The sequence below is a fragment of the Diplotaxodon limnothrissa genome, linkage group LG5 (genome assembly GCF_057381915.1).
Source record: "Diplotaxodon limnothrissa isolate DT_005_m linkage group LG5, D_limnothrissa_male_GT1.1, whole genome shotgun sequence".
NCBI classification, from domain to species: Eukaryota; Metazoa; Chordata; class Actinopteri; order Cichliformes; family Cichlidae; genus Diplotaxodon; species Diplotaxodon limnothrissa.
The window spans coordinates 14,769,933-14,830,880 of record NC_140600.1 but is presented as its reverse complement, the minus strand read 5'-3'; the positions used below and the strand labels follow the sequence as shown (position 1 = coordinate 14,830,880).

At 42.7% G+C, this 60,948-nt stretch overlaps 1 pseudogene; it reads right to left on the bottom strand.

The window, feature by feature from the left end:
* Positions 1 to 2,149: 2,149 nt before the first annotated feature.
* LOC146631802 (uncharacterized) lies at positions 2,150 to 56,263 on the bottom strand (annotated as a pseudogene).
* Between the last annotated feature and the right edge of the window lie 4,685 nt (positions 56,264 to 60,948).

The following is a 60,948-nucleotide window of genomic DNA, read 5'->3' as shown; positions in this document are numbered from 1 at the left end:
AATCGTCTTTTACAAATTGTAAATCTTCTGGGTTAATAAAGGTAAATGCATGTTGCTTTAGCACAAATCAGTAACATAACATGCTCAAGAGCATAGAAACAAAGACTGGAAGGCCTGGAATGGTGATGATACTTTTTTTAATACACTGGAAAATCAATATGACTTTCGAAGAAGTCATGTTGAGGTGTTGAAGTGAAACTTCAGTGTTAGAATAGAACAAGAGCTCAGAGACAAAACACTACTATCTGTGAGTGTAGGTGCTGTGGGTCTCAAGTAGAGAACGGGTCACCTGTTACAGTTGAATTGCTGGCTTCTTGTGTCAGTTTGTCCTTCAGCAAGCAAAACACTCAACAAATCCCTGAAAATAGGAGGTCGAGCTCAGCTCATTTGCTAGACCTTAAGAGCAGTGTTGATTCTCTTTCACATGTAAAGGAAGTGGTTCAGGCTCACTGTGATGCTTCCTGGATGACACCTAGTTGAGGTGTTTTACGCATGCTCCAGTCAGACGAGGCCCCGGGGAAGACCCAGGAGACTTAGATTATTCTTCTTGGCTGGCTTGGGAACATCATGGTGTCCCATGGAGAAGGGAAGTATCTGGGTGGTAAGGCCTGGCTATCAAACTGCTGCCCTACAGAATTGGATTTGGTTAATTTACTCTTTTTTATAAAACACGACATTTCTGGATTAATAAAAAAGGTATTGACTAAAATATCTGATGTCACTTTTTCTTTTTGACCTTATGATGAGTTGACACTCTCCTGGTGATCAAAAATAATTCATATTTACTTGTATCTTAAGCTTTATTTGTGTATTATAAGAGAAAAGGAAGTGTGCACATCTTTCCAGATCAAGCTGATCACCACTGCTGTAGTCCGAAGAACAAAGTTTCTGACTTTTACTAGACTTTCAAGTAGAGGGGAGGGGGAGACTTTGATATTTAAAATATATTGTATTGTTAGGTAGTGCTGAGCATCCAAGATTTGTGCCTGAATCTGCAGCAGTAGGCTGTTGCTTTAATGGGCTCTCTCTCAGTGGTCTATCAGACACAATCATCATATTCAGCTGCCTGTTAAATTCACTTGTAGCCATGTCGTCTGGCTTTATGTGCAGATTATTTTGGCTTTCCTGACAATCTTTCTGATTTAGCTCGGTCTTGAGAAGAAAGAGTTTTTACCCAACAATGAAAATCATATCTACTCTACCAGGTGTTTGTTTTGTGCCGATAATGGCCACAAGCTGGAAAACACTGGTCAAATAATAAAGTTGCTAATCTCATGAAACAGCAAGGAAGAAAGTTTTTATTAGTAGGGATAAGGCTCTTGTACTCCACTGTATTGATCAAAGAGAGAAAGCAAAGCAAAAAAAAAAAATCAATATCAAATATGCTGATTATTGATTTACTTGATGGTTCATCTGGCATTTAAGCTGCTTGGCACAGCAAAGAAGAACATGTGCCCGTCCCATCTGTGGCAGCCAGTTCCCCTTCCCTATATGCTTTTATCTCTTACTGTCACGGGCTGCGATGGCAGACCGTGGAGTGACAGTGAAAGCAGGGCCCTAACGCGAGACTCTAAGTGAAGGACAGTGGATTTATTTACAGGAGGTGAAAAACACACAACTATATACAAAATCCCAGCACTGTGGTCCCGTGGTGATTCTCCCTGAATCCCACACAGTGCAGATGTCCGTGAGAAGTGAAAGGTGGCGACTCCAAAAAACTCCAATTCCCACACCGTGACTTTAGAGGCGTACTCCGCTCCCGATTCCTGGTAACACAAAAGGCAGAGGGTTAGCAGGGGATCTGTTTCCGCGGAGGTTACGTAAAAGCTCACGGCAGTACTGACGAGTTCTGACTCAAGGATCCAGCGTCGGCCTCAGCTCAGCTGCAGTCCTAAATGCCGTTCCTAGACGAGCGTAATCTGCTGCAGCTGGCAGAGGACGACGAGCGGCAGGTGCGGCCGTCTCTCGAGTAGACCACTTCCGGGTTCGCAGTCTCCTCAGCGAACCCACACCTCCGGAAGCTCACACAGAGACACATGGAGAGATGGAGAGCAAACCAATACAACACACGGAAAACATAAACATAAACATACACTGAAAATGCCTGAGCCCTGGGTCCCTAGACCCAGGCCATGACAGTACCCCCCCTCTAAGGGTCGGCTCCCGACGATCCAAAAACACAAACCAAAAACAACAGTACAACCAACCCAGGGCGGGCGGCGGGAGGTCCAGGACGGAGGGCCCCAAAACCACTCCGCTAAACAGCCACTACAAAGCAACAACAGAAAAACACAGTTCAACAGTCCAATCCCCCGGTCCAGCGGCAGCAAACACAGTTCCGGCGGCCGACCCGCAGGATGGCAAAACAAGCGGGACCCGCCGCGGGTTAGACAGTGGCGGCAAAACAGTTCAGGTGGCCTACCTCTAACCCCTTGATGGAAACGCAGCAGCTCCGGCGAGCGGCCACGGGTCCGGCAGCCGCGGCGGAACGGTTCCGGTGGCCTGCCACGGGTCCGGTGGCGGCGGCGCTGCTCCTCCGGCGGCCTGCCACGGGTCCGGTGGCGGCGGAACGGTTCTGGTGGCCTGCCACGGGTCCGGTGGCGGCGGAATGGTTCTGGTGGCCTGCCACGGGTCCGGTAGCGGCGGCGCTGCTCCTCCGGCGGCCTGCCACAGGTCCGGTGGCGGCGGAACGGTTCTGGTGGCCTGCCACGGGTCCGATGGCAACGTCGCTGCTCCAGTGAGCAACAGCGAGGCGTGGCACATGGTCTATGACGCGCCGGTCGCTGACGTGGACGCACTGGACGTGGATGGCGTGGAGGCCGCGCTAGACGTGGAGGTCCCTCCGGTTCGCTGACCTCCGGCTGAGCGGGTCCCTCCTCGGCTGGCAGCGAGAGCCCCTCCTCGGCTGGCAGCGAGATCCCCTCCTCGGCTGGCAGCGCCGGTTGTTCCTTCCGCTCGCCGAGCTCCTCTGCTGGTGGTTCGCTGAGCTCCTCTGGCTCGCTGAGCTCCTCCGGCTCGCTGAGCTGCTTCTGCTCGGGCATGCTGAGCTCCTCCTGCTCGGGCATGCTGAGCTCCTCCGGCTCGGGCATGCTGAGCTCCTCCGGCTCGCTGAGCTCGGCTGGCAGCGCCGGTTGTTCCTTCCGCTCGCCGAGCTCCTCTGCTGGTGGTTCGCTGAGCTCCTCCGGCTCGCTGAGCTCCTCCGGCTCGCTGAGCTGCTTCTGCTCGGGCATGCTGAGCTCCTCCGGCTCGCTGAGCTGCTCCTGCTCGGGCTCGCTGAGCTCCTCCGGCTCGCTGAGCTGCTCCTGCTCGGGCTCGCTGAGCTCCTCCGGCTCGCTGAGCTCCTCCGGCTCGCTGAGCTCCTCCGGCTCGCTGAGCTGCTCCTGCTCGGGCTCGCTGAGCTCCTCCGGCTCGCTGAGCTCCTCCGGCTCGCTGAGCTGCTCCTGCTCCTCCGGCTCGCTGAGCTCCTCCGGCTCGCTGAGCTCCTCCGGCTCGCTGAGCTCCACAGCTGGCGACGCGGGCTCCTCCCGCTCGCTGAGCTCCTGCTCGGGCATGCTGAGCTCCTCAGCTGGCCGTGCGGGCACCTCCGGCTGCGCTCCAGTCACAGATGGATGATCCGGAGGCGAAGATGGTGATGCGGTGTACGCAGGCGGGGAAGGTGAAGGCAGAGCCGGTGAAGAAGATGGCAGAGGGGTGACTACATGCGGATGAGATTACGACGGCGCTACATCCACAGATGGTGAAGCCGCCAGCGGCATGGAGACTGCTGAATGAGGCGACGCTAGTCGTACTGTAGGCCGGCTTGCAGCAGCGTCAGCGGCGTCACCATCCACTGAAAACAAAAAAGCAGATGGGGTGAGAAATGAAAAAGTGTCCTTATTACTCACCACAGCCGGTTCTTGAGATGTCCGGGAGGGCGGCTGCGGTGAGGAACGCCGGCGGCGCGAACGTCGTTTCCATGTAGACGTCGGGGCCGGCGTCTCAGGCTGTGAATCCACCAGCTGTCCGGGCCGGTGAGCAGCCTGAGGAGGAGAGTGGAGGTGGAGGGTGGAAAGCAGGAAGTCCAGGACAACTGAATTAAGGGAGTCCACCAACCAGGGGAATTCAAACAGCATCCCCTGCAGCCGCCTCTCCACGGCGCGACGCAACCCCTCCGTGGGCTTCTCCCACCACAACTCACACATGCGGTAAACCTTGTCCATAACCTCCCCCCTGAGCCTCTCCTCAGAGACCGCTGGGTCCAGACGTGGCGCTGTAAACCGAGCTGAAGGTGGCCGCTGATCGGCTAACCGAACTGAAGATGGCTGCTGATCAGCTGACTGAACAAACATAGCCCCAGAATAAAGAGTTCCAGACGAAACAGTCTTGATTCCTGGATTTGAAAGAACGTCAGGCGCACAGTCTTCTGAACCTATGGGAGAATAATCGCTCTTAAAACGAAAACTTCTATTTTCCCAAACCGGAGAAACACGAGCTGTAGTGTTCATGAAGCTGGCGGAATGTGACGAGGGCGGATTTTGATGTGGCTGCTCCTGCAGTGATGTGGGAGCGCTGGGTGTGTCGGGTGGCACGAGAATAATCCCTAGCATCTTATAGAATGCCTGAGCGGGCGTAAGCTGATTGCTGTCAGGCTCATAGTAATCCTCCCGGGACCGGCTAGGGCGTTCTCTGCGAGACCGAGGCGTCCGCGGAGAGGAAGCAGACGAGTGGGCCGAAGGGTAGGCTGCCAGCGAGGAACGGCAGCACGGAGGCCCTCCAAGCACTAGTCGGGTCCCGTCAAAACGGGAGCTGCGCTTCCGCGGTGAGTCCGCTGGGTCCATAGTGGCTGGATCCTTCTGTCACGGGCTGCGATGGCAGACCGTGGAGTGACAGTGAAAGCAGGGCCCAAACGCGAGACTCTAAGTGAAGGACAGTGGATTTATTTACAGGAGGTGAAAAACACACAACTATATACAAAATCCCAGCACTGTGGTCCCGTGGTGATTCTCCCTGAATCCCACACAGTGCAGATGTCCGTGAGAAGTGAAAGGTGGCGACTCCAAAAAACTCCAATTCCCACACCGTGACTTTAGAGGCGTACTCCGCTCCCGATTCCTGGTAACACAAAAGGCAGAGGGTTAGCAGGGGATCTGTTTCCGCGGAGGTTACGTAAAAGCTCACGGCAGTACTGACGAGTTCTGACTCAAGGATCCAGCGTCGGCCTCAGCTCAGCTGCAGTCCTAAATGCCGTTCCTAGACGAGCGTAATCTGCTGCAGCTGGCAGAGGACGACGAGCGGCAGGTGCGGCCGTCTCTCGAGTAGACCACTTCCGGGTTCGCAGTCTCCTCAGCGAACCCACACCTCCGGAAGCTCACACAGAGACACATGGAGAGATGGAGAGCAAACCAATACAACACACGGAAAACATAAACATAAACATACACTGAAAATGCCTGAGCCCTGGGTCCCTAGACCCAGGCCATGACACTTACCTGCTCCCACTGTTAGAAGTGTTCCTTAATCTAGCCTTGCTTGCAACCTGTCTTCGTCTCTTTCTTCCCCTGCATCTGTCCGCGTGTCCGTCTGCCAGCCCTACCTCCCGCTCTCACCCTACCCCCCTGTCCTCCGTCATGAGGAGATGAATGGTGCTCTGTCACTCGCCAGGCTCTTCAGAGGGCCGGCGCTCCGTATGAGGAAAGTGCCAGTCATTAACAGGAGGGGGAGGAGGGAGAGAGGCAGGATGAAAAATGAGTTCATTTACGGGCAAGTCCTGTGAGCCGCATAACGTCAGCAGCAGCAGCAACCCCCCTTCACCTTCTCCTCCCCTCTTCCTCCCATCACTTTCTGTAGGTGTGTGTGTATGAGTGTGTGTCTACGTGAGGGGCTGGGGTGAGAAGGAAGGAGTTAGGAGGTGGCGGTAGGAGTTACTCAGCAGATTTTCACCCGTGTATAAAAACAAAAGCAAAAAACAGAGGCCACTGCCTGTGAGAAGAAGCCGACACAAGATTAAGGAAGGTAAGTTGAAGTGGGAAGAATCTAAGCACAGAGGAAAAGAGGAGGAAGAATTACCAGGTCGGGGATTAGACAAAGCCTCATTATTCAGATTGGAAGGGCAAAAATGAATTTTAGCCACAGATAAATGCCTCTCACGGCTAAGTAGCTGCATAAAATCTAAAATGCTAGGTCAAACTGACTTAATTAGATTGCTGTTACCTGTCGGAACCCTAAAAGCTTTTCAATAATACAAAGTGATAAATATGCATGAATCACATCTCAAAGTTGTATAAAGCAAAGATGTACTGTGCTTCTTTAGGCTGAGATAATATTAGAGGTAGACAACATTATACAGCAACAAGCCTAGAAAGGCTTTTTTGAGCGTTGTGGTTTTTCAGCCACAGTGAAAAGCAGACCGTAGCTTGTATGCCAGGTGGTAGGCAAGATAGATTAGAAGGTAAGACATGACAAAAGTGGTTTAAAAAGGAGGGCGTGAAGGCTTTAAAATGGGACACTAATGTGTCAGGTAATTGCAGCAGAACATTTAAAAACAAAACTATATTTTTGCCGTCCGACTGCTTTGCAGCAGCCTTGAACATCATATACGGTAAGGCAACAAAAATCCTGGTCTAGTTTATGTTCTTTCATTAAGCATAATTGGAAAGGCAAATTTAAGTAAATTTCCTAATAAAACATCCTTTGTGTTCTCCACTATTAACACAAACTAGGCAGGTTTCACCTGTGTTTTTGCAGTCATCCAAACAGATCCACCTCAACACAGCTGTTAGTTTCATTCTTTTTTTTTTGCATTTTGATTAGTTGTAGCTACTCTGGTTGTTGACTGGTTATGTGCAATATCAAAGTGTTGTCTTTTTGGGGAGTGGGTAAAAGCACCTGCAGTACATTATTTAGACAACCGGAATACATAGGAAGTCCACAGAGTCTTTCAGTTCCTCCCGTGCATATATTCTAATTGTCATTTCCAACAGAAGGCAGAATAATGTGAATTTTATAGTGCGACTCTGTCACAATTAATTCACAGCAAACGCAGTCTGTCACCGTCAGCTGCGAAAATAAAAGACAAGTTGTGGCTTCATGGGATCCACAAAACCTGCGACTTCGTAGTAGGAATTATGCCTGTGCATGGATTGCACTGTTTAAAGGTGGCATAATGTAAAAATGATGAAGAAAGATGGATGCAGATGTTTTGATGTTGCGGAGAGGAGAGGAGCAATAATGTACAAGATATTTTGCTCTTCACCTACGGACAAAAAAGAAGTAATTCATTTTTGTAAGACAAGCTTCTTGTGGGAACTGGACTCTATCAATGATGTTTGTTGATTTAACGTCATACTGGGTCTAAACAATTTCTACATTTTGAGGTGGCAGGAGCATTTGTGCTCTGGTTCTAAGCTCAGATAACTAATGTTTGAGGGTGTCGTTAGTGTTAACAGTTTTGCTGGTATTTGGCCAGTCTGATCGCGATCAGTTTAAGATCCCAGCCCATTATAGACATGACATGCAAACAATCATACATAGAAAACTGTTGAGATATATCTTCAAATAGGGATGCATATAAGGCAGTCATATTGGTGCACTGATGCATGTCCACAGATGAGGTTCACCGCAGTTTTAACTGTGCGGTGACAGGAGTATCTACCTGTTACCACAGCAAAAATATACGTAAGTGCTTTGTTCAAGTGCTCTTCATTTTTTTTGGGTGTGAAATCACAAGATTTTTAGAGCAGTTTTTAAGGATTTTTTAAATCATATTTTAATGCTGCTTTTATACATTGCTGTTATTTTCAGGTGACCACTGGCAACTAGACAGACGCTAAAAAAGGCCAAATAACTGCTCCAAGATGGCAAAACTTCAATAAGAATTCATTTAGTAAAGCTCTGTTACTCCAGAGAATCTCATCTACATTTGCCTGTTTTTTTTAGTTACAATAAAATATCTCCATTATTTGTAAGCAAATTGTCGACTGAAAATGATGCTCAAAATTACAGTTTAGCTTCCAGATTCACCACAAATCAGCTCTAGTGTTTTCACCTTGCCTAGTGTGCATTTGATAGACTTACAACTCACTGAGTGTTTACCAGCTGTAGCAGCCCTGAACTGTATCTGACCCCCTGCTCTAAACCACCTGGAAGGAGAGAACATTAAGACAATTTCTCAGTAGGGATTCATAAAATGCTACATCATTATGTTGTGTATAAGTTCTGGTCCTTACTGCACGTAACCATCTGACCAGTGGGCACTGGGAAGACTAAGTTCAATATACATCCAACATTTCTCTGTCATTAATCAGCCCATGACACTCCTGCCTCTCGGCATATTGGGGCCTACTGTAGACATTCAAAGCGGAACTGTACAAATCTAAGCTCTGAGAGAGTTAACGAAAAACATAACAGTACTTTCTCATCAAAGCGTTCATTAAAAAAAAAAGGCATTTTCATTTCTCTGCAGGTTTACTCAAATTTATGTCAATATGAGTGAAAATGCACAAAATGTTAATCCAATTTTTAAAAAAAATGTCCCGAAAAGAGTTTCTTTTTGATTACGAGCATAATAAAGATTTAATTTGGTTTCTTGCTGTGATGTGTAGACAGGCAAAAAGAGAGGACTGAGGAAACCTTTTCAAGTAAAGCTGCTGAGATAAGAACACATTGCAGGTGTGTTGTGCTTTGTGTGTGGCGGTGTTCCTCCGTAATTTAATTTCATACATCATAAATGCCACTTTGACACTTAGTCAGGCATGTGGCGACATGAAAGCGGAAACCATAAATTAAATCAGAGCCATTTCCTCTTTTTTCTCTGTCCAACTTCTTCCTGATTTACTCTGCTTGGCTGGAGAAGACCGAGGTGCTGGAGCACTGATTAATGTTGCTCTCTGAGTGTTGAGTGCAGTCACTGTAGTTTGTATTAGTTAGAGCTCACACATGTCCCTCTATGTAGTTAGGCAGCAGCTAAGAAAGACAGGAAGGGAAGGAAAAAAGAGGAAAAATCTCTATTCTCTCTCTAAAAACGAGTGCATTTCCAAAAGAAATCTCACAGTGTGAAACTATTCCTGCACAGTCTGAACAATGTGCTTTTCTAGAAAATTCTGTTTTATACCCATCTCCTTGCTTGCTAAGAAAATTCTCATCAAGCGTGAATGCAATACAAAGTTTGGAGCTCTGGGACTTATGGATACCAAGAAAGTACAATATCTCTTTCTCTGCATCTCCTTTCATCAGTATCCTGCTGCTGGGATGCACAAGCCATTGCACTTCAATAGGCTCCACTATTGTGAAAGATCGCGAATGCTTCTTGTTGCCTGACTAATAGCACTAAGCTTTTTGACGATGGTTTTAAGTGCAGCATAGATCTTCGGTTTATCACCCCTGTGCTCAAAATGAATTTTTGCCACTCACAAGTGGATACCCCTCCTCCGCAGGAACGGCAAACCTGTGTTTATGAGTGAATTTCCCCCCAGGGCTCTGCCATTATGTGCTGCTGATTTCCTCCAGCACTGTTTAATTTCAGGCTCCAATTGGAAGTACACATTAAAAGTTAATGGGTGAGGTGGCTATTGATTTTAAGATAAATAACACGAAAACAATACAGACCAGCTTCTGATTTTCATTTACCTTTTCATTACTTGATACTCTCTCAAAGTTTATAGCAGCCTTTCTTGTTAGCGGCTTTGTCTCCGTGGCGGCTCTTCTGTGCAAATGTTCTCTGTGTTTCTTGCACGGGTTACAAATCATTTTCACTATTTTGTAGTTTCTCCTCTCGCCTATTTCGCTGGAGTATCAACGAGACGGACCTGCTGGGAAGAAAATCTGCCCCAAAGCACCGAGGCCACATATGCATCCTGGCTGATGCAGCTGCGTCTCAGCTCGCGCTGCTGGCTGCTCCCTGCCTGTGTAGCCACTGGTCTGTCAGGCAGCGAAGCAGGGGAAACGGTGGGATAAATGATTATTTATGATCTGCCACCTCCCATCCTCTCAGCTATCCCTAGGCCCTGTTCATTACTGCTGCAGGCTGCCACTGTGTGGGAGAAAACATGCACACACGCGCGCACACACAAATGCTAAGCAGCATCTGCACAAATAAACTCTTGCTCAGGCAAACAACACACACACCATTCTTTTCTCTGCCTTTCTTCCCCCCCCCCCTCTCCCCCATATCTCATTCCTTTCACTTTAAAGCATCATATCTCAGGCGCAGTCTGCTATCATGTCACTTGCACCATCATCCACCGCAGAATGGGCACTCAACTTGCCAAACTTTCCCGCCAGCATGCAGTCCGCTGGGAAGCAAAGACATCATCGCATACACTGCTTTGAAAAGCAGCTCTTCCACTACTCATGCTCCCTGCTTGGCATTAAGTGGCAGATGGCTGATGAGTCTCTGTGGTTTTGTCTCTCTCTCCATGCATCATGTTTTTCATTGTCCCAGACTTCCAGCAGCTGGACCTAATAAATCCCGGGAAAACCCAGAGAGCTCAAGGTAGCTTAAATAATTGATCAGACTGAGCGTGGAGGCTGGCAGCCAGCTTACCTAAACTACAAGGAAATCACAATAAGACAGAGAACACTATGTCCATGTTTGCTTGTGAAGCTTTGACTTGTGTTCATGGTTGTTCTGTGTGTGCCTTCACCACAAAATAAATAACACAGGTGGATTTCGGTAATACAACTTTTGGCAACATGTGCACTTTAAAAGACATCCAAAGTAAAAGAATCACACTTTTCCACCCACATCTGCCTTACAGCAAATATCAGCACCCGCTTCACTTTACAGTGATCTTTACAGAAAACGAGTAAAAGCAAACCAGTCCCTTAGAGGAGCTTTGACGTGTCAGTCTATTAGGCTGTGAGACGTGCAGAACACAGGCTATTTCATGTTTTAAAAGCTCTGTGTGACGTCTTGTCTATAAAGAGGAGAGTTAGGGTGTGCTTTAAATGGAATATACATCACATACATCAAGAACTTGTTAAGAGAATGTATATATAAGTCCCAGGGCTAAAGCGGTATGTTACAGCAAGTCCATTTAGCTGAAAATACATTGTTGCATGCTGGACATTGTAATTGTCCACTGGGCATTGGAGACCAGTCTGTTGAGTCTATAGGTAGAACCCTACCATGATAACTCACAGTAAATGTCCAGAGCTGACCATTTAACGGGGCGCATGGTCTTGGAGTGTGGTGTGTACAGATGATGAATCAATATAGCCAATGATGATATATGAAGTTCAGCAGATGTGTGCAAAAAGATGCTCTGTTAGGTGGTGTTGGAACGATAAGCAGCAGCTGGATGTAACCAGGACTCATAGGTGGCACAGAGAATAACCAGGTGTTTGTTTACAAACAATGAAGATGCCAGATGGGAAACACATAAAAGCACCATTAGCCACTGGTTGTATGAGATTGCTAGCAGCTTCAGCGGGCCACACTTTACAGTGTGGACTTCCTGCAGACGCACCTCTAGACCCTGCTATTTAACAATGTAGGAATAGTATAACATGATTACATCTACTTTGTTATTTACGTAACCACGTAGTTTGCCAATTATTTATATCATCAACCAGGAATAGGAGAAGCATGAAAAAATCATTAAAGATAAAAAAAAAATACAGCAAAAAATGCACAGACAGTGACTGCAGTGGATGCTTTTCATTATTTTTTAACACTTAGCTTTACTTCTGCTCTTTGAATATTGTAACTTCACTCTCCTCTGTGGCTGGCTTGTGGACAGATCAGTTGTAGACCAGTTGTAGCTCGTATCTTTGACACTGCCCTCATCTGACCCTCTCTTCAGAAGGATGGCCAGTCTGTAGCTGCCCTTGAACTGGTAATGGACTGCCCACGCATTATAGTCCTTTCCTACTATACCTCCTCGGGCTGGTTCAGCACAGCACTGCTCGGCTCAGGTTAGGGTTTAGGTTTTTCCATTAGGTGGTAGCACTTGGTACCAGGTATTTTTTTAGTTGCCGCTCGGTTGGGTTTCCAAGTAATCTGAGGGATGCTACCGATTACCGATTGGCTAGTCAGTGGCATCACTCGATGAGCCATTAAGGCATCTCCTTCACAAAAATCAAAACCGCCTTGTTTGAAACCTGGAAATTTGGGAAATAGCTACACAAAAACCAATGTGATTCCCAAGTCTGACGAAAAGCCACAGACTGAGCAGCAGGTATACCATCGCCTTGACGTCCTCCATTGTTGTGGCGTTCATGCCGCATACAGATGACGTCACAGGACGGTTCGAGTGGGAAAGGGCTATTTGTAGTGCAGAGGTTTGCAGATCCACATCGAGCCATTGCTTTTGACAGGTTTCTTTGATCTTTCTTAGTTTTTGTGTTTCTTACTCCTCAATGTGAACTCCACTACATTTGTCATGTCTCCTGTTTCAGCCAGCGTATCGGCCAATCAGCATTCACCTCTCACCAAACAGTCAACTGTTTTTTGGACGATTCCTTGCGAGTGCATAGCCTCTGCATAGAAGAAATTCCCATAATCTTTCTCTCTGCATAGCCATGGAGCTTCACAGATGGACACCAATGTGCAAACACTAGTCCAAATTATAAAAAGCAGACACAACAAGAGGTAATCTTTCATTTAATGACTTCAGCAGGAATTTTACAATTAGAAATGGTATCTGTCGGCGTAGCTAAACCCAGTGCGGCACCGATGCCAGGCCGTCATCCACTTAACCTGAGATGCAGCTATCAACGTCATATGATATAGCAAGGATTAGATAAAACACAGGCAATCTGTGGTTAGTTATTTCCCCTTTTAGTGTTCATAAATTACCAAAGTGCAAATCAATGTGATGAGTTAGTCATGTGAGTAATGAAGAAGACTTTCATTACACGGTGCTCGCAGTGAAGGCTCCCCCCATGAGAAGAAACCGGGCAGCATTTGTTAAAATGGATTGGTGGTCTATATATAACCCTCCTGACTCAATATCGCCTCTTTATTACTCCTTAGGGTTAACTGCCTAAGGTGTTTTTTTTCTTCTTTAGGAAGTATATTTGATTAATATACAACCTCTAGCGCCACAGAAAATACGATATTCACTTGAAACTAGGCTCCCGGCCCCAAAAATGTTCCCGTCTTGGAAAATCCTGGGCCTTACAGCTGAATGTCTGAAAAAATAATGTCCCAGAAACTGGAATTTGTGGAGATTGGCCCTAATGAAACAACAACAACAACAAAAGAAAAACAGCAGCATTTTTATGTTTCACAAAGACCCATTGTTCACTACAAGCGACAAAGCCCACTAATGCCTTTGATCTGGGTTCAAGTTCACAGAGGTAGAAAGTGGAAGTAGACAAAACATTAAAGTTTCCTCTTCATTTCCTGTTTTCTACTGATTGCCTGTGTTTGTTCCTTTCAATTACGACCTCATTTCCTAATATTAACAAAGCTTCAATGCAGCACTATTTGCAATACAGATCATATTTCCCTCATCAAGGCACTTTTGCACTTGAAGCTCACCAAACATTTAACTACAGCATAAGTGATCAGATGAACTGAATGAACTGGTTTTGGTGCAAAAATCCTAATACCAAGTACGTTTGTCTTTTAGGCATTTAATTCAGTGTCACAACTGATGTTTCCTCAAAGTGAAGATATAAGAAAGCCGACATAATAGCTCATTTATGAAATGCCTTTGAACTTAACTGCACTCCCTCTCACCTGTTGAGAACACCTGGCAGTGAGTGATACAGTAAATGGGCTGTGGGAGAAAAGCTTGCCTGTCACCTTTTCTTGTTCCATATCCTCTTTCCCTACCAGGACAACCCATCAATAATTACACACAAACTCCCCCTGGCTTAAAATCTTTTATGCTCGCTCCTTCCCTTCTCACTTTCCATCTCTCCCTTTGATTTTCTCTCCTCTGCATGTCAACACAGTCAGGTCCCTTGGCACCAACAGAGCTATCCGCTGTTGCATCCTCCCTCCCTCTGCCCTGTCCCATTACAATGACAATAACAGATAAGAATATTTATTATGTTGGCTCACCACTCCCCGTTCCTCCAAACATCTCTCAGGGGAGCGGCTCCTCACTATCACCCTCAAAAGCCTCATTCAGTTAACAGAAAAGAAAAAAAACCCACATCCACCCCTGGCCTTGATGCTTTCCTTTATCAGTCCAATGAAAGAAGAGCCAGAGCATGAAGGTGTCTCATCTCCTCTGCTCCTTTTCTTCTCTCACAGCTCTCCCTCCCCACTTTTAATTTTCATCTCTTTTTTTCCTGCTCATTTCAGAAAAAAGGGGAAGGAAGAGAAGGAGGGAGGGAGGGTGAGCAAATGAGAGTGGGACGCTAGCTTGTGATAACTGCCATGCAGAATGGACATCTCCCTTGTTTATTGGCTTTTGAAATTCAATCCATTGTCTGGGACTGGAAGTGATAAAGGGAGTGGAAATACAGACGCTCTTATCATGCCAGCTCAGTGAAAGGAACTTTTTTTCTCTCCTCCAGATGCCTCCGTTTGTTGTGGGGTACGTTTGTTGTGCGCGCATCGCCACATCCGAATAATGGTGTCTGAAAAATGCATTCATTCAGCTGCTTATTTGGACCCTGCTATGCCACTTACTATTGTGCCGCATCGTTGTGTGTAGTCATCACATTTAGAGGAGGCACACAATTGAGAGTGGTCACACTTGTCTCATTGGCTTTTCCCTGGATGTGTCATATTTAAGGCTTGAAAACAGTATGTAGTACAGTCGCAGAGCATTGTGGCCATTTTGTTGACCACGCTGACCTTTCATCTCTTTTGTAGTGTGCAATTAAACATCTGACTCATAATGTCACTGAATTCTGTGGTTTTTAGTCTGACAGTTTGGATGTTACCTTCAAAAAAAAGCATGCTGTTTCTTCACTGATCAAAGCTCGTAACATCAGAAACACATATGAGTGTGCGCAGTAACACATATTTAAAGGTAAAAAGTTTAAACTAAGCCCTGTAAGGTTTGGCTGTTGATGAATCCTTAGACTGTATATAAGAGATGGACATGAGCTGAAAAGTGAAGCCAACTTGGAAGTCCTTGAAGCCTCCATTGTTTCTTATGGACAGCAGGGGGCGACACCTCTGCTTGTAAAAAGAAGTTAGATCGTAGAAGTCTATGGTACTTGATCTATGACCTCATTAAAGACTTTTAAGGTGACTTTATGCTTTCAATCTCTGCATAGATAGGACGATGGAGGGTGGTATTTTGGGGTGGTGCTTTTTTATATGCGGTGTCCTTGCTTTTTAAGGTAGACCTAAGCCTTGCTCAACATGCTTGGTTTCAAAACACTAGCATAATCAGTGTATAAGCATGGCAACTAGGTGCATGCTGCACAGTCCATGCTTAAGAATACTGTACTTATTTATTTTCTTCCTGCAATGTTCAAAGGTGTTCTCATTTAGTGTTGTTCCAGATATCATAAAAACACACCAAAGGACGCTTATTTGCAATATATATACTACTGTGATGGAAAAATAATAATTCAAGACACTGTAGTTCAACTTCAACATGGGAATATATGACTTACTTTGTTTTTTTGTTTTGCTTTTACAAGGAGTTTGGTATAAGGCTAAAAACATTTTAGCTGGGCTTAGAAAACTATTGTGGTTGGGTTTAAACAGAGCTATCCTTCATTTTTCTTTTAAACGTTTTTTTAAGCCAATACAACCTAAGAATCTGTTAAAAATAAAACTATGATAGAGAAACTGTAACTTCCATTGAATGGGTCCCTTAGTTTAAAAATCTTGTGAGGAGGAATTTATGTTTGCAGGACTATTCATAATGCTTATAATACAGTCATAATTTGCATTTTGATCGAACTAGTTTGCTTTTCTCAGCACTTGTTTTGGATTAAAGTTTCACAAAATGAAATAAAAGCAAAAAAAAAAAAAAGTGAATGTATTAATCAGGATACCTGCATTTAGAGTACTTCACAGTTTGCCTCATTTGAGCTCGCTCAGACAAAAGAAAGTAAGCTAGTACGTGTGGTGCCGAGCATTGGTCTTATTAACTAGCGAGTTTCCCATCTTTCTGTTGAAAGTGTTTCCAATTTATCTAAGACAGTTATATGACCAATGTTGACCTTTTACCATAAAACCTTTGATAGTGGACAACAAGCAAAAACTACTAAAATGTATCTTTCATCTACTTGGTCATCACCAACAACTCTCTAATGGTCTTCATTCTGCAGCCACCAATAGAAGTGTAATTAAGCCTAATTAAAGCAGTAAAACATTAATAAAGAGTGGACTGTTTGAGAGGGGAAGTCAAATTGGTGGATTTGAGCCATCAGTTGTACTACAAATGTTCCTTCCTGCTGCTATCAGACACTTTAATTCATCTACTTGGGTCAGACCGACACACACCGAACCGGACTGAACCCAGCTCGCTGTACTCCATCACGTTTTGTACGCCACAACATATATTTGCACACCTGTGCACTTATAATACCTGCAATATCCCAGAAGGATTAGTGTTAATACTTGTGTCCTTTTCTCTGATTCTGATTATGACCATTAGTTTATTCACTACCTCCTAATAACGTTTTTTTTTTAGATGATTACTGATTATGTGATTGATTGGGACCAAACAACTAACCTCTTACAACCAAAAAGCCTACTGTCAAGTAAATTAAATACACATGATATTGCAATGAAAGGAGTTTGACTTAAATAGAATTAATTTCTTATTTATTATGTGTTGATTGTAAGTATTTTTTTTTAATCCACTGATATGTGAGCATAAAAAGCAAAAGAACAATACTGCACTCAATACAATAGTATGGCGCTACAGGAAATTCAAGAAGTGTATTTATATATTATACAATCAAGAACTTTGAGCTTCCAGAGGAAATAATGTTGAAAGAAAAAAAAAAGGCGAGGTTGCCAACAGAGTTTTGTTTTAAATCAAATGGGATTTAAGATATTACCAAAGGCTTAGTTTTATTACCCACCAGCCTTCTGTGTTTCTTTTAGGAGACAATAGTGAAGTCATGTTTTCCCCTTCTCAGTGGATTTAGTCTCATATAAATAGAGTTTCTTAGAACTAATTTCTACTTTAACATTTTCTGTCAGAGTCTGGTCCTTGAAAAGCTTGATGAACCCCAGCAGGCAAAGTCATTGTTCAGTCTGATTGATAAATTCCATGTAGACCAAGACAGTGGAAAGAAGAAAAGAAGAGTATATCATGTTGACTCTTTACCTGCTTTTCTCTGGATACATTACCTTAATTAATTAACTATTTTCATAGAATAACAACAACAACAACAAAAACAAGTCTTTTCAGCGGCCACAATGGATGAAGTGATGTGACATGACAAAATATATCAGCATAGGATCTCTCTTCACAGCGCTGCTTACCTGCTGTTCCTTCTGTGTCTGCTATGGGGCTCTGTCGCACAGGAAATCACACCCTACTTTCTCTCTCTCTCGTTCACCTTTTCTTCCTCGTAGTCTTCTTCTATCTTCTCCACTCCCCTTTTCCTTTGTCACCCATCGCTCCGATCAGGCACTCCTTTTGCTTCTCCTACCCCCCCTCCCGGCTCACGTGAGTCCTTGACATGTCACACTTAACCTTACTCAAAGATCAGACTGACCAGACATCAGACTGTGAAATATGATATATGACAGGATTAATGTGAAATATTTTCAAGCTTCAATTAATCCCATAATAGTGCTTTCACATGCTGAATAAAGTATATGATTGCAGTGTTGAGGTGATCTTGAATAATAATCTCGGTAATAGCCGCTTGTGTTGCAAGCAGCATGTTGCCACACCAAGCAGGCAAATGGAAAAAAAATATGCGTGTTGATGAGCTTTTTAATTGGATGGTTGAGAAGAGATTTGTTCCAAAATCCCTTGACGCCCTTCGTGGACACAAGGTGTGATGTCACGGTACCATAGAAAATGGTACAGTGTTAAGACGACTTAAGTATTAATTACCCTATTAACTACATAGGATTCACTGACTATATCGGGTCAGCCTCTTGTGTTGAAGCAGACTGTGGAATTAAGAGAGGGTTGCATTAATCCCCTCCTATTTTCCACATCAGCTCTGGCGCATCTGAAAAACATGGTCCATTCAGGCGTTAATTACATAAAGTTCAACAATGTGTGTGTGTGTGTGTGTGTGTGGTGAGGGCCATTTGTTTTCTGGACGACATCAGCGGTGAAACACATTAATCAATTAGTCTTAGGTGATAAACACACGAAGTGCATCGTCACGTTTCACCTGGGATTCCCAGGTTTCAAGGTTGCTGCTGTCCACTGACAAGCACACACTCCGTATACACACACAGATCCACACGCACTGTGGTGCACACACGGAGATCTAATTAAAACCATTGTTGTGAATAGATCTGATTCTATTTCAGTGTGGTTAACAGTCCTTCATGGATAAGTAATGAGCTGGTGCCGGCAGAAGGGAAAGCACTTCAACCCTTAAACTCCTCAGCTCTGCTGCTGGACTGCAGCAAGACTCCTTCAGGGGGTTCGACTCTGATATCTACTGTATATGGCAGCGAAATAAGTGTAAATGTAATGAACTGAAATACCTTCTCCCAGGCGGCTGAGTGACCACATTTAACTTAAACTGTTAAAATTATTAAAATGTAATGCATAGATAATACTCATTACTACCATTTGTGCATTTGTGTACACAGAGTACAGTAAAGACAGAGGAAGATTTACACTAATAGGAGAGATTGTCCTCTAAATTAATTAGGTCGTCAATATTACAGACAAGTTGATTTTCCCTCCGATAAATGTGCACCTGCTGTTGCTTAAAGGTGGAAAGTGAACAGAACGTATAACACGGCCATTTAGTGCAAAGAGGAACAAATGAGTCACATTTTTAGTGCATAAACATGTATAATGAACACTTATATGATTACAATATTAAGTTTAAAGCTTTATGAACAAGCAGAAATTCTGCATAAATCAAGTATGAAACATACTGTTTTGTGAACATAAAGGGTCAATTTTGGTTTCCAAATTGATGCTACAGCATTTTGAGTTTGCTGTTATCAGCTGGAATATTCCTTTTGGTCATTTTCTATTGATTTAAGTAACAGTGTTAAGCCTAGTGTAGTAATGGGATCTAAACCAGTGAGTAAGCATGTCATTACATAGTCATACTCTGTATCTTATGAACATCCACGGTCACCACTTCATGCATAATGGACCTTCCATGACCTTCCAAGCTATATAGTTTATGTCTTAAAATATTTCCAACTATATCCATAATCACATACTGTGTATGCTACCATTGTATATAGTGTATTATCTTACTTTTTTTCATTGATTGTACTTATTTGTATTTTTGTATTTCCTTCACATATCTGTACCTGAGCTGAGGTGACGCAAAAATTTCCCCGTTGTGGGATCAATAAAGTCTTATCTTATCTTATCTTATCTTATCTTATCTTATCTTATCTTATGTCTGATTTTAGACTGATAGCTGAACCCGTTTCATCCTCAGTACTGACACTTACATTCCTATGAAATAAGTATGACTATCAGTAAAAACATTAACTTTGTTCAAGATACTTCTTATATGGAAGACGGGTGAAAAACTAATGGTTCACTATGACGTCACCACAACGCGAAATTAAAGTGTAAAAGCGCACAGCAGCTTTTTTTTTTTCCACAGACACCATTTTGACATCTCACACAACGTGTGAACACACAGTGGCAAATAATTGAACGAATGAAGGCTGAATTCCATGTTTCAGTGGCCTGCTAATGTGCTGGTGCTGTCATCGTGACACTGCTAAGGCTTACTAGGAATATAACAAAGCAAGTGTTAAACTTTATTAGTACAGCCTGTGCTTTTCATACAATGGCAGATGAAAACACACACACAGAAAAACAATAGAGAGGGAGATAACAATCAGCTGTGTTCCCCCTTCAGTCTTAGAGTCTTAGAATCAGATTTAACCAGATAACACAAGTGAAAATACCTGTGTGGGTAGATCATGCAGGCTGTGGTACAACAATGATTAAAAAAAAGAATCAGTATAAGGTTTGAAACCTTTAGACAATAAACTGATCGTTGCTGCCCAAAGATCCTTTCACTGTGTGTGTTTGTTAGAAGTTAATGATACAACTGTAAAATGGAGACAGTATAAAAGAAAAGCAGGAGGGTGATTGAATGCGCCCCATTAGGGAAGAACAGAAATTTGTTATTGGTCTCGGCAACCCTGGGGATGGACTCTGATTGGAATAAATTCTCTGCCGAGCTATTGACAGCAGAGCCGTTGGAAAATAGGAAAATAAAACAGGACAATCTCTTCCTGTCTGTCTATCTGTTAGTGGAGATAAAAAGTGTGTGACTTTGACTGTGTGTGTATGTGTGTGTGCAGTGCCTCTTCCTTTAACATATTTTCCTCTCTGTGCCTGTCGGAGCAGCGGGGCCACTTTGATCAGAGTGTTATCGGCACTGCTGCGGCCTAATCCGCGTATTTGCTCCGAGTTTTAGCTGGATCACCGCGCTCAAATCAAAGCACTACAGAGTCAGACCAGGAGAGGACAGAGACATGCGGGAACCCACACCTTCAAACACTTATAGTCACACTGTATGCACACGCACTCTCAAACACACGTACGCGCGGGACTTTGTGCTCATCGCGCTCTTTAATTGAACTCGTTTGATCAAAGTCACAAGACCATCCATGTAACACAGGCAAACACACAGCCAGCGAATAAAAAAAATCTTTTTATAAATTAAAGGCTTACTTTTTGTATAACTTCTTTTTGAACACTAACACGGAGTTAAGCTTCAACCGCAAAAATAATCTCCTCGTAACACCTCTGAAACTGTTGTTTGCCTCAAGATGAGGCTGTATCAAAAGGGGCTTTGAAAAAAAAACTGTTTTCGTCTACCTCAGATTACTAAGTACTGCTAATTACAATGCAACTGCCTCTGCAACATTAGAAGACAATCAAAAGATGATTTTGTGTATCTTCTCACACTGAACAGTTCCTATAATTTCTACTGTTTGCCTAATGACACTCAGCAGTCATTAAAACCATCACGCACCAAAGAGCACTGTGGATAATTTTGCTATGAAATAACAAAGAAGCCAAATATCTGGAGTATCAAATGATTTTTTTCCTTTGTCGTATAAAGCTCCAGTTGTTTCATTGACCATTTCGACACCTTTAAGCATTTCGCTGTTGACTATTTCACAGCTGGTGTTTAGTCATTCTTTTAGAAGCCATTAACCGGCACAACCTTGAATTAAGTTCATAACAACAAATTTAATGTTCTGACTCTCAACAGCCCAAATCTAAGTGTATGTAAAAGAAACAAAAAAGAAAGTCAAAGTGTGTTTTTTTTTCTAAATAGAAAAAGAAATGTAAAAGGTGATGACTTGAACGCAGCCATTTACCAAACAGCCAATAAACGCTGCAGACGTGTGACAGCTCAGATTATTATATCCAACACTTTGACTGCAAAATCATTTCTGGAATGTCCTCTGTTTAGTAGATAATCCCATACCCTTCTGTGTGACCTCCCAAAGGAAGCAATACACGCAGGGAGATAGAAAAAACAAAGCAGAGAGGGAGAAAGCGGAGCTGTGAGATAATGAAATAACTTATGGAGATGTGCCTCCCTCTTGGAGTGAGCGAGCGAGTGAGAGGTATAAAAAGGGAGAGAGGTAATTGTTCTGGGCTAGCACTATTTTAAGTTCGGGTCAGACTTGGGGCAAGAGTTCTTTTTCGGGGCTTCCGACTGTTGGATGCAGATTTGCAGAGATGCTTTCCTTTTTCTGTTAAATATTACATTTGTGTAAGTGTTGCGCCTTAAAAGGTAAGTTTTATTTTAAACCCTTTGCCTTTCAAATCACTGCAACCCACAGTTTCCTGTAAGTCGTCCTCAGCAATCCCATATCAACAATATAACCCCTATTTATTTCATTCTAGTTAAATTCAGAATTCAAGGCTTTGCTTATATAGCTGAACGCTAACACCTTACCTATTCATGGTTCACTTCTCTGATCTTTTCAGCTAGGTCTTTTAGCTGTTCCCCATTCTTATTTTAAATATGGATGATGCTCCTAAACTGAGGTCTACACCTTCTGCAGCATTCCCTCCTAAGAAATGTTCAAGCTTTTGGATTTCTACTGATCTTATCAGGAAAAAAAATACAGTGAGCATTTAACAAATGGTCTTTCCTTATTAACTGCAGACAGGCAGTTTGTTTAAAAACACAGTCACTGATAATACTGATGATAATCCAACCTGTTGGTGGAAATCCCAAGTGTTCCTAGTCATGATGAGAGCAGAGCTGAAGCAAACTTTGATGCTGAGCTTTCTGATCCCCGTGAGACTCCCATGTTAATAAATGAGATCTCCTGCAAAGCAATACTGCTTTAAACCTATGTATTATGTATGAGGCAAAGGAGAATGGTGCTAAAAAGGAGGAATCATCTAGGCACACATAAGTGCCAGAATCCAATCTCAGCTCCATTAGTGCAGGACAAATCCTATACAGTGAGAAGGGTTCTCCGTATGTTTCCATGAGGGAGCTCAAGAAGCCATTATGGAAATGAAAGGGGACAAATCACATGTTACAGATCACTGGGTAAAGCAGGAACAAAATCATGGTGCGGTATACTTTGGACTCGAAGACTCAACAAAAGAGGGCTGAAACCTGCACAGTTCCCCCTGCAGACTTCTAATAAACTGTCATAGCGAGGAGAGAAATTCTATTAGTTCACATTTCTGTCATCTTGCATCTTTAAATTATGCCGTTTTGTTTTCCTGCAGATCACAGATTACATCTCCGTCTTACTTTTTCATTGCACTAAGTTTTAGCAGCATGGCATGTTATTTGATCATGTGTCAACACATTATCGTTATCTCTCTGTCTGAGCACAGAACTCATTCTAAGTACGCTCTGAGTCACAACTGCTGCAGAAGGTTACAGTGGAAGACAATTTGTCTGTGTTTTCCAATGAGTTAGCATCCCCTTTGAGCGTATGCTCCATCACTGTAGATACAGATCCTTACAAACAATCTCCCAAATGCTAATTGAGGTAATTAAAGCCGCAGCATCCAGAGGAAACAGGTGCAGGTGGTAGGCATTATTCATGTCCCCTTGCCCTTGGAGGTAACCCTCTCAATCTAGCGAGGTAAACAAGGCAGACAAGGGTGCAGTTTTCTCTGTTTTCTTTGTTAAGGTGAGTACACAAGTAGCTATATTTCCCCCTGGAGTGAGCGCCATTGCTAGTGTGTATGACAACAGCAGATAAGTAATCTCCTCAACGCCAAGAGCTCTTGAAACACAGACACATATTTTCCTTGAGCTATATGTGCAGTTACCTTTATTACGGTGCACTTCTGATCAACCTGATCGTTTTTACATCACAGGTAAGACAAATTTCAGAACCTGGCAAAGCCGCTGGCACCAGGCACATTCAGTTCCCAAGGAAACACCGTGCCATAATTAATAACTGAAAAGTTGCCCCTTTGAGAGTCAAATACTTTCTTGAAAAGAAATGGGTGAGGCAATTTTTCTAGCCATCATTATAGCCCCCTGCCATAAGAATGTCCTTCAATTTGTCAAGACTTTTTTTTTTTTAAGAAATGCTAATTCCCTGAGCCTAAATGCCAGAGTTAGGTAGTGATGGCGGTAGGGGTCTGACATCATTACAGAATCCTTGTTTATATCAGACAGTGATTAGATTAATACTCATTAGAGAATATTTGTGTCTGCACCCTTCCTGTCCCCCCCAGGCAACCAGGCAACAGGAACCATGGCAATTAAAAATGGGAAACTGTCATCCTTCATCACCCCACCGATGTGTTGGCCCTTGAAATAAAAAACAAAACAAACAACTCCCCCCTCACCACCACCAAAACAACACACACACACACACACACACACACACACACACACACACACACACACACACACACACACACACACACACACACACACATTCACATATGTGTGTGTATGTTCACATGAATAGAAGAACAAGAACAAGCTCCTTCACCAAACAGCCATTAGAATATACTCAAACTCATTGACAAAAACTAAATCAGCTTCTCTCACTATTTATTTCCTAACACCACTTTTGCATCTCTGAAAAAAAGAGAGAAAAGAAAAAAGAGCCCTGCAGTCCGAAAAGATGATATTGCAGCAAAATGGGGAACTGCTACATGGCCTACAAGACTATACGTTCACACTGCAGGTGAAAGCGCATCGATTCCGACTTTTTTGACCCTATGCGACCCATATCCGATCATGCTATGACAGTGTGAACAGCACAAATCCAATATTTTCAAATCCTATCTGGGTCACTTTCGTATGTGGTACTGAATCCGATACATATCTGATGTTTTAGAAAGCGACTGCTGTTTGAATGGTCATGTCGCATTAAAGCCGTCTTTTACGTCACTGACACAAGACAGACGCCAATTATCAGCGCCGGAGAAGACATCGTGAACGCTTCCTGGCCATCCAGTGTAGATGTTAGTGAAACTGTTGGGAAGACAACGTGAACATTTTATTTGTACTGTATAATCTGCAGATTCTGACAGAAATCTGCAACTATCCTTTGAAGCACTGCTCCTCTCTAAAACAGCAATAAGAATAATTATTAGGCCGTTTGTAAATAACAAAATAACTTTATAACTTAAAGCAAAATTGGGAAACGTAGAGTCCGAAACAAGTCTTTATATTAAGGGCCATAAGTCAAACAAAACTGGTTGGTCTGGGTCTAAACAGAGCGTGTTGTGTGTGACGTCTTCTTTTGCGCTTTGAGGGTTCACACTAGAGCGCGTTTGCGGCACATTTTATTTGTAGTGTGAACAAGCAGACAAAAAAATCAGATTTGATCAAAAAATCGGTATTGAGCATTAAGACCTTCAGTGTGAACGTAGCCTATTAGACTCGCGAATAATTGTAATAATCATGCTTGTTACAATTTCATCAGCCTGGTGTTGTATGCAGTGATAGTGAAGAATTCAACAAGCATTTATTTCCTTTCTGTGCCACTTTGTCAATGCAAAGTTTTTTTTTCTCCCTTGGCACGAAGAAGCTTTTCATTTCCTGCATTCACACCCTCTTCCCAAATCCATATTGCTATCATTTCGATTAAGATTTAAAAAACGAAGCTAATTTAAATTTTGTCACAGTTCCCTTTTGCTTTTGGGTGTTTTTTTGTGTGTGCTTCTTTTGGGGAGGGGGGCGGGGGTTCATGGTCGAATGCCAGGCAAATAAATGAGATGCACAGTTTTAAAATACACTTCTCGATTTAGATAAAATCTAAGCGTTAAGAGGGTTATGAACGCAGAACGCCACAGTAACATGAACATTAAGTTTACCATGTGCCTTATAAAGCATTGGTAAAAATGTAAATTGACAAAGAAACTAGGAATGCTCCCTGTGTGCTTTTGATCCCGATCATGTCCTTTTTTCCATCTCTTGCAACACATGAAAAAATAATGATCTTGATGACTGCAGCACATTTAGGGCTTGGAAAGTCACCACTGCCTCCACTGTGCCATTGCTAACTCTATCATTATAATTGAATATATTCAGGCCACTTTCTGAATCATTTTAGCCGGCTTTTGGTGCTCTATTAGCTATGGGTTATGATCATTAGGATAAAAGGATGTTACTTTAACATGCCTGTGTTCAGAGTGTTTGACCTAAAGGGACAGACTTCAGAGAATTGGGCTCATCAGAGACTGAGGAAAAGTGAAAGTACTCAGTCTGAGGCGACTTTAATTATGCCTGTCGTAAAGCCCCCACCTCCCCTTGCTATGAAGGAGACCAAACTCTGATCTCATCTGTCTGGAAAAGAGTTTCTCAGATGTTTGTCGTGAGATGGCTGCTGGCTGCTGCTTTCTGTGAGCATGTGAATCAGCCAGTGTGCCTGTCTCCCATTCTGTCTGTCACTCTCCAATCTCTGCCTAATTATCCAACGTACCAGGATCTCTGCTGTGCATTCCCCTCTATTTTTTCCCTCTCTTCATGCACTCATTCCACCACAAAGTTTCTGTAACTGGAAAAATGTTCAGTAACACTTTATAGCATGGCTCGTGACTAAGGGTGCAACTCCTCTGTAATTAAGTGGAATTTCAATGTAATTTATTTGAAAATCGCAATGTAATTATATTTATCTACAAAAACGTGAAGGCACCCTAGAATACAGAATACATAATTTCAGCCACTCCATAATATGACCAATAATAAGATATGATTGTTTTTGAATTTTTCCAATGTACATCTTTAAACTTCAGAAATTTAACTTATTGATTTAACACCTGCTCAAACAGTGAGGCCAGTGATAAATGGAATGACTTTAGGGTTTTAATCAAAGACTGTCAAAGTCATTTTGCCTAACAGCTTACATTACAAACGTACAGCAGTTTTTTGTTGTCATATGGTAAAGTGCTGTTGTTAGAGTCTCTTGGATCAATATGCTCTTAACGCCATATCTATTTTCACCCGAGAGCAGGGTGGGGCGGTGGAGGTGGTGATGCAGGATTAAGGGAGGTGTTCCTGAAGTAGTAAAGGCCAAAAAGACATTTGTGGATAGCTGTGTGACTTCTAAATCCATCCATCCATCAACTTTCTACTGCTTATCCCGGGCCGGGTCGCAGGAGCAGCAGCCTAAGCAGAAAAGCCCAGACCTCCCTTTCCCTGGCCACTTCCTTCAGCTGGAAGTCATCACCCTATCTCCAAGGGAGAGGATAGCCACCCTTTGGAGAAACCGCTTGTATCCACGATCGTGTTCTTTTGGCCGCTACCCAAAGCTCGTGATCACAGGTGAGAGGGATTATGTAGATTGACCAGTAAAGAGCTTTACTTTTACACTCAGCTCTCTCTTTACCAGGATGAACCGGTACAGCGTCTGCATCACTGCAGCTGCAGCACCAATCTGTCTGTCAATCTCCTGCTTCCCTCACTCATGAACAAGACAACAAGATACTTAAATTCCTCTACTTGGGGCAGTAACTCGTCCGTGACCTAGAGTGGGCACTGCACCCTTTTCCGGCTGAGGACCATGGCCGAAGACTTAATAATAATAATAATAATAATGTACACTTTTATTGATCCCCGTGGGGAAATTCTTCTCTGCATTTAACCCATTCACTCAGTGAAGCAGTGGGCAGCCACCAGTGCAGCGCCCGGGGAGCAGCGTGTGGGGATGGTACCTTGCTCAAGGGTACCTCAGGGTAGCCGTTCAGGGGATTGGAGGTGCTGATTCTCATTCTCAGTGTGAGCTGGAGGCTACCACATCCAAGTCGCCTTCTGCTTGGCCTGTGGGCATATATCAGCTGCCTCCGAAGTCCCACAGGCTAATCAAGCCTGATAGGACTCCTTCTTCAGCCTGATGGTTCCCTGCACCTCCGGTGTCCACCATCTGCTTGAGGGGAATGTTGAAGCTCTGCTGGAGGTGAGAGTTGAAGAGGTGGGAGTTGAAGATCTTTGCCAGGCATTCCCAGCACACCCTCACAATACGTTTAGGTGCCCCAGGTCTGTCCAGCCTCCTCCCCCGCCACCTGATCCAACCCACCACCAGGTGGTAATCACTTGGCAGCTCAGAACCTCTCTTCACCCGAGTATCCAGAACACAGATATGATGATATGATTACAAAATCACTCATTGACCTGTGGCCTACTTATGTTATGTTCAAACATGGTGTTTGTTATGGACAAATTGCAGCTTGTGGCTGTTACAGAAGTCCAGTAACAGAACACCGCTCGGGTTCTGAGCTAGCAGGCACTTCCTCCCAATCACATCCCCCTATAGTCTCACTGTCATTGCCCACTTGATCTTGGGGCGATCGTGGCTCAATAGTTGGCCGTTCGTCTTGTAATCGGCAGGTTGCGGTTCGGGCCACGGCTTGGACAGTCTCGATTGTTGCGTTCTTGGGCAAGACACTTCACCCGTTGCCTACTGGTGGTGGTCAGAGGGCCCGGTGGCGCCAGTGTCCGGCAGCCTTGCCTCTGTCAGTGCGTCCTAGGGCAGCTGTGGCTACAATGTAGCTTGCCATCACCAGTGTGTGACTGGGCGGATGACTGATGTGTAAAGCGCTTTACTAATCCTTAGGGACAGGTCATTTACCATTTACCAATGAAGACTCCCAGTAAGGCGACAGAATCCCCACGTAGAGCACCCTTAAGCACCCCACCCAGGGACTCCAAGAAGGCCCGGTACTTTAAACTGTCATTGGCGCATCAGTGCAGACGACAGTCAGGACCCATTCCCTGACCCGAAGACGCAAGGAACAACCCCTCTTGTTTGCCCACTGCCTCACACCAGGGGCAACTTCTAAATCCCAAAAGGTAAAGACTGAACATCATTACTCAAACATACCACAGATATAGGTTCAATCAGAATGCAAGGCGTGGTTGCTGAAGCTAAGCTTCATCCCTATTTCCAACAGTGAATTATGCTGAAATTAAAGAGGCTCAGGCTGTTAATGCTAAGTGATGCCCTTTGGTTTTGGGTTAAGACCTACCCCACATTCTCTCAAACAACAAAAAAGCAGACAAACAAACAAACAAACAACTATTTAACTGGCAAAACTCAAGAAATGTCAGTGCTGGTCAATTTGGACGTAAGTAGTGGCCTGACCCATGGCGTACTTGTTTTTTTAAGGTGTCAAAGAGTGGATCGTAGAAGCATTGCCACTTCACTTTAATTTCAAATAAAAAAAATTACTTTATCTTCTCTTTGCTCAAACCCCCCTTTTTATGCAAACAGAAGCACAAAAGAGCAATTCTTGTGGCCAATTAGCAGAGGTGCACATCAGCCCACAACCTCACTAAAAGCCCCTTTAAATTGTGTTTTGTTTGGTTCTTTTTTCCCAATTTTAACAACCACTATTTCTTATTTAGTATAGATTAAAAGCCCCTGCTGATGTGCTGGTGTTTTTTTTTCTCTTGTCTGATTTTCCTATCATTTTAAAATCTTGCCAGTGGTACCGTGTACAGCAGCCTTGAATTCCTTAATGACATACATTCCTTGCCACCAGCATTACCTTAGTCTCTGATAAAGTTACTACAGTGTAGAAGGTAAAGTTTAGAGGGCACATTTGAATTGGACTTGTCTTATCAGAGCAGCAGACATAAGGCGGCGATAGGGATCTTGATACCAACTCTGAGGTTGGTCCACTGGGCATAACACGGCCTTCCTCCTGCTTCAACAGATATAATTAGCTTTGAGTTGGGAATGAAATTGTGTTCTTTTTTAGGTCTTTCCTTTTGTGTCCTTTCCCTTCTCTTATTCCCATCCCTTTCCTCTGCACTTTTTCCACTGAATTGCTGCCAAGCCCTGTTTGCCTTGGTAATTAGGAGCCAGCGCTGGCTTTCACGACTCCATTATGAAAACAGCAAACGGTCCAGTGGTTTATTGATAAAGCATTACACTCTGCTGCAATACTGTATGGCGATGTACAAGGAGCCTGCAGCCTTTTCAGGTGGACCACCATACAACCTCGCTCACTGCCAGATGAAATATCATAATGCTATAATAGCCCTATCACATACTCCATATAATACAAGACTGAAATGTCGGAATACAGCACACCGGCGGTATTAGTAAAATTTAATGCAAAAATCCCCCCCAACAGCAACAACCTGAGTTGTGCCATGCTCTGTCAAATGGAGAAAATGACCACAGAAAAAAAATATAGCCAATCTAATCTGCAGCAGGCAGAGACAGTCGAAAAGGTAATTTGGCTCAGCAATATGTGAGGACAGCTATTTAAATGTGTTGTTGGTGCTCCAATCAGGTTTCCTGGGGTGCTGTGATATTTAAAAGTGACACGGGTGACCCTCCACATTTGCGAGGTGTCATCATGCATCAATCGGCAAAGTGTATATCAAAGCTGCCCGTAATGGTGTGTGCATTGGGATTTATATTTCCAATTAAATCTGCAAATTATATGATTATCCTCTGCACCATGCCGAGGCCATTTTGGAAACGGATTGTGCTGTTCATTTTGTTTTTCCACAAAGATAATAGTGCCAGTGGCAAACCTGCTTATGCAGTAAGAATATTAATGTCCGTGGCCTTGTCACACACCTACACGTGTCTCCAAGATCATACGCACACATGCAATGATACACAACCCGCTGCTACTCCTGCAGAAACACACAGACGTTCGCTTGTGATGAACTAACGCTTCGGTGTTCTCTCTATTTTTCTGTCACTCAACCTTAAAGACAGACAGTATGTAAGTCCTTATTAGCTGAGATCCAGCACCTGCTGCAGACTTTAATTGCCTGTGAAAATGATATCAGGCCAAGGATCTGCCTGATAAACCTACACGTCGATCTGTCAGACACACAGAACACTGAGACCTTCCTGATGGCCGATACGAGTCTCAAAAACAAACGCACACATGTAGACAAGCTCTCCCTCTCTCTCTCACACACACACATGCAAAAACACCAGCACTCACTGAAAGTGAATTATTGATTTGAACATGTCAGCTAAAAGACAGCGCAGACCGCCACTGTGGAAAAAGGAAGGATATTTTGCTATTGCTTTGCTATGCTTGACTGCCAAGACAGTGTTCGCCAGAAAGTTTCCACTTTCTCACTGTTTACAGAGCAATGCCTAACAATGCCTACAAGACAGAGAAAGGAATTGCAAGAGTTTAAAGACGCTGGGTGAGTTGTACAATCATGAAGGAGAAGGGATATCGAAAGACGCTGGAGACTGTGGGAGAAATGTAGACTGGAGAGGAAGAAGAGAAGTGAGAAGGAGAATGACAGAGTGAGAACTTTTCCTCACGAGCTATTTGTATATGTATCTCTGGGGTGCCATTTTAGCTTCCACTTCTTTCTTCTTTTTTTTTTTTTAGCTTGAGTTAAATACTGTTGGAGTTTTTACCGATTTGCTGTTGACTCTGCCTTTCATTACTTTTCAGACTTGCACAGTACATGCAATAATAGTTATGGCTGTAATTTTGCAAGGGGTGCCAAAATGCATTAAATTCAAAATCCTAAAATGTACTTTTACGTTGGTGTTGCAGTGATTTGCACGTTGTCTCCTGGGATTTGAGCTTCCTCCCACAGTCCAGAGACATAAATGTTAGATTAACTGGTGAGTCTGAATGGGCTACTATGGGCAGCTGTGGCTTAGAGTGGGTTGTCTGCTAAATAGAAGGTTGTTGGTTCAATCAATAACCTTGTGGAAAATGCCAAACCCAGAGTTGCCTCTGAGGAATCCATCAGCGCATGAGTGTGTAGATTTTGGGCTAAGATTGGTAACGTGTTCAGGGTGTACCCTGCCTCTCACAGGTTGGTCAACTGGGATAGACTCCAGCTTATCAGAAGACAATGAATGGATGGAGCAGTGTTTGAGGCATGGAAAATGGATACAGCACAGTCCCTCAGACCTGTGCTCAAAAGTTGAATACTTACTCTCCATAAAGTCTTTGACATGAGATCAGGATGCAAATATCTGTTCTGTAACTGCTAAAAGCTAAACTCTGTAGCTTGGCACTAACTTTGTCTCCTGTCGAGCAGTTAGTATAAAGTTAGTTTTTAATTGGATTTTTTGCTTGCTGCAACCAAAAGCAACACTTGAGCTGTGAGAATTGCATTCTCCACAGAGGTGAAGGGAACCGCAGAGCTGGGTGATCTTTCTTTTTTGTCATTAGCGTCATTATTTTTTTACCATACAGGGAGCCATTTGACCTACTTTTAGAAAAAAAAAGTTCATTAGTGCGGTTTTAATCTGATCATCTACACAAAACTCTGTGGAGTCATTTATCTTTAAAGAGCTGAGTCACTTCGCCACTTGCATAGTAAACATGTAGTTGCACACAGAATCCAAAGTGCGCTTGCTGAAGTCTCACACTGATTCTGAAGTGAAAAGACTCGTTCAGAACCACCTTTTTTTTTTGGAGAACATCTCAACACTTCTTGTTTATGCAACAGAAGTGATTTGTCAAGTAAAAGATTTGAATGTGTGTGCATGAGAATAGAGGAGAGAAACAGCTTGCCATCCTTCATGATGATAATCTCCTCTCCTCTGTGCTAATGCACATCTCAATATCCCAGGCAACACAAGTGAGATTGTAGTTTATGACAAGTATGGATTGCATAACAGACGCTGTCTAATCCTCACCCTGCAGGCTCGCGAGCATGTCTCCCTTTTACCAAAATGTTCTCTGGTGAAAGATGTCATTACCAATTCTCTCCTGGGTTTAGTGGATTTATGCTGATTTCCATGGCTACAAATTAGTGATAAATGGGAGAAAAAATGAAGTAGAGAAAGCAGAGGGGAAATGGTTTGATGCAATGGGGGTATGTTGATATGTGGTGCTTATTCATTCATTATTCAAGCAGCCTTGTGTCCCTCTCATTTCTGAATGTGATAAACTTAATATTTTTGCCATTCTTGCATTGATGTCAGGGAACATGCAGTCTCACATTTTACAAGGATTTGTTGCTCACACAACTCAGGATCTGAGATGAAATAATGACGAAAATGTTAAATGTTAACTTTTAGCTTTAAATGTATTTGAGCGTGGTCACAGCTGCATAAGGTGAAACCTATTTAATTTAACCCTTTTAGCCTGGGAGGAATATACAGTAAAATTTTAATTTGGCACATCAGATGCACATAAATGCAATTGAATGAAACCTGAAAGTCACTTTAATGCCTTACTTATCAACAGTTTACTGGCACTCTCGGACAGAAAGTCATTTGCAAGGTCACCAAAGTTATAATGCAAAAAAATTCAAATATTCTTACGAACGCTGCGATGAGAGAATAGGACCTGCAGCTCACCATAAATGCTTTTCTTTGATTTTGAATTTAAAATTAGGTCCCAGCAGATATGTGAGAGCTATTTTTACTTTAATTTAAGTGCACAAATGAGTGGTTTGCTCCCTTCTAATTATTAAGCCACGTCCCCTTCCTTGAGTCTATTTCCATTAGAATAGCTTTAAGTCATGTGAACGAGATAAATAAGTACATTCACATTGATTATATTAATTGAAATGCTTATTTATATAGAGTTAAATGTACCATCCAGTGTAAAGCTAATTAACGTGCTACATCTCATTTACTTTAGCCATACAAAAACTGGGATGCAAAACTGACAGGGGCTTTGTGTAGGACTATTTCTTTAGGTGGTCAGTGACTTTGTGGAGTCTTAAGTCACAGTGATGTTGCTAGGCAACAAAGAAATATTTCTGGACAAAGATTGGCAGGGGAAAGTTTTCCCATCTGTTATAAATGTTATCAGCTGATTAAATAGCTGCTATCAGTTGTTATCACTCCTATAGATACTGCCAGCAAGCAGCCTCCTCTACCAGCTGGTTTGCTTAGTACATCACCTCATATAATCACGGTGCCGATGCCTTGCTGAAAAGACATATAGGAGGAGTGCTTTGAAAGCGCATCAAAAGTCTGCATAGGGAGCTCGAAGGGAATGCCAGTGGCATAAATCAAAGGACTTTCACCCAGGAGACTTGAGTATGTGGTGTTTGAATTTAAATGTTGTTTTGACCTGCTGTTTACTTTCATTTTCACTTCATATTTGGTTAGTTTTGGGCAGTAAACCAACATGATAAGGACGAGGAAAACATCATGGCTTAAGTTAAAATATAGCCTTTTACAATCAAAGCCATGTTCCAACTCTCTGCATGCTATGAAGGGCTGAGTACAAGCACAAAGGTGTAAAAGGTTACATTTTGATTTTATTTATTCAGAATAAATATTTTGAAGGTTTCTAGACAGGTAGCTACTCAACATAAGGTCAGCTAAATATGAACACAACTAAAGTTAACTAAACTAAAGTTTTCATAGCCATTCCATACAGCCATCCATACATCCAAATGTTGAATTGTTTTCTTCCTGTTATTCATTTTAGTGTCATGGGGAGCTGGAGCCTGTCCCAGCTGTCATAGAATGAAAGGCGGGATACACTTTGTTGTTGGTTTGCAGCATTGCTAACACAGAGACACAGACCACTCACCTCACACCTAGGGCCTAATTAGAATCACAGTTTAACCTAACATGCATGTCTCTGGACTGTGGGAAGGAAGCCAGAGTACTCAGAGAGAACACATGCAGGCGCAGGGAGAATATGCAAACACTTAAAGAGGGCCCAGCCGGTTGAGTTGAGCCCGAGTTGAGCCTTTTGTATGTTTGCAATAACTATAAATCTGGAAAAAAATCAAAACAAACCCAACAACCCCAAAACGAAAAACTCACCAACCTAAAACAGGATTTTTTTCACATATATCACATTTCAAGAACAAAGTACTTTCATCCAGCTAAGCAGCTTTTTTGGCGCTCGGGGAAAACACAACAGGTAAATATTGTTATTGCAATTTAAAGAATCATAAAGGTGGAATTGTTAACTAATGAGCACACTAATGCTTCCTTCACTAGGAAAATTGGCAAAAATCAAACCGACTCCCAACAATACTGGAACATTAATTACAAACTTGAATTTTCTACCATTTTCAGTACTGTAACTCAATTTTCATGTACATCTCTCTGTCCTCTCTTGTCCATCTTCAGCTGGTCCAGAATGCAGCAGCTAGGCTGCTAACAAACACTAACCAGTGCTCACACATCACACCTACTCTCTTTCTTTTCTCCGGCTTCCAGTAAAATACAGAATTAATTTAAAAAAAGGACAAATAACATATGAAACCCTACATGGCGAGGCTCCTGCATATATTGTATAGCTGAGATCTTATAACAACAGCCAGCCGCTCCGTTCATCTGATCATGAGCTGATCAGTTCATCCCTGTTTTGACTGTTATGTTAAATCCTAAACTATTTGTTTTTTATGTTAGCTTTTCCTAAACCTTTTGTCCATTATTTTTTAGCTGCCCTTGCTTCTTCTGATGCAGATATGGAAGTGTGTATGAGGAATAAATGTTAGAAATGCTAATGTTGTATGTCTGACTATGTGATTGGGCGTGTGCACTTATCTTTAATGTGTTTTTAAAAGTGCTATACAAAAAAATATATATTATTCTCTTTGTTACTAAATAACTATTAGTATTTAGTATTTATTTATTTATTGTCATTGTCAAGAACAATGAAATTGCGTTTGGGGCTTCCATACAACCCAAAAAAAAGAAGAAAATAATAAATACCCCTTAAAACCCAAGTGTACATATTTAACCCAGTGTGACTCCAATGCAATAAGACAATCCTTAGCAATAATGTTCGTAGAAATTCAGACAAAGACCTGAGAAACATGACAAAATACAACAATGCAACCCATTCAATATTATTGTACTGTGAGATATGATATCAGATATGATAGTTATCTATTTAAGAAAGAGGGGGGGGGGGGGGGGGGGCAGGAGGGGGAAGAGAATAAAGATATGATGCACCAATGCAGACCAGTTCATTGCTATTAAGAAGTTGGATATGGTTATTGTCCGTGAGAGGGGGGCAGAGAGTTCAGGAGCCTCACAGCCTGTGGATACAGGCTGTTGGCCAGTCTGGATGTTCTGGCCTGTATAGACCTGTACCTTCTCCCTGAGGGCAGCAGATGGAAAAGGTGGCGCGCAGGGTGATGTTGGTCCCGCAGGATACTGTGCACCCTCCTCAGACAACTATCATCAAATTTCTGATTGATGGCTCAGAGTTTCCTAAAATATTAGATTTGGAATTAGTTTATTACTACAGCTGTTTCCTAGGGCTGGAAAAGTGCTTTTGTAGCCTGTTCCCTTTGAGCTCAGAGTCCAGTGTGTTTGGGCAGGCGATGTCAGGTATGTGAAGTCAAAATAATTTTACTTCAGTGCCAAGTGCTGAGAGCACATGCTATTCAAACACGTTCCCTTCAATACCTCCAAGGAAACATCTTTGAAAAGTGTTTTGCAGAAAATATATCGCTGTGGACTTCGCATTTAGAACTAACCCTTGCAAGTTGTGCTTGGCCCCGCTGTGAGTGAAAGGCAGTTACAGCCTTGCACAGAACTTCCAATCTTGAATAGGGATTAGTCTATGTGGCGTCTAGGTAGATATTTAGCTCGATCTGTCAAGGCAGGGCAGGGCTTTTATCTCAGACAGCACATCTTTGCAATATAATGCTTGCACTTTAATAGTCCTCACTTGTTTTGAATTTGTACAACTGGAAAGCAAACTACAGTAGTAATATCTTGGGTCATTTTAGGTGAAGCCACAGTCATTTTTTCTTTATCTAAATCTCTCATATAGATAATCTAACTGTCCCAACTCAGAGCTGAACAGGAGGACTCAGATTGTACAAAATGATAAAACTCAAGGGAGGAGAGGTTTGGAGTGAGAAATACAGGGGGCAGGTGGTGCACTGGAGACTTGATAGATTCAATTTTATGGCTAAGCGGAATTTAAAATTCATCACATAGCCTATGGTGTAGAGATCACAGCAAACCTGCCTTCTGTACCGTTTTCTTCTGATGTGAACGGGTAGCAGAGGAAAAAAAGCCTGATGGCATACAGGAAAAATAAGTACATTTACAGCAGGAAATTACACACGCTTGGTCGTGGCGTTAAAGGATTAGGATCTGTAGATGAACGTACCGACTGGATTAGTGCTCTTGTTGCCAGTGGCTGCATCTGACTTCTAATCTGTAGCTTTTGTGAAAAAGGGAGCAGAATCACACAAAAACATCAGGGCAGGGCAGTCGTGCCTTAGATTCCATCACAGTGTTCAAAACATGACTCTGTGATTAAGCTGTCGTGGAGAATACTGTTGTATCAGCCCAACACTCTGCCAGAGGCAGGGTACACCCTGGACAGGTCACCAGTCTATCACAGGGCTAACACACACAGACAGACAGACAGACAGACAGACAACCACTCACGCTACCTGAACAATATATATACATTTGCAATTTGATCTCCAATCAATCAGCGGCTGTTTCTGGGTTGATCTTGTGTGCATGTGATAGATTGCTTACTGTCGTGCAAACATCATTCAGCAGAAAGAAGCCGCTGAAAATGTCACCCAGCGATTTTCCCCCGCCGCCGTTTCACTTCATCTCCATCTCAACCTGTTGGCGCGACTTCTGTCCTCCCGCCCTTTGCAGCCATGGAGATTGAGGTGTGTAATTAAAAATATCTCCCCCTCCTCTGGCTCTCTCCTTACTGCTGTCAATTAGCAGCTGTTGGATCTGTCTGCACTGATGTCGAGTGTTGCAGGCTGTAATGCCATACGTTGTATGCTTGCTCTTGTGTGTATTTTTACATGCACGTGACAGAGAACGTGAGGATCTGGAAAAAGCAGAGTGATAGACCGTCGCTTTGTACTGAGTGCAAGTTACGTGACCCTAAGTCTGCTATCCTTCATTCAGATTACAGCTTATTTATTTTTTGGGGGATTTCTTTCAGCAGTCTTTATATGCTGTATATTTAATTAGTGGGAAGCTACCAGTGCTCTTTGTTAAGACAAAGTAAAGCAACAACATGTCCAGATTACCCCCTGTGCATTGTGAAGAAGAAAGAATTAGTATATTGCCTGCATTTATTATACATTATCACCTGGATCAGGGATGTCATTTTTCACTGTGGCACAGCTTTCGTTGTGATTAAAAATTCTCTTTCTGTTTAAATAACCCCTTGTCTCAGATTGACAGAACAGCATTGCTTTCCAAATCTGCTTGAATTTTGTTCTGCACTGTATTTTACTTGGAGCTAGTTAATTTTGGCTTGAAATCTGTCAACTCTCTTTCTATGGTGATCACTGCAGTACACTCAGGGACAGACACACTGTCAGAGTCAAGCGTTTTTGTGTGTGCTAACCGTCATAGGAGCTTCGTACGTCAATCGCAGCAGCCCTGACTCTGTTGTCAGTGTGTCTAATTAACACTCCTGTGTGGTACTGATGCTACACACTACCTTTTCTGAGACACCTGCCCTGTGACACATTTAGCATACTGGAGAAGGTGATTGTCAGCACACATTTTACATGGGGGATACAACCTTAAAACTAAGCAATACTAGTTGATGCTAAGATCAGAGGCAGCAGGTGTTTGAGGGAGAATCAGCAGGTATGACATAGTCATGCCTACGGGTTGTTGCTAGCGCTGGTGGGTCCACATGCATAATATTACGCATAAACAGATGGATGAGAGCATGACAAAGTCTGGCAGATGACAGAAATGAAATAGTCTGTCTGCGATTTAATGTATTTTCTTTTAAAAATGTTCCTCTCCGTCTGCCGGAACAGTATAATGATGCTTTCTTGCCAAAAGGTTTGTCAGGAAAGATGCTTGTGAATCTGCATTTACATTTTACAGAAAGACTTAGACGCTGCTGAACACGTTTAACTGTGAGTGTGCAACGAAGGGAGGAGGGCAGAGATATTCTGCATGTGTAAACATGTAAATAGCTTAAATTATTATCACTTAGAGTGGCTTTTACTCATGTTTTATTAATTGTAGTTTTTTTCGTCTGCATGTTTGCGGATGCTCGTGTGCCCTCTTATGTGCTTTCACCAGTCATGCCAGCTTGCTCTGACCCCACTGACACAGTGTCCCTGGCTCTCATCCAACTCGCCTGCAGTGCCATCCTCTCTGCCTGCACAGTCTCACACAACTCCATGACTCATTGCTCAGCTGTGGTCATTTTTTTCTGTTATCACCACTTAAATGAAGGCATACGCAATGTGTTTTCATTCCTAAAATGGCTTAGTGATCCTTTGTCAAACCTTCTAGTGACTCAAAAGAAAGGTATCTTTTGTTTACAACAGTAATAATCCCTAACATAAAAAAGGCATCGGTTTTGAGGATTTCTGCAATATAACACAGGTATTACGTATGTATTGTGGGAAATAGAGCCAGACAGTTTTATAAAGCAGAAGATTCCTACATGGCATCACAATGATCATCATCATGAGCACAACTTTCAGCTTTACTCTTGTGCCGAACATATTCAGTCTGATTGATCTATACTTGTTGTAATTTATTATAATTTGTGCATCATCGGGTTATTGCAAAAATCCCATTTTCCCACGTGCACTGGTGACTTGAAGCCCTTTTAAATACTTATTGAACTATTTTTCTTGTGGCGGTAAGGTTGTCAAGATGCTAGACTTTAGTACTGATACCCAGGAAAATACCTGATACTGGATAACATTTCCACTATGTTTTTAGGTTTTCTGAGGCAGTGCGTTACTTCAGCTGACTTGGCACTGGATTAAATACGGCTGGTAAGGTAGGCCACTGCTTTTTCTGTTTCGATGATGCTGGACGTTTTCATCTTAAATCTGCGACTTTAAAAGAAACTTTTAAATTAACACTATCTATCAGTGTTACAGGACTGATAATGTTGAGCTGATATAATCTTATAGCTTTATTATTAGCCATAGCCACTAACGATGATGAATCAAGAGTGACTCGCTAATAATGGAGTGCTAACGTTAGCCCGTGCGCACGTGGTCTGAAGCTAAAGTTGATGATAACTGTTTAGTACTTAAGCATTGTTGAAACAGGAGCTTTACTGACCTCTTGAAATTCCTCATAAAGTGTCTTGTAGTGTTGTGAACACCAGCTACATCAGCTGAGAGTGAGGGCAGGTGCTGTGTGAAGCTGTGTGTTAACTGGAAGACGCAACGATGGCACCCTTTGTATTGCTACTATTGCAAATGAGCATCTAATTATATCATTTTTTTGGCAAACCTAGCAGGAGGTGCTAGGTTTTCCAATCTGCTTTGAGACTTCAGAGAAGTTGAAATTTGTATGTATTTTCTTACCACAACATTTAAAGGCTCTAAATTATTTTCTTGTTGATGCTGCCATACACCTCTGCATATTTTCTGAGTTTGTTAGCAAATGTAAGTTTGTTAGCAAGGGTTACCAAGGAACTGTTGCCATGTGTCAACTAATTTAATTCAGAGACATTATGAAAGAGACATGTGTTTTGCAAATAATTTTGAGTAAAAATCCATGAGAGAATTAAGAAATGCCAAAGATAGTGTTTGTCTTGCACCGGTGCCCGAATAGCTAATCAATAGTTGAACCAATTTATATGAGAGCAAATTCTGCTGTTGCATTGACAGGTGCACTGCACACAGTTGTGGTTTTGTGGTAACAGGCATAGCTAGTATCTTATGTATCATACTTGTTTCTCGGCTTATCAAATCCATTATATGGATTAGCATTTAATTTGTTAAAGGATCTTAATGTCTCATAACCACGACTTAAGGTTTGAGTGAATGAAATAATGAAATCAGCTGGCACACCATGTGATCTTTTTTGATTTTGCTTTTAAATAAGATCTTGTTCAAGGGAGTCAACAATGTTTGCCATGTGCTCTGTTCGTATGTGCTGGTTTGCTTTGAGTGGATGCTCGAATATTGTTTTTTGGTATCTGATCTGAGTGCTGTTTTTAATCTATCTGCTGCAATATTTAGCCTGAACCAGAGTGTAGTCTGTAATATCTGATACAGCTCATGCATCAGCAGTCAGGTTGTAGCCATGATTGAGGACACCGATTAATGGGAGTTTGGAGTTTGAACTGGCTTAAAATGAAACACATTACAGAAATTTTGACCTATACAACTTTTTAACTTATAGTGTTATATTGTTTATTACAGCTGAGAGACTTGTCTTCTGCTCGTCAAACACATTTCATTGCAGTGTTGACCGTGTGCTTACTTGCATATGACAAATAAAGCTGAAAACTGAAATAAGGATGCGTTACCCACAACCACCAGGTAAATAGACTGGCGGTTTACTTAGTCCCTAAGGACCCCAAAGCGCTTTACACTACAGTCATCCACCCATTGGTGATGGAAAGCTACATTGTAGCCACAGCTGCCCTGGGGCACACTGACAGAGGTGAGGCTGCCGGACACTGGTGCCACCAGTGTCCGATTACAAGACGAACTGCCAACTCTTGAGCCACGATCAAGGGTTGGTCAAAGAGTTGAGCATCAAGAGACTGCATGTCACTGATGGGACAGAGAGCGGGACTACTGAATGAGTCATGAGAATGACTCCTTCAAGAATCAAACCCGCAAACGTGGGAAATGATTACAGGGTCACACAAACCAACATCGTCGTCTAGTGACGAGGCACATAGGTATACCATTGGTTTAGCAACAAGTCTACCATCGGCTCAATGGCCTCCAATGTTGTGTTATGTTAATTTCGCATTACCCCACAGGACAGCGTTGCTGTAACGACCCCACCCACATTAAGGTGGTACTCAGTTGTAACGGAAAATTACAGAAACCGAGTAGGTACTAGTGGAAAAGAGGCAATTGTGACAGCAGTTTGATGGGTTTTAATATTCAGGGCAGATTGTAATAACTCGGACGATTTGAGCAAGTCAAAATGGAACTTTATTGATTACCTGCTAAACATGACATTGAAAGTGTGAGGATGGCAGCATGAGGGTATTATGCACAACTGAAGGACAGAGTGGTAAGAACATGTATACTGGCTTGTCAGTAGCTGCTGGACAGCTACAAGCCCTTACAGCCAATACTTGGGAGAATGATAAATTAAAAGTTCTGCTCACTGTTTTTTTTTTTTCTTTAAATGTAATCAGTTGACAGTTATGAAATTCTGAGATACTTGCAATATCACAAACATTTTTCGTTGAAAAATAGGGCAGGTAACTGAGCAGAGAGTGCTCTATATCTCTTAACAGACGCTGGTATCCTCTGACTTCTCTAACACCTTCAGATTGTTTGAAATCATGAGTGACAGAGTGGCAGAGCGTGGCAAGTTGCTCTCATGTGACAGCCAAAGATGAATCATTTAAAGTGCTCGTTTGTGGCCTCACAGAGCAGTGTTTTCTGGACTATTAGCTACACAAGCAGCATTAGGCAGATGAAGCAGACTCTCCTCATATCTCACCATACGCCTGAGGCAACACACAGAGGGTGAAACTTCAAAGTATTCAGATAAGGAGATAAACACCTCATGCTGAACTTGAGGAACTTTGACAGATTTAACAGAACAAAGAGTCCTCTGTCTGGCTGCTAAGGGACAGTTTGCCTATAACTCAATTTGCTCATCAGTTTGCATGCCTTGCTTTTTGTTTGCCGAGTTCATAAAATGGCAACCTAATCTGTTGTCACCCCTATAAACACAGTGTTTTCTCCCCAAACCTAAACTGTGTTTTTTCAAGATAGGTGGTGAAGGAGGAGATGCTATCCTGCTAAACACAGGATGAGTGTGGGAATGGCAGGGTGGAAGGGGGAGGGTGAGGAGGTTAGTCTGTTTATGTGAGTGCGTGTGTGTGTGTGTGTGTGTGTGTGTGCTTCGCTGGTTGTTGCTGGGGGGGGGGTTGCCTGGGGGACCTGCCTCTCAGTGTAATTGAAAAATGTGACCTGGAAAATGTTTGCCCAGTGGAGCATGAAAGTTACCTCCACAGCAGTGGTGGCATGCTCAGAGGCGGCTCACCTGGCCCCCTGACAGGGAGAGCCTCGTATTGGGTGGGAGCTCACGTTAAGAGCCACTTTATCCCTCCACCACAAGCAGAAACATGCATTATTTAAGAGAACTAAAGAATCCCAGATTGACCGAGGAATAAAAGAGGTGAAAATTCAAATGGAATCTCCACCTTTAAGCTGTGAAAGGAGTGACCTCAACAAGGGCACTTGGCGTGCCTAATTGAATGCTTGTGTGCTTGCGTAATTGTCATGGGGGAAAAAAAGGATTCTCTAAAACATCTGCATGAAAACAGTGTTTTTGCTGATTAGAGAGTAGTTAAAATGCATCACTACAGGGAAAAACACTAGAGAACATTGTTGTGTCTCAGCATATCTGACATTCACTAAGTTGGTGATAAAATGCATTAGAAAGAAAATCACCTCTGTTCTGCACACCCTGCATCATTGTCATTTATCCTAAACCATTATTTCAGATAACACGTGTCTTCATGCTTTGACAGGTATGAAGACATATGACAGTGCCCAGAGTACTTTAGCAATCTAGACAAACTAAATATAACAAAGTGAAAAGTCAGCACAAGACAGAGACGTGATATACTATACATTTCAGGTCCAATGTTGATACTGGGTCACCGGCTAAGAATAGTTTAACATACTCTAAGAAAGTGAATGTTGACCACTGTGGTGTTTAAATGGGGAATGCACTGAGCAAGAAAACGCTAGAGGTAAACAAGGATATTGTCAGTGAAAGGTCTAAAGTGTCTTAGAAGATGAGCATTCACCCCAATCACACAGCAGCCTGTGGGGATACATACTAAGCAGATGACTGCAAGGCAGATGTAAACAGTGACGGATTCAATGAGCCTGAACAAAACAAACAAACAAACAAACATCTAAAAAGCCTGTGATAATGGCTTATAATAGAAATCGCTTTGTTTAAAGTTCTAATAAAAACAATCTGTTTGCACTTTGTCTCACTTGCAGTTTTTTTCTTTACTTTTTTCTTTTTTTTTAGACAGTCCAATTCAAGATGTGAGATTAATGCCTTGGGGAGAGTTTAACGTCACTTTCGGAGGTCTGCAGTGCTATCAACAATCAGGTAGGTAAGATCTCAACCACATTGGTCCATTGGCCAACAATTGCTGGGAGATACTGGCTGTCGCCGAGTGAAAATGGTCGCAAAGAGGATGCTGCAACGAAAAGATTCTTGTGATCATTTTGATGGCTAGAAAACTGCCATAGTCTCCTGTAGTCTGCATGGAAGACACTAGCTGTGTCCCCAAACGCAGGCTGCATCCTCCTGAGGCCGCATTTGTAGACCGATTACGTCACAGCAACGCGACGAAGGCTGTCCCAATTCGTAGACTCCAAATGCGGCCGACAAATGCGTCCTCCTTTTCCCCAGATTTGAAGGATGGGTCGGGTGTATCCTTCATGGCCCACCGTATCCCAGAATTCATAGCGCGACCCAGCCAATTCCAGTTTCCAAATATGGTGGCAGCTACTTAGTTTTAATATTACTCTTATTATTCTTTCTGGGTCATAAAATAAACTTTTAACATATTTTCAGGCGAGAATGTAGCTGTGTAAACTTCAAATATCTGCTCGGTTTATCACGATATCACATATTTGAAAAAAGTGCTCCAACGTTTTCGGAGACGTCTGTTACCCACCCGTTCGATAGCTAGCCGTGGGTTCAAGGGTCCCTAGAGCCGGCGAGAACAGCGGACTCCCAGCTTCATCATTTTCAGATCTAAGTTATTAGATTAGATTAGATTAAATAAAACTTTATTATTGGGTTCCTCCGGGGTTTTAACACAGCTGAATCAACGCCAAACAGAAAACTGATTAAACAGAAGTATGAGATAGTTGAGAATTTACGGCAGTGTCCAGCGGTGACGCAAATCTGAAAGCCGTCCCATTTCACAGCCTCGCACTTCCGGCCTTCTTGGTTTTCGAAGGACCTAGCCCACAAAGACTGCGAAGGCCGGGTCCTCCAAAGGATGCAGCCTAGGTTTTGGGACACAGCTACTGACTTGCTAACTACTACCCATGTGGTAGTAAAACTTCTGACTTAGATTGGAAATGGAGACTGTGTTGCATCAAGGTATAAAATATAAAGGTAAAAAGTTAAAATCTTCTTCATTTCAAGTCGCACTGGTAGCAACCAAAGCAATTGAAAAGAATTTCCAGTGAACCACTGTATACCTTTTGGTACCTCAAGCAACCACTTGGCACTCAGTCAAAGAATACACATTTCCTCTGGGGCCCTGTGTTAGCCAAAGGACTCAGGCTTTAGCAGTTGATTTCTCTGGTGGGTTGGTTCCACTGTTGTTTCCTAGGTGGTCACTTACTGTTGACTGAGGCCGAAAAGGAATGTGCTATTTCCCGAAGTGAAATATTGACAAGAAAACCTGTGTAAAGCTGGGTATATATAGAAGCCTGAATCTCAGGTTACTGAAGTTAAGGTGGACGCCTGAAAATCACGGATCTGAAAAAAATGAACTGATTTGAATCCATCCCAGGTCACCAAGTTTGCTCAAACTATTAGACTGCTTAATGTGTTGATGTAACAACTAGCAGAGCAATAAGGATGTTTTATTGCACTGTAGTGACGGCCACTTTGAAACGATGGGTGCAGGAAGTTCTTTTGGCTCTTTTTCTAGACATCTTTGAAACTTCCTCCTTTCTCATATCTTTACATTATGTTATAATTTGGAGTAAGAGTAAAACGGCACCACTATAATGATAGCGGCTGTGTCTTTGATTTAGTTTTCAAAAATAAATGAATTAAAAAACAAAAGGAGAAATCTGTTTTTCCTTTACTTGGAACAATTAAGATACCACTACCCCTAATCTGTCCTATGAATCTCATACTTTAAATTGCCACATGATATTCCTGAAACTAACCCATAAGTGCCTAACTTTGCAACATTTATAATATGACACAGGGCACCGAGAGGGAGGCTAACTGAGCTTGTTGGCCCCACACAGTACTAAAGCAAATGCTTCAGGGCCAGTGAGGGGAACGAGCTAATTATGGATTGACTCTGTGTAAGAGGGACTTGTGCTTCTGTCTTTAATGAGGAAATTTGCATCTTCCATTAAACTGATGTATGTGTGCATACATCGCATTATAGAATATTACATATGAGCTGGAGGAGTACATTTGTGAAGTTCTACCTCCCACATAAGCCACTGCTCAGAAAGATAAATTCGTCCGCCTTGGGCCGTCCGTGGCATTTCCTCTTGGAACAGTTAGATTGTTAAAAATCACTTGAGTTACGCAAAAGTTATTCACCTACTTGGTTGGTATATAAACGTGAAGCAAAAAGATTCAGTTTTATTGGAGAAAGCGTTACGTGAACATTGCTTCTTTACCTTGTGTATATCATTGCCGCCACCGTCACCATCAGCTCCTACAAGCCTACATGAGATAAAGAAAAGCCATATCAGGTAATGTATAAATGAGGGTACAAACAAGCTAGTAAACAGCGTGAATCTAATTAAAAGATAATGTCAGCCATTTTGTCACAAATGTTTCTGCTGCTATGGGCCTATCTTTTAGCCCTAGGGCTCCCTATCTGTTGAGGACTATTGCTCTCTTCTTGCAGGCTGTATCTTTAGTTGTGCTGCTATCTCCATTTCCGCACCTCAGACTATAGCTTCCCGACTTGGTGGTATTTCTGCTGGCTGTCATGCTTGACTGTGCTGACCCAGTATTTCTGAATGTCCTGTTTAGTTTCTCGTATAAGCTTCAAAATATACTTCTGGTAGCAAATGGGGACCTTAATCAGGAAGCCGCGACAAATATGTTTACATACAATGAGTCTGATGAGCTTTGGTGTACTACATTCTGCCCCAAATAACATGATTTTAGTTTTTTCTTTTCCCAAAGTCCTCCTCAATATGGAAATCATAAAGAGAAATACAGTACATTAAAATTCTGTGTCTGGAAACCCTGTATTTTGCACCCCACTGAATACGCCTGAAGACTTCCATTCTCTTTGAGGATGGCTAGACTTTACGCAAACATGTCTTCTAGGAGGATGAAATCTCTGACAGGAGGATTGACCAGGCCTATCTCCAGAGCAGCAACTGCACGTTCAGAATGAACATCACCCCGCTAACTGGCCGCTGGAGGGGAACTTGAAAGAACAGGAGCACTGACGCACCTCTGAAGATGGTTTAGCATCGACCACTGACAGCTGACTTCAAAGACCCAGTTATGAACATGACAGGCAGCCTGTGCAACAGCCTTTGAATCCAGTGCACATTTTTATCAAGAATTTATGGTGTATTTAGAAGTGATTTTTTTTTTTTTTTTTTTGCAGCACCGGGAATTTGATTTGACTGTACATTTCTTCGCTGACACGGTAACTCTCACAGGTTTCTTCTTGATGTTGATATATATGGGACTTGCATTTTCATGAGTGCATGATGTTATTCCACATGGCAGCTGTTGATATTAGCGCCTTTGATTCCTGCGGAGTTCTGAAGAAATGCTGCAGAGAAAGCCCCCCAAGGCACGAGTTGTTTATTTGCCTAGATATATATTAATCCAATCAATTTGGCTCAACTCACACCTTGTGGAGAATTGTAATGGAGCAGATGGATACAGAGTAAAGAAAAAAAAGGCATATATTTTGGCACATTTAATGTACATCTATAATTTGGTATCTACACGTTCAAAGTTGCCCACCTACAGTTCTGTGATGTGATACTCATCATCTTTTCAGTGTTGTTTATTCAGATATGCAGTAAAATGAGCATTGGCGTAACTACATTTGGGTTCTTTTCAAAATATATAGGTCTGTCATTTATTTCTGAGTTACATGTAAATGATTTTACAAATAATTTTGAAAAATTAAAGTTGTCCAGGACCAAAAAATAAAGGTCTAAAATGATCGTATTTTTTTTCCTCTAATTTATCTAATTTTCTCCATGTCCGTGCCCCCTTTTGCTGCATTTCTTGCAGCCAATTAAAAAAAAACAAAAACAAAAACAGATAGAATAAACACAAACACAGTATTGGGTGACCTTTTCAATCAGGTTTCTCTTTCTTATGTATTGCCCTTCTCTCATACTAAAGTCACTCTCAAGATCACTGGTGGTGTATCCAATTCTTTCACTCCATAAAATATCAACCCTCGAGACATGGTCCCATAGTCTTGTTTGTATGAGAGGGCGGTGATACGTCTGAGTGTGAGGCCATGTGTGAGTGCATATGCGTGTGCCCAGGCATGTGTACTTGTGTGTGTTGCAGTGTCATCCCTCCCTGGAAAATGACTTATTAAAATGAAATTACGCAGCGCCCTGACCCATGGCAAACGGCATGAGCCGCAATTTGTCTAGCAGTTGAGCTGTGAATAAAATCTGATTGGCAATAATTTCGCTTTGCTGTTGATATCGCATCCCATCCTCCACGTCTTTTCTTCTCCCCCCCTTCCATCCTCTTACCAGTCCCTTGCCTTATCATAGATGTGTTGATCTAAGGGTGAAATATTACTAATATGGTGAACCAGGGTCAGTGAGCAGAGCAGAGCGATGATGGCAAGTGGGTGGTTGTGAGGTTAAGGATGGATTATATGAAACAGGAAGCGCTTGTGGTAATGTTTAATGCCAAAACACACCACTGATCTCTGGTAAAAGACTGAAAAAAACATATGTGTGGCTGTTTGTGTATAAGTGGGTTGTTCAGAAAGTGTGTGTGAGTGTAAATCTGCACAACCTGAACAAAGTGTAATTGGTTATTTAAGCAGTTTCCTTATCTACTTGTTGGGAGTACATTTTGTAAGGGTCGGGTTGTCATTAGGATTAATTAATTTGCTTTAAAAATGGTATTTGCTATGATCATCTCTTAAATGTATTAAATAAATAGCAATAGCACTTTTTAATTTATCTCATTTGTCCAGTTAAATAATTGTATTTTTCTTCATACTAAACACAAACTAAAAAAAAGCTTGTATGATACAGGAAATGATGGAGGTGGATAATGGAGGCAGGGAGTTAAAGACCCTAGTGCAATGGTGGCCTTGGACAGGTTGATGTAGCTCCAGCAATGAGCAGCTCATAAAAAGTGCTATCCATAGGCCTTAGGAAGATATTCTATCTCTCTGCTGCTAACGGCACAGCCTAAAATCACCTGCTCCATCAAAGTCAGGCCCCCCTCTACAACATAAAATGCACCAGGAAAACAGCAAGGAAAACAATAAGACTGTGTGTGTGTGCAGTGCACACTTTGTGAGGAGGCATTTGCTTTATTTAGCAGGAGAATTGGGATGCTCAGTGCAAAGCAAGTGGTTATGAAAGTACTGTATTTTTTGAGTTTATTGAAATTCTAAAATGTCATATTAATCTGTCTTTTCACATTTGTGATAGTAATATGAATGTGTTTTAGCCTGCTTGGCTTTATTGCTATTGGCTGCTTCTTTTGTTTTGGGTTCCACAAAGCCCACCTCTGTTATAGTAAAAAATAATGCAAATAACAGAATATTCAACAATTAAAAAACAATGTATTCAATTTCTAGCTATTTATTTTTTCCTATTCTTTTCCACTCTCTGCATAATTGTTAGTGATGAAAAACATATTTATGGCTATGCCAGTGCAACACGGCCTGGAGGTTGCTAATCGAGATGCAGAAGGGGGCTTGAGAGTCAGGTCTTGGATGGATACGAGATATAACAAGATGTACATAAATAAGGCTCTACAGCCTGCCACAAAGAAGCTTTGGTTGCTATAGGCTGAAGACATACAACAGAGGTGCAGAGGTCAAAAGAATAAAAGGCTTGTTCTCAAAAGACCCATATTGTGTCTGCAGTGGAGAAGCAGCAAAAGGCTCACCCAGAGATGAGACTGGACAATACTTGAAATATGTGTAGAAGAAGAATTGCAAAACAGCTCTCAACAACAGAAAATCACCAGAAAAGAAGCCTCAGTCCTTAAAAGCTGGAAAGGGCCTGGGCCAGACGTGAACCACAGAACTCTTAAATAAGTCAACAGCACAAATGAGGGAACTGCTAACAACAGGTACTCACCCAGCTATGCTAACACATTGCAGATCCAATAATCTGCCCCTCCAGAACATGAAGCCCCTCACTGCAAGCTGATCATGCGCATGTGCTGACCCATCATTAGGACCAGTGTTACAGATCCAAAGCACCACCTACTGAAGAGTGTACATAACCAAAACTCTAACGCAGAGGTTTCAAACATAAGGCTGGGGGACCAATACTGGCCAAGACTCCAAGCCAAACTACTGGAAAGATGACATAAATTTTAGACTTTGAACTGGGTTTTTTTTATTGGTTTTACAGCTTTCCCTACTGATAAACACCATTCATGCTACACTAAAGTAAATGAATAATAGGTAAACCATTAAGTGATGGAAAGCTCCTGTTTTATAAAAACTGAGATATATTGTTGAAATTGGAATTCTTTTTTATATTAAAATATCTCAGGGATTACATGTCTGATTAAACTTCTTTACACTGTTTCACTGGTTTGGCCCACAAGATCAAACTAGGCTAGTATATGGCCCACAGTTTAAAACGAGTTTGACATCCCTGCTCTAAGGCTAGGCAGACCAACCTGAGTGGTTCCCTGGACAGACTGTAGGAAAATCCTCAGAGCCCCACATGAATACTGGAGTTCTTGCCACAAGGCCGACAGGAATTCATCAAGAATTCAATGCACATGTGACAAACATCATTCCAAGGCCATCGCTCAAGTCTCCACGATGTGTATCATATACCAAGATGATTTACTGTCCCTCCTGCTCTTCTGCAAGGGCCTGAACCTGCTGAACTAGATCACTGCAATGAGTGGGTATGGGTAGAGATTCAGAAGTGGACTGACCATCAGACACCACTTGAATACCGATCACACTGATCTCCATGAAAATTGAAGACTAGGACTGTGATCCCAAAGCTGAAAGCGTCAAATCAGTAGATTCCAGGTGGCTCATAGAAGTGTGCAAAGGTCTGGTACACAAAAATTCTACAAAGATTCATGTAAGTACTTGCATATCTGCCATTCATGTGTATTGAGACAGTCCGTGGGGGTTTAAGTGTTAAACATAAACAATCTGTACACGGTTATTATCAAGCTTGAAGGAACGTTCTCAGTCATGCAACATGTATAAGCTTCTTTTCCTGCTTCTTTTTTAAGTCAAGATGTTTTATCTTTTTCGGGAACGCCTTTGGGCAACACAGCAGGGAGAAGAGGAAGGAGATGCATGCAGACTACACTGTCAACAACAATGAATTTAAAGAAAAAAAAAAACTGTCTTGCTAACAACCGAACCTCTAAATGTAAGAAAAGGGATGCACAGGTGGCGACTATAAACTTTTAAAAAAAGATCAATTATGGTCAAAATTAAATGTTCCTTAAAATCCTGGTGGAGAAATTCTTTCTGCAGTCTGCTTAAAAAAAAGAGAAAAAAAACCCTCCTTTTATGACCTAATTGAGCACATTTGAAAGAATCGAACCAAACTAAGCTCAGCACACATAATAATTCTTTTGATTGAGCCTCCTATATAGAGTTCACTTACGTGTCTCTATATATGACGATGTTTGGAGAGGTTTATAACACTAATAGCTTTGGTGGTGGTGGTGTGAGGGTGGGGGGAGACGTCTGTCAGAAAGGACAACGAAAACTTATCTAATTGTGAGTTGTGAAACTGGAAGCTGTAAAAGCAAAAGAACAATCACAGTCATTATTAGTACCATTACAATCATCATCGAGCCCACTGTCAAGTGTCCTCCATTGCTTCTAAAAAGGAAAAAAAAATCTCCATCAAAGCTGATATCTCCTGACCTAGAAGCACAAATTGCTTGCTTTAAAGCTCTGGAAGCTTTTAACACATCATGATCATAAATGTCTTCCTCCCACTTTGAACTATTTTCACCGACAGTAACTATTTGGAGGTGAATCTTGTGGCTAGTTTTAAGGTCACGCTATTGTCATCTGTCACATGACAATGGGGGTACTTTGCGTCTCTACTTGAGTCTTTCTCCAGAGACAGAGAACTTAAATTTCCTTTCAGAGCTAATAGAAATTTAATTCTGCCTATAACTCTGCTGAGACCTCCGGGCTCGACACTAGGCAGGGCCCTGGAGGAAATAGCTTCAGATGTCATTTACTTTACTGTTCTCTTCTTATCTCTTTCATTTCTTTCCCTTTCCCTGCTCCCATATCTTTTCATGATGTTTGCTGTCATTGGAAGTGGCTGGAGTGGCCACGTTGCAGAAATATTGATTTCTTCCTTCCCTTCCTTTTTTCCTTTACCCCCCCCAATCCTTCCAATTCCTTAAATCCCTCCACCTCCTTTTCATTTCCTGTGTTGGATCTGAGTCTTTATGTTGACGCATGACCAGCCTGCTTTACTGGTTGCCCATCCTGCTTCATTCTTTTGCACGCTTCCCTTTTTTTGCTCTTCTGTCTCCTGATGTTTTTTTCCTCCACGAGCTTGATTCTGACATTGTGTTGTGGCTTCACTGTCTTTAAAAGCACTCTCCATTATAGGGTGGCTGAGAACTGAAGGTGTAGCGGTGTGTGTGTGTGTGTGTGTGTGGAGGGGGGGGGGGGGGGGGGTGTTCTGCTGCCATTGCTTCACTGTATTCTTCCTTGCATCCGTCAAGGCAGCAGAGGCCCGTGTTCAGGCACTTGGCTCTTTGTCGACCTCAGGCACTGACAACTCATTCCCCCTGACAACACACAAATAACTTTTGCTATTAGTGAGGTCACAAAGTGAAATGTCTTTTTGCAGAGCATGTTGATACATGTTGATAAGAAAAAAAAATACCAGTAACCCCCCCCCCCCAATGAAAAACCAAAAGAAAAAAGAAAGTTTAAAGTTTAAGCATTTTCACTGGTGAAGTGTAAGTCCTTGAAACTGTGTTAGGTTTTGTATTGTTGATTGTCATTTATGCTTAGAAATATCTACTTATATATGCTTAGAGTTTTATAATTAGTTGTAGATTGGTAGAGGTTTGATCCTTGATAGTCTGCAAACTTTGTGTGCATTAGAGAGCACTCTGGGAGCATGGGAGAGGTCGTACGTTCTCTTATTGTTTTATGGTAGGACAAACGTGGCTATATCTGTTTTAGGCTAAGTGCCTTTTGTTTAGATGAACTGTTGGACTTCCAGACCAGCAGGTTTGGGGAAGTCATTCATGGGGTCACACTCTGACCCCACACACACACACACACACACACACACACACACACACGGGCAAGGTACTCTTTGTTTGTATGTAGACGTCATATGTTAATGAACCTATGCATATTCATGTAACCTCAATAAAAGAGCAGTGTTACGGGGGAGCGGACGAGAGCAACTGGGGTCAAGCGAAGGAACGGCGTTTGTCCGGTTCTCTCCCGTGCACGAGAAACATGAAGAACTTTGCCTACTTCGTGTCTTGCTTGCTGTGTAATTATATTGTCTTCAACGTTCCAGCGAATAGGTTCAAGCTACAAACCTATCAAACTGAATAAAGGTACTCTATATTAATACAGTAATATATACAATACAGTATTTTTACAAAACAAACTATCAGTGTTTGGCGCCTGCAGGTGCAACTGTAGGGCATCCTGTACTGTAAGATTTTATCTCCACTGCCAAATACACTGTAGCTTCCTTTTAATATTAATTCATGGGACAGATCCGATTTTATAATGGCTCAATCAGGTGGAAATTATTTCACAAGCCTGTTTTCACTAGTATTTAATTAATTGATATATTGGAAAGCTTACAGTACTGGATATTTGCACAGATCCCATAGACGCTCCACTGGATTGTGATCCAGTGACTGTGAAAGCCATTTGACTACTGTGAACTGCCATGTTCAAGAATCCAGTTTGAGATGATCTAAGCTTTGTGAAGTAACAAGTTATCCTGCTGAAAGAAGCCACCAGAAAATGGCAAACAAAGGGGTGGACATGCTCCACGACAATAATCATGTAGGCTGTGGCATTTAAATGATGCTCTGTTAGTACTAAGGGGCTCAAAGTATGCCAAGAAAACATCTCTCACATCATTACAGTTCCAGCAGCCTAAACCACACAAGGCTGAATGGATCCGTGCTTCCATGTTGTTTGCACCAAATTCTGACCCTGCTATCTAAATGTTGGAGCAAAAATTCTTTTAGACACATCTGCCCAGGCTGACCCTCTATGAATACGCCTTAGTTTCTTTCACTTTATTATTCTACAGGAGTGGCTATTGTAGTATGTCTGCTTATATTAGTTTATATATCAGTTTGAAGCATTCTGGCTGCTCTTCTCTGACCTCATCAAGACATTATCACACAAAACTGCTGCTCGCTGGACATTTTTTCTTTTTTGAACCATGAACTATAAACCATAGAAATGGTTGTGTGAGAATATCCTGATTTCTATGTATGTCTTCTCAAGTCTGGTGTTCAGTTTGCCAGTGCCAGACAATTTCTGAGAAATTTAAAGTACCTCTATATTGACTATTACCTTAATCCAACATATTAAGGAACAACTTCCTTGGCATAAGATGGCTCCAAGAAGCTGGAATAGGGTGGCCAGGGAGTTTTCCATCCACTGTAATATATTGGATGAAATAAAGTGGGCAATTTTAAAATGGGAAGGATATTACAATTTTAAGCTTGCTTGTTCTTTTCCCCTTCCAATTAAAATTCACTGTCATTACCCGAGAGGTTTTGCATTATTAGCCAGCGATCTGTATCAGTAACCAACGTGAACATAACTTTTGAATAGCAAATCAAAGGTAATTTGAGTACCACGCCATTGCATTTGCTTCCCCCCGCCATAGTTTATCCCAAGCAAGCTCTTGATTCTGGTGTTTCCACATTTGCCGTGCTCAAAGATACATATCAGTTGCTTTAACTGCTTTGTTTGATTACTGATGCATATTGACAATAATGACTTCCCACCAAGCAGATGCCCAGAGTCTGCTACTGAAGAGGACATTAGCATTGTAGCTTTACTAGTTCCCATTAGCAGTAAACAAATGCACCTGTTTCTGTTTACCATCTCTGCTATATTGCCTCTGACAACACACCGACGCCAAGTCATAAACACAGAGGAGGAGCAATTCATCTTTATTGCACGCAATCATTCTAAACATCCACATGGGCTATCTGGCCCTCTAAGACAGGTAGTGTGGTAGCCAAATAATACCCCCCTTTCCCATCCACACCTTTCCTGTTGTGACTCGGGTTCATCATTTTACCTGAGTGATCCCACTGGCCCACAGTGTGTTAGTATGTCAAACTAAACCACATGGGTTTATAGTGAACTCTTTTTTTTGTCTGTTTAAGTTACCTGTGTGTCTACCATGTTAACAGCAGGTCCTATGCTACATCATTTACAGTAGTTTTGTGATATATTGGCTTTTATTAGTGAGCATGATTAAAGTCAGCCAAGAGGGGGAGCAAGCAGGTGCTGGGCTGATGAGCAGAGTGACAGTGTTAATAGACTGAGGCTCCAGGGAGGTGGCCCTCGTTTGCAGCACCAATCCGTCTTGATTTCTGCACATTGCCTTCTTCAATTACACTAAGTGTTTAGCTCTAGTCACCAGCAACCTGGGCATGCACAGACCGTCGCTGGGGATAGTGGCGCGCACCGTACATTATGCACAGTACATTATGCATGAAAATAGGAAATACAAGCCAGTTTTGCCACCATTTTGAAATAAATTCTGGGACACACTGAAACTTTTTTTCCCCTCTCTATGAATTTGTTAGTAGCTGTGATTACAGCTGTGATTGGATATGAAGTGCTAGCCTGCAATCTATAGGTGCTGCTTTGCTATCTCTAAGATGTGTCCAGGCTCTTCGCTCAGCGAGAGGAGATGATGCAGAGATAAGACATTGAGGAATACTTTCTCTTCAGTGGAGCACAGAGGGAATTAAAGGTGTCCTCTCCCATCTGAAAAAAGGCTTATTATCTTCATCACCTCGCCCCTGCACCTGACACCAAGCAGTACCTTTACTCAAGATAAGACCTAATCTGGACTCTTGCTTACGTCTTTATTTACCTGTGTCAAGGTTATGAGCTGCAGAACAGGCTGTCCCTATTCAATCAAAACTGACGACACTGAGCTGGATGAAAGGAGGAAATAAATTGGATGCATTTTTGTGTATCGTGCGAGTGTATAATAAGGTTCCTATTCAAAATAGAAAAAGTAAACCACCAACATGCTGTTTGGTTTCAAAGAACCTTGCGAATTCAGGTTATTGACTTTTGCAAAGTGAAAGTAGGAGTAATTCAGCTGCACGTTAATAAGGACATGCAGTGAGAGCCAAATCCTCCCAGTGAAAGTAATGCAAATGAAACGTATATTTTCTGGAAGACAGGATGAGAAAGACATCAGCAAAGACGCTTTTTATGAGTCTTTGTTCAAACACCATATTATCATCCGTGTATATCCTGTGTTTGCCTTGACACAATAAACAACCATCAAGGGAACAACTGTCAGCAGAAATATATATTCTACCAGGTAACGATACACATTTACCAAATGGCCTAAGGAAAACATTGTCTCATTGTTTTCTGAGAATGAATGTGGATTTCTCCTCAGGAGACAACGGTTTGTTATGGAGAATGCTGATGACAGGCAGTGAATCTAAATTCCTATAGATTGTTTCTGTAACCTTTCTCAACTGAGGAATAACAGAGATGTGATCCCAGCACCACTGCTCTTTAGATTGCTCCCTTGCTGTCACTTGACACAAATAAGACAGTGACGCGAGGGATGTGGCACCGCTTACCTCGGCATTGAGCAGGGGGAGGACGTGCCATCTTTTGACCTCCTGATGCATTTCAGAAAAGGTCAACCTGACAATCGTCATCTGATCAATCCGCTGCTGTGACTCTGTCAATCTTCCTTGGGACTCCTTTGGAGTTGGAGTGGTGGGTGGGGAGAATAATTTCCCCTCCATCCCGATTCTCCACCACCCACCCTCGGCTCGCCTCTGTGGGGGTGGGGTGGGAGGTGACCTTTGTGACCACGTTATCATGTGGAAAGGTCACACCAAGGCCCCTTGAAAACCAGAGGGGTGGGGAGGATCGATCTGGAGGCTTTCTTTTATTTATCTCAGTAGACATGCTGCTCCTGGTGTTCTTCCAGGCCAATGGTGAGGGGGAGCGATAACGATCTATTAGTGTTGCAGATATCCTCCTCCTTACCTCCTCTCTCTCTCTCCTGCCCAACCACCCCTGTCCCTCGCTTTTCTTGTCAGACACCCTAACTCTATAGAAGCCCCTGGCCCTGAGCCAGAGGCATTTGTTAGAAGGAAACTTGGAGGTCATCAGAATGAGGTGGTTGACATCCTGGGGTCGGCGCAATCCTGCCATGTCATTGCTTAATACAGTGCATGAAAGGGAGAAAAATCGGGCTGCACTCACAGAGGCTGCAGCGCTATTAGAACTGAAGTCGGGGAAGAGGGGGTGGAGGCATTGAGAGAACATCACATTCACTTTTCCGTCCCGTCCCCTTTGACTTTTGTGGTGCAGTGTATTAATGGCCCGCTCTTATCACCATTTATCATTTGAACAGTACAATATATAGGAAGTGGTTGCATCAGTGTGGGAAAACAGAGGAAAGATAGAGACGTTGCACAGCGAGATGAGCGTGTTGCTGAAAGCCTGGATGATTTAATTAAAGAGTTTTCCTTCCCGCTGTTTTCAGGTCTGCGTTTTGTTTGGAGATGCAAAATGAAACAAATGACTCATTGACATTGCTGCTGACTCACACATAGCTCAAGATGTCTTAAGCTCCTAACACCGATAGCATTCATACAGTAATCCTGTTGTGCAGCGCATACAGACACACGAACAAACCCGAGCGCCCGAACGCGTTGCCAGTCTCCTTTTATTTACTAAAACACCACCGCACATAACACTTCTTAATGTAGTAAAATCGCTCCGCCCTAACATGCGTCGAATATTTCTCCATTACCTCACCATCATGGTCAATTAGGCCCCAACTTTCTCCACCTTTTATCTCCTTAACCAGGGTCCTCATCTGCTGCTTGTGTCACGCGGCCTACAGATAAATAATTCAGTGAAGGTGGGGGTGGGGTGGAGGGGATTTACAGCTCCCGTCTTACCCAGTCAGGCTGTAAATTCTGAGTGAGGGGAAACGGGAGAATATAGCGGGGGAGAAAAGAAAAGGGGAGAAGGGGGAGGAAGATGAGGGAGGAGAATATCTGTGGGGAAGTGGTCCCCCGGGGGCCATAGTCTCACACAGGCAACACCATAAAGTCACCATTAGAATGCTGTATTTATAACAGTGGGTTTGCCCAGGGCTGTGGATGCAATACTGAGTTTCTCTCTCTCTCACGCGCTCACGCTCACACACACACACACACACACACACACACACACACACACACACACACACACACACTTACATACTTGCACTCTCACTCTCCGTCACACAGTTTCCAGTGAACACACTAATCGCACAACTCCACACAGACACACATCCACATACTAGACAGTGCCCATATCCACATGATAATATCATTTTCCTCCGTATTAGTAGACTCTCGTCATAAAACACACACTGTGTCCTTCTCCTGGCACTGCCGTCCCTATATATGGTGTTCAGCAGGGCGCCAGCATCACAGAATATCAATGGCTTAATGAGGCGAGGGCTCTTTCTGATGTGCTGCAACATTGACTCTTTGGGGGGAACACAGAGACTGAAACGACTCTGTGAAGAGATAACAACGCCCCCCGATGGACTGCTGGACAGCTCAGAGCATGCTCAGTAGTGCCTGACATAATGGCTGCATGTAATGATACAAAACATCTCAGCGTACAAGGATGCTTTCCCCCCTTCTCATGCGCTACTCCATAGGATTCGAAAGGCTACCGAGCGTTTTCGCTTCAAGGTTATTCCCGTTGCCAATCTAATAAATCTTAATGTTTTATTAAAAGAAAAATGCCAGTGTTTATACTTCTTGGATCATTTATTGCATCATTTTTTTCTCCTCACATTATCCTTGGGCAATTTGCTGCTCTGCTACTGTAATTTGAATCAGATCCATTAAATAGACGTTGTTAAGGACATGACCTATGGCCACATCCACTCATGATTTCTTGCAAAATTATGGCTAATTTAGAAATTCTCAGTTGATACACATGGATGGAGTAGTTTTACATGAATTGTGTCTGGATATATTGCAAATTATAATGTCGTCAGCATGCCTATGCTGTGTTTTTAAGAAACTCTGGCTCCCGTTCTCAAAGTTGAAAGAAGCCATTTCTAAAACAAAATGGAAACTGACAGTTTGACTGATTGATTATGTCCTCAAACTGACAGGGATGTCTGATTATAGCGTATTTAACTTTAATAGTCTTCCATCACAAAGTGAGGTTAATGTGACTTTGAATTAGAGATCTGCGAAAAGCCAGCCAATAAACAGCATATGGTAGAGTCAGATGTAGCAGAGGAAAGCCAAAGGTGAGCAAAAATATTTAGTAGAACCAGTAAACACAGCACAGTAAGCACACCAAATCCCCTGTGCCTTTTCATACACTCTGTTGAAAAGCAATAAGAGGAGGTACAGTACCTTTTGTTTATCTGTCCCCCTCATGCGTTTATTGTCAAACCTTGTTTAGGAATATAATTTCCCTTTAACAGGCCGTTTGCTTTCCTGGCACTCTTCAGGCGCTTTCATGTCAGCGGTCTACAGTGAGGCTGCTGCCTTGGAATAAACTCCTTTTATTTAAAGCTAGCCAGAGGGGTCAGAGAGCCTGATCTGTCATTGGCAGTGTAATAAACAGAGAAAGAGAGTTCCACATAAACACCTCCAACCAATATGAACAGCCCACTACAGGAAATGAAAATGTGGCCATAGGAAGTTAACCCTTTATGCTTCAAGGAGGTGGTGGTAAAAAGAGACACCAAGCTGCCATCCCGTGTTTAGCTGAATTACTCTGTATCCTTTAACTGGGTTACTGTAGGGGTGCCTGAACATGCATTAATTGGTTGTCATGGAGAGATACGGCCAAATGCAAACAGGATGGCAGTGTCGAATCCCATTTAATGAGAGAATAAAACAGTCACCCACTGAAGGCAGATAGGGAGAACCGTATTGACCTGCAAGTGTTGCTCGTGAATAACCCGTTGTCTCCTTCAATCGATCACAACATAATGAGAGACAACATGGAAGGAAGGCTGGCATGATTTGTGAGTGACACGAAAGGTCAAAGCACGTGTGCAGTGCTGTGTGCATGCTTTGCCATATCTCTCTAATTGTACTTTTGATTCCACAAACAGACATTCCAGTCTCCAATTTCTGTCTTCATGATAGCGTCCTCTATGCAGCACAGCTCCGGCCTGCGTCGTTCATCCGTGCATGGTCATTAAACTCAGCGCTGCATGATTCTTAATGAGGCAGCGCCAACACCCGAGCTGACCCTTCTAGGGCACCACTGTGACTCGGTCCTTTTTCTCCTTCATCTTCCTCTTTTCCAACTTGTCTTATTCCCCACAGTCTGCCTGTCAAAGGGGCCAAGGCTTTGGCTGCTTGTTGCGCATGCTAACATCCCAGTCTGAAAGATGGGACAGAGAGCAAGAGAGCAAGCGAGACAGACTGAGGTGGAGACCATTTTAGCTATGGCCGCCAACCACCAACAGACTTGCAAGTTGAGTGAATAAATGCCCTGTCTACTCGGGACAGAGTGCACTCACTCTCGCAAACCAGCACGCATGCATAAAACCCTAGAGGTTGGGGGCCAGGAAGTGGAGAGATCCTCTGCAGTGTGATTGATAACGCCCCCCCTGCTTCAAACAGCAGACAATCCAAGCAAGCCCGATGTGACTTTTAACAACCTCAATGAATAGTGCATGGAGACGGGTCAAGGGCAAGACGGGTGGAGGGAGGGCTAAGAAGTTTTTCTTATCAATCAGGGAGTCATCGGGGGAATAGGAGAAGACAAGAACCAAGCTGGGCTTGTTGGGGGCTGGGGTGGTGACGATGGCATGATAAAGCTCCTCTAATGGCCCTGGAATGAAAAAACAAAAACAAAAAAAACGACCCAAAACAAAACAGATGCACAGAAGAGGAAAAAACATTATGGCTGGTGATATGTAATCCAAGTAATGAGCCTGTCTGACTCAAGTCAACTGATTAACTCAGTTTCCTTTTTTTGCATATAGGTAACAATAAACTGCTGCTGTTGCTTAGCGTAGGGTTGTATGGACAGATTTCGCTATTATTTCTTTTTGACAGACAGACAAAAGGCATCACAGCCCGATAACACACAGTAAATAAAAGGAAAGACATAAATCGCCAAATTCAACAAGTTTGAAGAAGATGCCTTCTATTAACAAAACCAGAGAAGAATAACAGGTGGGAAGGGCTTTTATAATGGCGAATCAATATAGAGAATCTACAGCACAGTTCAGCCTAAATGCCACCCCACCTTTTGGCCTCTTATCAGCACCCAATCACAGGCAATCAGGCTCTTTTAAAGGCTGATTTAACCCTGATGAGCCCTAAGCTAGATGAACCTCACACACAGACAGCACCAGTCACTCTGACACACACACCCACACGGACACAAAACACTTTTTGCAATATTGCGGCAGAGATTAAAGCCACATGAAAGG